Below are 72,089 nucleotides of genomic sequence, written 5' to 3'. Positions count from 1 at the left end.
CTCCCGAGTGCTGGGATTAAAGGCGTGTGCCACCAAGCCCAGCAGCCTATGAATTTCTTAAATTCATTGTTCTTGATAGCTGAGTAGTACTCCATTGTGTAAATGTACCTATTCCTCTGTTCAGGGACATCTGGGTTCTTTTCAGCTTCTGGTTATTATACATAAGGCTACTATGAAAATAGTAGAGAATGTGTCCTTATTATATTTTGGAGCATCTTCCGGGTATATGCCCAGGAGTGGTATTGCTGTATCCTCTGTTAGTACTATATCCAATTCCTTGTATGGAAATGTTAAATTCCTCATTTCCAAAATTCCCTGAGTATTTGTTTTCTTTATGGATTCTATTTCCATTTTCACACATTAAACAATTTGACTCATTTCCTTCCACTCTTTACTTTGTTTTTGTTGATTTCTTTAATGGATCTCTTTCTTTCCTTACACTGTTTATATATGCATTCATGGATTGGTTTAAGGGATTTCTTCATTCTCTCCTTAATGACCTCTATCACCTTCATACAGACTGTTTTAAGGTTTTTGCATGTGCTTCAGGCATGTTGGAATGTTCAGGGACTGCTGTGTTAGGATAGCTGGGCTGCAGTGTAGACTTTTTGCCCTGGCTGTTCCTGGCTATTACTGACTATATTGTTTATGCTAGAATCTAAGATTCTGGGGTTGCAATGGTTAAAGATTTAGATTCTAATTTCTACATTTTTCTGTGTCAGGTAGCAGTTCTGATTCTTGACTTGTGTTCCCTCTCCAGATTTTTGAAGAGTATGATTGCTATATGTTGTCAATGTTTAGGACTCATGGCTGTGAAGGGACATCATGACCAAAGCAGCTCGTATAAAGGCAAACATTTATTTGTTGCTGGCTCAGCATTTTGGAGTTTCAGTCTATTATCATCATGGTGGGAAGCATGTCATCATGCAGGCAGACTTGCTGCTAGAAGTGCTAACATCTCTACATCTTGATCCAAATGTGACTCTAGTCTAGACGCAAGCTGCCCACTGCTGCTGCTTGCTGGGACTGGAACATGCTCCTTTGGTTCTATTACATGTTCACTGCCTAGGCCTGGCTGTCTTAGAACTACTTCTGTAAACTGACCTTGAAGTCAAGAGATCTGCATGGCTCTGTTTCCTGATTGCTGGGATTAAAGGCATGTACTACTAGGCCTGGACATAATCCTCTGTTTACATTTTTACAATATCTTAATAAATTCTGGATTGTAGTTCATTCCAGATACAGTCAAGTTAACCTTTAAGGACAGCCACCACTACTGTTAGGCAGGAACTTTCCTTTGGACCTAATATTTTTGGCCACTGGTGGTTTAATGTTTCCATGTAGAGGGAGCTGACACTTAGGGATGGGGAAAGTTTAAAAGTCTGAAAGGGTTCACAGGAGGGAGGAGATTGCTCCACAACCTGCTTATTTTGTCTCCTTGCAATTTGGAGAGATAGTGAAAAGTGGTCACCCCAGGATTGCTATAGAGTTGGGGATTAGACTGGAAGGTGCGTTTCTACAAGAAGTGAAGGTGAGGGAAACATCTACAGGCAGTTTCCATGCTTCCCTGTCAGGATTGGTCAGTGAGTTTTCAGTGAGTGAATGCTGGAGTTAGCAGCTAGCATACAGCAAGGAGTTAGGGGAAGGGAGCTTAAGGAGGAATTGTTGAGCTTGATCTACATAAAGAGATCCTGGACAGCCAGAGAAAAGCTGTCTCTAAACCCACCATCACCCCAACAATATAAAACAACACCCCCAAACCAAAACAAACAAACAAACAAACAAACAAATTTCCATTCTCCAGGGTAGAATCCTGGAAGGAGTTCTGAGAAACATTGTTGCATCAGTGAAAAGGACAGGAATTTGGAATGGAATTCATAAAACACTGAGAATTTAGCTAGGGAGGAAAGTCCTTCAGGTGTCATCAAATCTAGGGACTTATGCAATTTGGTCATCTGTATTGCAGGGTTGAGTGACTCAGTTGTCCACAGCTATGATGGGTGCTTATGAGTGTTTCCTTTGTCTAGAACTCTGTTCCTTATTTGTTAAGTGTTTTCAGTGAGAACTGTAGTAAATACATTAAGTAAGCATCGGTACTTTCTTACTCATAAGTTGCTGGCTGCTGTGTGTTTTTGAAATATCCAACTCTTTAAAGTTTCTCTTGCCCTTATCCAAAATGGCCCTGAAGGATGTCTGGAGCTTAGAAACAAAGATGGCCACGGTATAGTAGTAGAGGGGTGGTGTGTTGGGATCATCAAGTTAATAATAATCTTTCCCTTGTCTCTGCCAGTGACAAATATGGTTTCCTCAGCATCAAGTACATGGCATCCCCAAACTACTGCATAGGAGAAGGCACAAGAGGGCCCTTGAAAATGGTGCACGTTCAGGTGGCCTTGCACCTGGTAGGTTTCAGTCAGTGTCACTATGGCAGCCAATGCTGGCAAGGTCCAAAAGTTTCCTGCCTCTTGCCTCCCTAGTTGCAATTGGAGGAGGCTGCCATGGTCCCTGCCCTGGCCTCCAGGCTTCTCCCTCCACCTCTGAGCCAGCCTCTCTTTCCCACAATGTAATACTCCCTGAGATGTTAATCCATGAGATGCTACCGTGGGGAGGATGCTCCTGGAGGGAGGTGCTCCACGTGCTGAGCAGCAGAGCCCAGAGCTCCAAGGAACTAATTTCCTGCTGGCCTGGACTCTGAAGCCTCTCTGGGATAGCTCCTGGCTCTCTGTGCACCTTTCTGCAGAGTCAGGTACCCACACTGGTCCCGGGGATAACTGCCTGGTGCCCTGGACTCGAGACCCAGAGGCTGCCCTTGCCCAGGCATCCCTCCCATGCCCACAGCCCGGATCACAGTCTGGGCTCATGTGGGCCGTGGACCCCTGCCACACCTGGGCAGCCTTGGCACACCTGGGCACCGGAGCCAGGCCTGCTGACCCTCTAGCCCTCCTCCTCTGTCCCTGCATGTCTTCTCACCCCTGAGGCCCAGTGATGGCTTGTTGGGAGCTATTAAGACAATTCTTGATCTCTAAATTGGGCCTCTACCCCCAGAAGAAAAAGGGGTCAAAAGCGGGCCAGTGACACATGGATTCTGAGAACAACCACGGGATGTTCCAGCCCTCAGTCATCGCTGATGTCCTGACCACACCCTGATACCACCAAGTTCCTGCTTCCCCGTGTAGCTGCCAAAAGAAAGAATTTCTATTGCCCCCCTCCCATAAGTACTTCTCCTTTTGCTTGTATTGCCCCACCCCTCCCACTGATAAGTATGTGTACTTCCCCTTTTTCTTGTGCATTTAAGCCTTGGACCTTTCTTAATACATTTGGGGCTTTGATGCATTCCAGAATGGTTTCCGTGTCATTTTTCACACAAGGCCCTCATCTCTCTCTACCCCCCACTTGGTTCTTAGGAGGAGGTCCCCTCAAGACCCTAGAATAACTGGACCTGCTGGATGGGTCAATGGCTGCCCACAGTCCTCTGCTTCTCTTCCTTGGGCCCTGAAGTACCTTCCTGGCTGCTCAGAGTCAACCCTCTTCATGATTCAGTGCTGTACCTTTTCTGCTAAGGAAGGGTTGAAGCTGAGAACAGGCTGGGTTGTCAAACAAAACACAAGACTAATGTATGACTTAACTGCTGGGAAGCCTCCAGTCCCCAAACTGTCTTCTAGGAGTTTATTAGTTCGAAGCTGCACAATGTTTGAGCCTTTTCATCCTAGGGAAGATGGACTGAAAGCTGCTAGGTGAAGACATTTTTTTAGTCAAGGAGTCTCTGTATTTTTTGTTGTTGTTGTTGTTGTTGTTTTGTTTTGTTTTTTTTGAGACAGGGTTTCTCTGTGTAGCCCTGGCTTGTCCTGGAACTCACTTTGTAGACCAGGCTGGCCTCGAACTCAGAAATCCGCCTGCCTCTGCCTCCCAAGTGCTGGGATTAAAGGCATGCGCCACCACGCCCGGAGAGTCTCTGTATTTTAAAGGATGTGATGGGGCTTGCACTGACTTCTACCTGCCCAATTGAAGAGTTGTTGATACCTATGCTTACATAATGCGAAGTTTGATTTAAAAATGTTGTGGGAATGGGGGTGTTGGCTTGCGAAGAGCATTCAAGTCTGGAGGAGCTCCTCATTGTCCCTGATCCAGAAACCCCCACATGGTCAGCCTCGGCCATCTTCACGTGTTGCCTGAGGTGGCACCCATTTCAGGAGTGTCATGTCTACCTGGATGAGCCCATCAAGATCAACCATTTTGTGGAACACTGTCCACCAGCACAGGATAATGTTACCTTTGATTGCAAAGTGCTGTCAAGGAACCAAGCTCTCCTCTGGCTTTATCACAAGACGAGCAAGACAGGGTCCAGCAGTCCTGGAACTCATGCTCTAGATCAGTCTGGCCCATGTTGACTTTGTTTCTAGAGGGCAAACAGTTTCAAGGGCTCCTGGATACCGGGGCAGATGTGACAGTAATTTCCTTAACACATTGGCCTGCAGCCTGGCCCTTACAGCCCACTGCCACTCATTTAAAAGGCATAGGTCAAACACAGGACACCTTACAAAGCTCCAAACTACTAACATGGTCAGACAAAGAAAACAATACTGGAACTGTTCGACCCTTTGTGGTCAACGGCCTTCCTGTAAACCTATGGGGAAGAGACATACTCTCCCAAATGGGGATGATAATGTTTAGCCCCAATGAGACTGTCACCAATTTGATGCTAAAAACAGGGTACCTCCCAGGGAAGAGTCTAGGGAAAAATGAACAAGGAAGGATTTCTCCCATTATGCCCACACCCAAAAATAATAAAAAGGGTTTAGGGGCAGACCTTTTTTCCTAGAGACCACTGCTCCTCCTGCATTCCAGGCAGATAAAATATCTTGGAAATCCAATGATCCTGTCTGGATCGATCAGTGCTCTATGCCTCAAGAGAAAGTTCAGGCAGCCTTACAGTTGGTGCAGGAACAATTAAGACTGTCACACCTTGAGCCTTCTACCTCCCCGTGGAACACACCGATATTTGTCATAAAAAAGAAAAGTGGAGCCGGGAGACTGTTACAGGACCTTCGAGCTGTAAATAAGACCATGATGCCGATGGGGGCACTTCAACCAGGCTTACCATCTCAACACACACACACACACACACACACACACACACACACACACACACACACACGAGCGCACACGCACACACACGAGATCCAGTGGCCAGCAGAGTGTGTTGGTTCTCCTGTATCTAGAGTTACTGCGGGCTCTAAGATGTCCACATGAGTGTTGGGAGCTGAATTCTGCTCCTCTGGCCAAGAAACAAGAGCTCTCAGCCACAGAACTATCTCTTCATCCCTAAGCCCCTCGTTTTGTAACAATACAGTTAAACAGGCAAACACGCAGACACAAATAAGATAAAAACTACAAAAAAATTCTGGGAGAATATACAAAAATGTCAATATTTATTTATCTATAATTGAATGATTGTAATTCCCATTTATTACGTTTAGACTTTGCTATAATGGCTGTGTACTAAAATAAACCACCCTGAGCACTTAAAGCCACTTTCTACCTATTAAGTTGCCAATAGCAATGCTTCCACTGGAAAAGGATCCAGCAGTGCTTCAATAGGCGAAGATGTTTCTCTGAATTCTTGAAATGAGCAACAACCAGAGATTTTTACTCTTATCCTTAAAACAGAGCCACGAAAAGCTTCAGCCTTACTAAGTGTTGTGATGGAAATCCAGGCTAGCTATGTCTCAGGTAGAATTAGCACACCCAAGTCCTGGGTTCTACCCCTAGCAGCGGGGAGGGTTTGGGGGGGGGCGGGGGTGTCCTAAAACTCCCGTCAAGTCTACACCTTCTTACAAGCGATTCTGATAATCACTGCAGTCCTTAAACCATTCAAAGATAAGCTCTTCCTCTTACAAAAGAGGGGAAAAAAAAATAAAAAGAGCTCTCTACAACAAGCACTTAAAACTCCTGGAGCCACTGCCCCACTCTTCCAAGCTGCCAATGGGTTACCCCAGGAACCCAGATGGGGTGTGGGAGAAGCCTACCATCCTCCTCAGCTCCAGCGAAGCCCAGAGGCTGGAAGGGCACGAGGTGTGGGTGTGCTGGGCTTGTGCTACTGTGGCTTGCTGCCAGGCCGGCTGGCGCTGGCTGTGGATGCAGGTGTCGTCTGGCCCAGTGCTGGGGCCTCAGTGGGCCTTGCCACCATGTGGGACCGCTGCAGGGTCACATTGTAATCCAGGGGCTTCCTGGCCGGGTGGCAAGGCCCTTCTGGGAAATCGGCAATGGGGATGTCCACATAGCCTGGAGTTGTCGGAGGCAGCTCCAGGTACCTGCCTTCCTTGCTTGCTGCAAAGACAAGGCAGGGTGTCAGGTACAAGATCTTTCTTTTCTTTTCTTTCTTTCTTTCTTTCTTTCTTTCTTTCTTTCTTTCTTTCTTTCTTTCTTTCTTTCTTTTCCTTTTTCAGTTTTTTTATGAGATATTTTCATCATTTACATTTCAAATGCTATCCCAAAAGTCTCCTATACCCTCCCCTTGCCCTGATCCCCTACCCACCCACTCCTACTTCTTGGCCCTGGCTTTCCTCTGTACTGGGGCATATAAAGTTTGCATAACCAAGGGGCTTCTCTTCCCAATGATGGCCGACTAGGCCATCTTCTGCTACATATGCAGCTAGAGACATGAGCTCTGGGGGTACTGGTTAGTTCATATTGTTGTTCCACCTATAGGGTTGCAGACCCCTTCAGTTCCTTGGGTACTTTCTCTAGCTCCTCCATTGGGGGCCCCGTGTTCCATCCAATAGCTGAGTGTGATCATCCACTTCTATATTTGCCAAGGACACGCAGGGTAGACATGCCAGGGAGCTAGGCTGTCTGTAGCAAATACTGACCAGGTCATTTCTGTGTATTGTTATAACTTCTGAACAAAGCTACTATTGCAAACCATGGGAGTTCAGCTAAAAACAGTTTATATTAAAACTGTTGGCCACCGAACCCTTAGCCCTACTGTGGAGATTAAAACAAAACAAGGCACAAGAGGGACCAGGAACATGCCTGGAACACGTCAGTGCGGGGTAAAAATCCCCTTTCCTCTTCTCTTCCTGTACCTGAAGAGGGATACAGTTCATGTCTGTTGGGCACTGTTTCAAATGGAGAACAAGTTCTGTATTGCTCTGGCTCTCTAGGTTTCACACTGGAAAACAGTAAATTAAAGATAATCAAATAACCCCATTAAAAATGGGGCTCAGCTCTCTTCCGGTCAGAAAAGCACCGGGGTAGCTAGGACGCAGAGTCGGCTGACACTCGCCAGCTACCCACAACACCCGCCACAGGATCTTAAGACTTCTGGTGAGTGGAACACAGCTTCTGCTCCAATCCAATTGCGCACGGGACCTGAGACAGCATTAGTTAGGGAAGCAGAAACCGGCCTGAGTAGGGCCACAGGCCTCATCCAGCCAGAACAGCACCAGTGTAGCTAGAGCGCAGGGTCAGCTGACACCCGCCAGCTACCCACGACCCCCGCCACAGGATTTTGAGACTGCTGGTGAGTGGAACACAGCTTCTGCTCCAGTCCAATCACGCGGGACCTGAGAATGCTCTGGTTGGGGAGGCAGAAATCCGGCCTACGTAGGGCCACAAGCCTCTTCCGGTCAGAAAAGCACCAGGGTAGCTAGGGGGCAGGGTCGGCTGACACTCGCCAGCTACCCACAACACCTGCCACAGGATCTTAAGACTTCTGGTGAGTGGAACACAGCTCCTGCTCCAATCCAATTGTGCGCGGGACCTGAGACTGCATTAGTTAGGGAAGCAGAAACCGGCCTGAGTAGGGCCACAGGCCTCATCTGGCCGGAACAGCACCGGTGTAGCTAGAGCACAGGGTCGGCTGACACCCGCCAGCTACCCACGACCCCCGCCACAGGATTTTGAGACTGCTGGTGAGTGGAACACAGCTTCTGCTCCAATCTTTAAACAGTGACAACGACAACAACTAACCCCAGATATTACTAGATGGCGAAAGGTAAACGTAATAATCTTACTAACAGAAAACAAGACCACTCACCATCATCAGAACCCAGCACTCCCACTTCGCCAAGTCCAGGGCACCCCAACACACCACAAAAGCTAGACACGGATCTAAAAGCATATCTCCTGATGATGGTAGAGGACTTCAAGAAGGACTTTAATAACACACTTAAAGAAATACAAAGGAACACTGGTAAACAGGTAGAAGAAAATAAAGAGGAAACACAAAAATCCCTTAAAGAATTGCAGGAGAACACTGCTAAAGAGTTACAAATCCTTAAAGAAAAACAGGATAACCTAATCAAACAGGTAGAAGTCCTTAATGAAAAACAGGAAAACACATCCAAACAGATGATGGAAATGAACAAAACCATACTAGACCTAAAAAGGGAAGTAGACACAATAAAGAAAACCCAAAATGAGGCAACACTGGAGATAGAAACCCTAGGAAAGAAATCTGGAACCATAGATACGAGCATCAGCAACAGAATACAAGAGATGGAAGAGAGAATCTCAGGTGCAGAAGATTCCATAGAGAACATCGGCACAACAATCAAGGACAATGTAAAATGCAAAAAGATCCTAACTCAAAACATCCAAGAAATACAGGACACAATGAGAAGACCAAACATACGGATAATAGGAGTGGATGAGAATGAAGATTTTCAACTCAAAGGACCAGCAAACATCTTCAACAAAATTATAGAAGAAAACTTCCCAAATCTAAAGAAAGAGATTCCCATGAACATACAAGAAGCCTACAGAACTCCAAATAGACGGGACCAGAAAAGAAATACCTCCCGACACATAATAATCAGAACAACAAATGCTCTAAATAAAGATAGAATACTAAAAGCAGTAAGAGAAAAAGGCCAAGTAACATATAAAGGCAAGCCTATCAGAATTACACCAGATTTCTCACCAGAGACTATGAAAGCCAGAAGATCCTGGACGGATGTTATACAGACACTAAAAGAACACAAACTCCAGCCCAGGCTACTATACCCAGCCAAACTCTCAATTAACATAGATGGAGAAACCAAAGTATTCCACAACAAAACCAAATTCACACATTATCTCTCCACGAATCCAGCCCTTCAAAGGATAATAACAGAAAAAAACCAATACAAGGACAGGAACCACGCCCTATAAACAACAAGAAGGTAATCCCTCAACAAACCTAAAAGAAGACAGCCACAAGAACAGAATGCCAACTTTAACAACAAAAATAACAGGAAACAACAATTACTTTTCCTTAATATCTCTTAATATCAATGGACTCAACTCCCCGATAAAAAGACATAGACTAACAAACTGGCTACACAAACAAGACCCAACATTTTGCTGCTTACAGGAAACTCATCTCAGAGAAAAAGATAGACACTACCTCAGAATGAAAGGCTGGAAAACAATTTTCCAAGCAAATGGTATGAAGAAACAAGCTGGAGTAGCCATTCTAATATCTGATAAGATTGACTTCCAACCCAAAGTCATTAAAAAAGACAGGGAGGGACACTTCATACTCATCAAAGGTAAAATCCTCCAAGAGGAACTATCAATCCTGAATATCTATGCTCCAAATACAAAGGCATCCACATTCATTAAAGAAACTTTAGTAAATCTCAAAGCACACATTGCACTTCATACAATAATAGTGGGAGACTTCAACACACCACTTTCACCAATGGACAGATCGTGGAAACAGAAACTAAACAGGGACACAGTGAAACTAACAGAAGTTATGAATCAAATGGATCTGGCAGATATCTACAGAACATTCTATCCTAAAACAAAAGGATATACCTTCTTCTCAGCACCTCATGGTACTTTCTCCAAAATTGACCACATAATTGTCACAAAACAGGCCTCAACAGATACAAAAATATTGAAATTGTCCCATGCATCCTATCAGATCACCATGGACTAAGGCTGATCTTCAATAACAAAATAAATAATAGAAAGCCAACCTTCACATGGAAACTGAACAACACTCTTCTCAATGATACCTTGGTCAAGGAAGGAATAAAGAAAGAAATTAAGGACTTTTTATAGTTCAATGAAAATGAAGCCACAACATACCCAAACTTATGGGACGCAATGAAAGCATTTCTAAGAGGAAAACTCATAGCTCTGAGTGCCTCCAAAAGGAAACTAGAGAGAGCACACATTAGCAGCTTGACAACATATCTAAAAGCACTAGAACAAAAGGAAGCAAATTCACCCAAGAGGAGTAGACGGCAGGAAATAATCAAACTCAGGGGCGAAATCAACCAAGTGGAAACAAGAAGAACTATTCAAAGAATCAACCAATCAAGGAGCTGGTTCTTTGAGAAAATCAACAAGATAGATAAACCCTTAGCCAGACTCACTAGAGGGCACAGGGAAAGCATCCTAATTAACAAAATCAGAAATGAAAAAGGAGACATAACAACAGATCCTGAAGACATCCAAAACACCATCAGATCCTTCTACCAAAGGCTATACTCAACAAAACTGGAGAACCTGGATGAAATGGAGAAGTTCCTAGACAGATACCAGGTACCAAAGTTGAATCAAGATCAGGTTAATGATCTAAACAGCCCTATATCCCCCAAAGAAATAGAAGCAGTCATTAGTAGTCTCCCAACTAAAAAAAGCCCAGGACCAGATGGGTTTAGTGCAGAGTTCTATCAGACCTTCAAAGAAGGTCTAATTCCAGTTCTTCACAAACTATTTTACAAAATAGAAACAGAAGGTACTCTACCCAACTCATTCTATGAAGCCACAATTACTCTGATACCTGAACCACAAAAAGACCCAACAAAGATAGAAAACTTCAGACCAATATACCTTATGAATATTGATGCAAAAATCCTCAATAAAGTTCTTGCTAACCGAATCTAAGAACACATCAAAACAATCATCCATCCTGACCAAGTAGGTTTCATCCCACAGATTCAGGGATGGTTCAATATACGGAAATCCATCAACGTAATCCAGTATATAAACAAACTCAAAGACAAAAACCACATGGTCATCTCGTTAGATGCGGAAAAAGCATTTGACAAGATCCAACACTCATTCATGATAAAAGTCTTGGAAAGATCAGGAATTCAAGGCCCATACCTAAACATGATAAAAGCAATCTACAGCAAACCAGTAGCCAACATCAAAGTAAATGGTGAGAAGCTTGAAGCAATCCCTCTAAAATCAGGGACTAGACAAGGCTGTCCACTTTCTCCATACCTATTCAACATTGTACTTGAAGTCCTAGCCAGAGCAATTCGACAACAAAAGGAGATCAAAGGGATACAAATTGGAAAAGATGAAGTCAAAATATCACTTTTTGCAGATGATATGATAGTATATATAAGTGACCCTAAAAATTCCACCAGAGAACTCCTAAGCCTGATAAACAGCTTCGGTGAAGTAGCTGGATATAAAATTAACTCAAACAAATCAATGGCCTTTCTCTACACAAACAATAAACAGGCTGAGAAAGAAATTAGGGAAACAACACCCTTCTCAATAGGCACAAATAATATAAAATATCTTGGCGTGACTCTAACTAAGGAAGTGAAAGATGTGTATAATAAAAATTTCAAGTCTCTGAAGAAAAAAATTATAGAAGATCTCAGAAGATGGAAAGATCTCCCATGCTCATGGATGGGCAGGATCAACATTGTAAAAATGGCTATCTTGCCAAAAGCAATCTACAGATTCAATGCAATCCCCATCAAAATTCCAAATCAATTCTTCAACGAATTAGAAAGCGCAATCTGCAAATTCATCTGGAATAACAAAAAACCTAGGATAGCAAAAACTCTTCTCAAGGATAAAAGAACCTCTGGTGGAATCACCATACCGGACTTAAAGCTTTACTACAGAGCAATTGTGATAAAAACTGCGTGGTACTGGTATAGTGACAGACAAATAGACCAATGAAATAGAATTGAAGACCCAGAAATGAACCCACACACCTACGGTCACTTGATCTTCAACAAGGGAGCTAAAAACATCCAGTGGAAGAAAGACAGCATTTTCAACAAATGGTGCTGGCACAACTGGTTGTTAACATGTAGAAGAATGCGAATCGATCCATTCCTATCTCCTTGTACTAAGGTCAAGTCTAAGTGGATCAAGGAACTTCACATAAAACCAGAGACACTGAAACTTATAGAGGAGAAAGTGGGGAAAAGCCTTGAAGATATGGGCACAGGGGAAAAATTCCTGAATAGAACAGTAATGGCTTGTGCTGTAAGATCGAGAATTGACAAGTGGGACCTCATGAAACTGCAAAGCTTCTGCAAGGCTAAAGACACCATCAATAAGACAAAAAAACCACCAACAGATTGGGAAAAGATCTTCACCTATCCTAAATCAGATAAGGAACTAATATCCAATATATATAAAGAACTCAAGAAGGTGGACTCCAGTAAGTCAAATAACCCCATTAAAAAATGGGGCTCAGAACTGAACAAAGAATTCTCACCTGAGGAATACCGAATGGCAGAGAAGCACCTGAAAAAATGTTCAACATCCTTAATCATCAGGGAAATGCAAATCAAAACAACCCTGAGATTCCACCTCACACCAGTCAGAATGGCTAAGATCAAAAATTCAGGTGACAGCAGATGCTGGCGAGGATGTGGAGAAAGAGGAACACTCCTCCATTGTTGGTGGGATTGCAAGCTTGTACAACCACTCTGGAAATCAGTTTGGCGGTTCCTCAGAAAATTGGAAATAGTACTACCGGAGGATCCAGCAATACCTCTCCTGGGCATATATCCAGAAGATGTCCCAACCGGTAAAAAGGACACATGCTCCACTATGTTCATAGCAGCCCTATTTATAATAGCCAGAAGCTGGAAAGAACCCAGATGTCCCTCAACAGAGGAATGGATACAGAAATTATGGTACATTTACACAATGGAGTACTACTCAGCTATTAAAAAGAATGAATTTATGAAATTCCTAGCCAAATGGATGGACCTGGAGGGCATCATCTCGAGTGAAGTAACACAATCACAAAAGAACTCACACAATATGTATTCACTGATAAGTGGATATTAGCCCAAAACTTAGGATACCCTAGATATGAGATACAATTTGCTAAATGCATGAAACTCAAGAAGAATGAAGACCAACGTGTGTACACTGTGCCCCTTCTTAGAATTGGGAACAAAACACCCAGGGAAGGAGTTACAGAGACAAAGTTCGTAGCTGTGATGAAAGGATGGACCATTTAGAGACTGCCATATCCAGGGATCCATCCCATAAGCAGCTTCTAAACGCTGACACCATTGCATACACTAGCAAGATTTTGCTGAAAGGACCCAAATATAGCTGTCTCTTGTGAGACGATGCTGGGGTCTAGCAAACACAGGAGTGGATGTTCACAGTCAGCTATTGGATGTATCACAGGGCTCCCTATGGAGAAGCTAGAGAAAGTACCCAAGGAGCTAAAGGGATCTGCAACCCTATTGTTGGAACAACATGATGTACTAACCAGAACCCCGGAGCTCTTGTCTCTAGCTGCATATGTATCGAAAGATGGTCTAGTCGGCCATCAATGGAAAGAGAGGCCCATTGGACTTGCAAACTTTATATGCCCCAATATAGGGGAATGCCAGGGCCAAAAGAATGGGAATGGGTGGGTAGGGAAGTGGGGGGCGCTATGGGGGACTTTTGGGATAACATTGGAAATGTAATTGAGGAAAATATGTAATAAAAATATTAAAAATTAAAAAAATGGGGCTCAGAGCTAAACAAAGAATTCTCACCTGAGGAATACCAAATGGCTGAGAAGCACCTGAAAAAAATGTTCAGTATCCTTAATCATCAGGGAAATGTAAATCAAAACAACCCTGAGATTCCACTTCACACCAGTCAGAATGGCTAAGATCAAAAATTCAGGTGACAGCAGATGCTGGCGAGAATGTGGGAAAGAGGAACACTCCTTCATTGTTGGTGGGATTGCAAGCTTATACAACCACTCTGGAAATCAGTCTGGCGGTTCCTCAGATAATTGGAAATAGTACTACCGGAGGATCCCACAATACGTCTCCTTGGCATATATCCAGAAGATGTTCCAACCAGTAAGAAGGACACAAGCTCCACTATGTTCATAACAGCCTTATTTTAATAGCCAGAAGCTGGAAAGAATCCAGATGCCCCTCAAAAGACGTATTATATATAGTGGATATTAGTCTCCTATCTGATTTAGGATAGGTAAAGATCTTTTCCCAATCTGTTGGTGGTCTTTTTGTCTTATTAACGGTGTCTTTTGCCTTGCAGAAGCTTTGCAACTTTATGAGGTCCCATTTATCGATTCTCGATCTTACAGCACAAGCTATTTCTGTTCTATTCAGGAATTTTTGCCCTGTACCCATATCTTCGAGGCTTTTCCCTACTTTCTCCTCTATAAGTTTCAGTGTCTCTAGTTTTATGTGGAGTTCCTTAATCCACTTAGATTTGACCTTAGTACAAGGAGATAGAAATAGATCAATTCGCAATCTTCTACATGATAACAGCCAATTGTGCCAGCCTCATTTGTTGAAAATGCTGTCTTTTTTTCCACTGGATGGTTTTAGCTCCCTTGTCAAAGGTCAAGTGACCATAGGTGTGTGGGTTCATCCCTGGGTCTTCAATTCTGTTCCAATGGTCTACTTGTCTGTCACTATACCAGTACCATACAGTTTTTATCACAATTGCTCTGTAGTACAGCTTTAGGTTGGGCATTATGATTCCACCAGAGGTTCTTTTATCCTTGAGGAGAGTTTTTGCTATCCTAGGTTTTTTGTTATTCCAGATGAATCTCCCAATTGCCCTTTCTAATTCGTTGAAGAATTGAGTTGGAATTTTGATGGGGATTGCATTGAATCTGTAGATTGCTTTTGGCAAGATAGCCATTTTGACTATATTGATCCTGCCAATCCATGAGCATGGGAGATCTTTCCATCTTCTGAGATCTTCTTTAATTTCTTTTTTCAGAGACATGAAGTTCTTGTCATACAGATCTTTCACTTCCTTAGTTAGAGTCTCGCCTAGGTATTTTATATTATTTGTGACTATTGAGAAGGGTGTTGTTTCCCTAATTTCTTTCTCAGCCTGTTTGTCCTTTGTGTAGAGAAAGGTCATTGACTTGTTTGAGTTAATTTTATATCCAGCTACTTCACTGAAGCTGTTCATCAGGCTTAGGAGTTCTCTGGTGGAATTTTTAGGGTCATGTATATATACTATCATAACATCTGCAAAAAGTGGTATTTTGACTTCTTCCTTTCCAATTTGTATCCCCTTGATCTCCTTTTGTTGTCTAATTTCTCTGGCTAGGACTTCAAGTACAAGGTTGAATAGGTAGGGAGAGAGTGGACAGCCTTGTCTAGTCCCTGATTTTAGTGGGATTTCTTCCAGCTTCTCACCATTTACTTTGATGTTGGCTACTGGTTTGCTGTAGATTGCTTTTTATCATGGTTATCGGCCTTGAATACCTGATCTTTCCAAGATTTTTATCATGAAGGGGTTGTTGGATTTTGTCAAAGGCTTTCTCAGCATCTAACGAGATGATCATGTGGTTTTCGTCTTTGAGTTTGTTTATATAATGGATTACATTGATGGATTTCCGTATAGTGAACCATCCTTGCATCCCTGGGATGAAACCTACTTGGTCAGGATGGATGATTGTTTTGATTTGTCTTGGGTTCGTTTAGCAAGAAATTTATTGAGGATTGTTGCATCAATATTCATAAGGGATATTGGTCTGAAGTTCTCTATCTTTGTGGGGTCTTTTTGTGTTTTAGGTATCAGAGTAATTGTGGCTTCATGGAATGAGTTGGGTAGAGTACCTTCTGTTTCTATTTTGTGGAATAGTTTGTGAAGAACTGGGATTAGATCTTCTTTGAAGGTCTGATAGAACTCTGAACTAAACCCATCTGGTCCTGGGTTTTTTGTTTTTTTGTTTTTTTTGTTTTTTTGGCTGGGAGACTATTATTGACTGCTTCTTTTTCTTTTGGGGGATATAGGGCTGTTTAGATCATTAACCAGATCTTGCTTCAAATTTGGTAGCTGGTATCTGTCTAGAAACTTGTCCATTTCACCCAGATTCTCCAGTTTTTTTGAGTATAGCCTTTTGTAGAAGGATCTGATGGTGCTTTGGATATCTTCAGGATCTGTTGTTATGTGTCCCTTTTCATTTCTGATTTTGTTAATTAGAATGCTTTCCCTGTTCCCTCTAGTGAGTCTGGCTAAGGGTTTGTCTATCTTGTTGATTTTCTTAAAGAACCAGCTCCTCCATTGGTTGATTCTTTGAATAGTTCTTCTTGTTTCCACTTGGTTGATATCGCCCCTGAGTTTGATTATTTCCTGCCGTCTACTCCTCTTGGGTGAATTTGCTTCCTTTTGTTCTAGAACTTTTAGGTGTGTTGTCAAGCTGGTAATGTGTGCTCTCTCTAGTTTCCTTTTGGAGGCACTCAGAGCTATGAGTTTTCCTCTTAGAAATGCTTTCATTGTGTCCCATAAGTTTGGGTATGTTGTGGCTTTATTTTCATTGAACTCTAAAAAGTCCTTAATTTCTTTCTTTATTCCTTCCTTGACCAAGGTATCATTGAGAAGAGTGTTGTTCAGTTTCCACGTGAATGTTGGCTTTCTATTATTTATTTTGTTATTGAAGATCAGCCTTAGTCCATGGTGATCTGATAGGATGCATGGGAAAATTTCAATATCTTTGTATTTGTTGAGGCCTGTTTTGTGACCTATTATGTGGTCAATTTTGGAGAAGGTACCATGAGGTGCTCAGAAGAAGTTATATACTTTTGTTTTAGGATAAAATGTTGTATAGATATCTGTCAAATCCATTTGTTTCATAACTTCTGTTAGTTTCACTGTGTCCCTGTTTAGTTTCTGTTTCCATGATCTGTCCATTGGTGAAAGTGGTGTGTTGAAGTCTCCCACTATTATTGTGTGAGGTGCATTGTGTGCTTTGAGCTTTACTAACGTATCTTTAATGAATGTGGCTGCCCTTGTATTTTGAGCAAAGATATTCAGAATTTATTGTTCCTCTTGGAGGATTTTAACTTTGATGAGTATGAAGTGCCCCTCCTTGTCTTTTTTGATGACTTTGGGTTGGAAGTCAATCTTATCAGATATTAAAATGGCTACTCCAGCATGTTTCTTCATACCATTTGCTTGCAAAATGGTTTTCCAGCCTTTCATTCTGAGGTAGTCTCTACCTTTTTGTCTGAGATGAGTTTCCTATAACCAGCAAAATGTTGGGTCTCGTTTGTGTAGCCAGTTTGTTAGTCTATGTCTTTTTATTGGGGAGTTGAGTCCATTGATATTAAGAAAAAATAAGGAAAAGTAATTGTTGGTTCATGTTATTTTTGTTGTTAAAGTTGGCATTCTGTTCTTGTGGCTGTCTTCTTTTAGGTTTGTTGAGGGATTACCTTCTTGTCTTTTTCTAGGGCGTGGTTCCCGTCCTTTTTTTTTTTTTTTTCTATTATTATCCTTTGAAGGGCTGGATTCGTGGAAAGGTAATGTGTGAATTTGGTTTTATCGTGGAATATTTTGGTTTCTCCATCTATGGTAATTGAGAGTTTGGCTGGGTATAGTAGCCTGGGCTGGAATTTGTGTTCTCTTAGTGTCTGTAAAACATCTGTCCAGGCTCTTCTGGCTTTCATAGTCTCTGGTTAAAAATCTGGTGTAATTCTGATAGGCTTGCCTTTATATGTTACTTGACCTGTTTCCCTTACTGCTTTTAGTATTCTATCTTTATTTAGTGCATTTGTTGTTCTGATTATTATGTGTTGGGAGGAATTTCTTTTCTGGTCCACTCTATTTGGAGTTCTGTAGGCTTCTTGTATGTTCATGGGCATCTCTTTCTTTAGATTTGGGAAGTTTTCTTCTATAATTTTGTTGAAGATATTTTTCGGTCCTTTGAGTTGAAAATTTTCATTCTCATCCACTCCTATTATCCGTAGGTTTGGTCTTCTCATTGTGTCCTGGATGTTCTGGATGTTTTGAGTTAGTATCTTTTTGCATTTTCCATTTTCTTTGATTGTTGTGCCAATGTTCTGTATGGAATCTTCTTCACCTGACATTCTCTCTTCCATCTCTTGTATTCTGTTGCTGATGCTCGAATCTATGGTTCAAGATTTCTTTCCTAGGGTTTCTATCTCCAGTGTTGCCTCACTTTGAGTTTTCTTTATTGTGTCTCCTTCTCTTTTTAGGTCTAGTATGGTTTTGTTCATTTCCATCACCTGTTTGAATGTGTTTTCCTGCTTTTCTTTAAGGACTTCTACCTGTTTGTGTTTTCCTGTTTTTCTTTAAGGACTTGTAACTCTTTAGCAGTGTTCTCCTGGATTTCTTTAAGTGAGTTATTAAAGTCTTTCTTGATGTCCTCTACCATCATCATGAGATATGGTTTTAAATCCAGGTCTAGCTTTTCGGATGTGTTGGGGTGCCCTGGCCTGGGCGAAGTGGGAGTTCTGGGTTCTGATGATGGTGAGTGGTCTTGGTTCCTGTTAGTAAGATTCTTACATTTACCTTTCCCCATCTGGTAATCTCTGGAGTTAGTTGTTATAGTTGACTCTGTTTAGAGATTGTTCTTCTGGTGATTCTGTTACTGTCCATCAGCAGTCCTGGGAGACAGGCTCTCTCCTCTGAGTTTTAGTGGTCAGAGCACTCTCTGCTGGCAAGCTCTCCTCTTACAGGGAAGGTGCACAGATATCTTGTGTTTGGACCTGCTCCTGGCCGAAGAAGAAGGCCCAAAACAGGACCTTTCCTAGAAGCTGTGTTGCTTTGGCAGGTCACAGAAGCTGTCAACTTCTGTGGTGCACACTCTCACCTGTGCAGACTACGTTCCTAAGTTCGGCAGAATCCAGGAACCAAGATGGCTCCTGCTGCTCCTGAGGCAAAGGGCTCCCGAGCAGGGTGAACACCTGTCCTCTGGCGGGGAAGTTGGCCGGCTGTCTGTGGACCGAAAAAGGTGCTGCCTCAGTGGCTCTGTGGCTCCTGCCTGTCCCAGAAGCTGTCAGCTTCTGTGGTGCACACTCTCACCTGTGCAGACTAAGTTCCTAAGTTCGGTTGCATCCCGGAACCAAGATGGCGCCCACTGCTCCTGAGGCAGAGGGCTTCTGAGTAACTTTTATTTACATGTATTATTTGTGGTCTCTGAGGTTTTCTGCCTTGGTCTGCTGACCTAGGACTAGTCCTGAAGGTTCTAGCCCCCATCAAATCAAAACTAAGTTTAGAATGATCTCAGCTTCTGAGATTTACAGCTGAATAAGGTCCCCACTTTCTATTTCTTTCTAATCTCTGACTGCCTGCTTTAATTTGCTCTGGCTCAAAACTTCTCTCCACTGTAACTGAATCAACATGTATTTCCTTAGCTTCTCCTGAATTGCTCACCTGGTCTCCTACTAACTTTCAGAATCAGTTCTAGTCTTCAGACTCCTTCTCACTCTCTGGCTTGTTCTGTCTTTACCTGTGTCTCTCTTGTTCTCTCTTCAACCTGCCTCTATACCACTGTCCAAGGAAAATGCCCTCTCTCCTTTTCTGTCTGCACTGACTCTTCAATAGCTTCTCTTACCTCTCTCTTCTAGTAACAGTTGGGCATATCCTTTTCTGTGCTATCTTTCTCTGCTTTTTCACTTTGCCTGAACACTGGTACTTCTTTCTACACACTAATTTTACTTTCAGTGTTTGGAATTAAAGATGTGTACTAAGGGTTTGTCTGTATTCCAGCCAGAAAGATTCAAGGTATGTGCCAAAGCTGAGCCACTCCACAACTAAAAACAGTTTTGTTTTCAGTAAGCAACACAATGTTGTGCTAAACAGTATCATCATATATACTGTAACAGTTTACTTTTGGAGTGGAGGTATCAGGCAACTCCTAACTGTTTTGGGAACAAGTCATTCAAAGGAAATCTTGGCAATCAGGATCTCAGGTTTTGCACCCTTTGAAATTCCTTGACCACTGCCCTCTTTCTTGCCCCAAGGGACTCAGAGACCCTAGTGTCTCAAAGTGTAGTCTCTGGAATTTCTGTGGTGCCTCCAGGAATGTTGTGGGGTGTCCTTCTAAGAAGTCTCCTTGAAAATGAATTTAACTTTATGGCATTTACCCTTTAATTGAATTTTTTCTTATATATCGCATCCCTACACCAGTTTCCCCTCCCTCCTTTCTTCCAAGTGCTTTGCCCCGCCCTCCCCCCAACACTCCCTCTTCCACCTCCACTCATTTGCTTCCTTTCAGAAGAGAGCAGGCCTCCCAGGGATGTCAACCAAACACAACAATTTACAGTAAGACTGGCACATGCTCTCTTACTAAGTCAGGACAAAGAAATTCAGTAGGAGGAAAGTGATCTCAAAAACAGGCAAAAGAGTCAGAGAAATGGAGCATGTAATTATAAAAAACAATCTACTCTATTCACTGTCAAAAGTGGTCCTCCCCCTCCTGCATGGTTTCCATGGCTATCTGGGTACTGAGCTGCCCAGATCTTCCCAGGCCAACCAATCCCTTTGGCTAGCTGGCAGATGGACAGTTCAGGCTTCATACCCCTAGTAATGGTCTTTACTGGATCACTCTTGTAGATTCCAGGGTGGTTTCTTTGCCCTGAAAAGATTTTCAATTCTAGTGAACTCTCCCAGTACTCTATTCTTTGAATATAGTCCCTCATCATTGGTTTATCCATCCCCACCTGTTTCCAATCCCCAGGAAATCTATTCTACTGTTCTTTCCTGGAGAGATCCTTGCATTCCACACTTGATCCTTCCTTGGTATTAATCCTATCAGTCTGCAGTATCACTATCCTTTGCATTAATGCTACTATGCACTTTCAAGTGAGTTGATTCCATGTGTGAATTTTTGACACTGGGTTAATTCACTAAGGAAAAAAATTATTTCTATCCATTTCCTTACAAAATTCAGGATGTTATTTTTTATGTCAACCTAGTAATGCTCTATTGTGTAAATATGCCAATTTTCTTCATCCACCCTTCTCTTGAGGGCCATGTAGGTTTCCAGTTTCTGCATATTATGAACAAGCTGCTATGAACATATTTAAGCAAATTTGAGTTAGAATGGAAAGTCCTTTGGGTATATGTCCAGGAGTAGGAAAGCTGGTTCTTGAGGAAGATAGGTTCCCAGTTATCTGAGGAACCACCATATTGGTTTTCAGAGTGACTGTACACATTAGCATTTCCACCAGCAATGGAGGAATGTATTTGCTCCACAGCCTTACCTGCATGAGATCTCACATGTGTTTTTGATCTTAGCCACTCTGAAATGTTTGAGATGAAATCTCAGAGTCATTTTCATTTTCATTTTCCTGATGACCAAGGATGTTAAACATTTCTTTAAATACTTCTCAGATATTTGAAATTCCTCTGTCCAGATCTGTACCCCATTTTTAATTTGCTTTTTTGGCTTAAAAATATCTAGATTCTAAAGTTCTTTATGTACTTTATAAATTAGTCATTTAACCCACACACCTATGGTCACATGATCTTTGACAAGGGAGCTAAAACAATCCAGTGGAAAAAAGACAGCATTTTCAACAAATGGTGCTGGCACAACTGGCGGTTATCATGTAGAAGAATGAGAATTGATCCATTCCTATCTCCTTGTACTATGGTCAAATCTAAGTGGATTAAGGAACTCCACATAAAAGCAGAGAAACTGAAACTTATAGAGGAGAAAGTAGGGAAAAGCCTCAAAGATATGGGTACAGGGGAAAAATTCCTGAATAGAACAGCAATGGCTTGTGCTGTAAGATCGAGAATCGTTAAATGGGACCTCATAAAATTGTAAAGCTTCTGCAAGGCAAAAGACACATTCAATAAGACAAAAAGACTACCAACAGATTGGGAAAGGATCTTTACCTATCCTAAATCAGATAGGGGACTATTATCCAATATATATAAAGAACTCAAGAAGGTGGACTCCAGAAAAACAAATAACCCCATTAAAAATGGGGCTCAGAGCTGAACAAAGAATTCTCACCTGAGGAATACCGAATGGCAGAGAAGCACCTGAAAAAATGTTCAACATCCTTAATCATCAGGGAAATGCAACTCAAAACAACCCTGAGATTCCACCTCACACCAGTCAGAATGGCTAAGATCAAAAATTCAGGTGACAGCAGATGCTGGCGAGGATGTGGAGAAAGAGGAACACTCCTTCATTGTTGGTGGGATTGCAAGCTTGTACAACCACTCTGGACATCAGTCTGGCTTGTTCCTCAGAAAACTGGACATAGTACTACCAGAGGATCCCGCAATACTTCTCCTGGGCATATATCCAGAAGATGTGCCAACTGGTAAGGAGGACACATGCTCCACTATGTTCATAGCAGCCTTATTTATAATAGCCAGAAGCTGGAAAGAACCCAGATGTCCCTCAACAGAGGAATGGATACAGAAAATGTGGTACATTTACACAATGGAGTACTACTCAGCTATTAAAAAGAATGAATTTATGAAATTCCTAGGCAAAAGGATGGACCTGGAGGGCATCATCCTGAGTAAGGTAACCCAATCACAAAGGAACTCGCACAATATGTACTCAGTGATAAGTGGATATTAGCCCAGAAACTTAGGATACACAAGATATAAGATACAATTTGCTAAACGCACGAAACTCAAGAAGAATGAAGACCAAAGTGTGGACACTTTGCCCCTTCCTAGAAATGGGAACAAAACACCCATGGAAGGAGTTACAGAGACAAATTTTGGAGCTGTGATGAAAGGATGGACCATCTAGTGATTGCCATATCCAGGGATCCATCCTAAAATCAGCTTCCAAACGCTGACACCATTGCATACACTAGCAAGATTTTGCTGTAAGGACCCAGATATAGCTGTCTCTTGTGAGACTGTGCTGGGGGCCTAGCAAACACAGGAGTGGATGCTCACAGTCAGCTATTGGATGGATCACAGGGCCCCCAATGGGGGAGCTAGAGAAAGTACCCAAGGAGCTAAAGGGAACTGCAACCCTATAGGTGGAACAATAATATGAACTAACCAGTACCCCGGAGCTCTTGTCTCTAGCTGCATATGTATCAAAAGATGGCCTAGTCAGCCATCACTGTAAAGAGAGGCCCTTTGGACTTGCAAACTTTCTATGCCCCAGTATAGGGGAATGCCAGGGCCAAAAAGGGGGAGTGGGTGGGTAGGGGATTGGGGGGATGGGTATGGGGGACTTTTGGGATAGCATTGGAAATGTAAACTAGGAAAATACCAAATTAAAAGAAAATAAATTAGTCTTTTATCAGATGTTTGGTTGGGAAAATTTTTGCATTTCAATTTTACATTTCCCTGTTGTTTTGTGTCATTGTTAGAATTACCAATACTGGGACAAACACTATGACCAGAAAGTAAGTTTCTGAGGAAAGGCTTTATTCAGCTTATACTTCTATATTGCTGTTCATACCTGAAGAAATCAAGAGATAAACTTAAATGTGGGCAGAGACATGGATACAGTAGCTGATTCAGAGGTCATGAAGGGGTGCTGCTAACTGGCTTATTTTGAGAAGCTAAAGCTCTTAAGTTCAGACTCCATTTTAGAGAATGTGACCTAAGTATGAACACAGGGAAACAAACAGGCTTGTATCTAGCATAGTTTTAAAATTGACCCCCAACAAAACCTGAGCCAAACTCCATGCTCTAGGCTAATCCCCAATAAAACCCAAGTTTCCAGGTTACACCCTCAACAAGACCAGTATCTCCAGGTAGTTCTCCCAACAAATCTGCAACTCTTGCCTAAGGACTACTAATGCAGAGGGGAGCAGAAGTCAAGTTTATGATATGACTCCCAGCACCAGCCAATCATGTTAAAAGCCACAGCAGCTTCCCAATTATATATACTAATATTTGCACATGTACTCCCTGCTTGCTTCTTACTATAAAGCCTTGCCCCAATAGATATTAGGGGATCCCCCACCACGAAAACTGTCCTGCATGACAGTGGTGCATTGGGGTGTTGGGGGGGGGCGAGCTAGCTCAAATAGAATAAAGACCTTGCTGTAAGTTGCATTAGACTGGCTCCTGTGTATGTTCTCAGGGATCACTAACATTCCCTGGCACTACACTTTGGTCGTTGGCCAGGGTGTTTCCCATGACACACAGGTCTACCCTACTGGAGCATCTTAAAGCTGGCAAAACTAGTCTAGGTATTTGTGTTTTTATGTTTGGAACACTGTGTTACATCTTCTGCTTTTTCCCTGTCTGATCAATCAATTTGTCTGAGCTTTTCCTGTGAGATCTGCAAGCTTGTGCAGAGGTAACTGTGGTAATTCTTCCAGCCCCACTGAGACGATTTATTTGTGTGGAACCTGGTGGCTCATGTTGGCATGGTTATTAGTCTAGATTTGAGCCTTCTGAGGAATCTGAGTGTTAGAAGTTTTCTATGTGGTCTGAGCCAGTGAGCACTTGGGCAGTGTCTCAAAAGCTTGTGATTTATGTGGCAAATGTTATGTAACATAGAATAACATAGAACTTATTTCTATGTTAGAATCTTTCTGTGAGATCTACAGAGCATAAAAAAACTTGTGCAAAAATAAAAGAACTGCTTTTAGCTGACTGTGAGCATCCACTTCTGTGTTTGCTAGGCCCCGGCATAGTCTCACAAGAGACAGCTATATCTGGGTCCTTTCAGCAAAATCTTGCTAGTGTATGCAATGGTGTCAGCATTTGGAGGTTGATTATGGGATGGATCTCTGGATATGGCAGTCTCTAGATGGTCCATCCTTTTTGTCTCAGCTCCAAACTGTCTCTGTAGCTCCTTCCATGGGTGTTTTTTCCCCAATTCTAAGAAGGGGCAAAGTGTCCACACTTTGGTCTTCGTTCTTCTTAAGTTTCATGCGTTTAGCAAATTGTATCTTATATCTTGTGTATCCTAAGTTTCTGGGCTAATATCTACTTATCAGTGAGTACATATTGTGTGAGTTCCTTTGTGATTGGGTTACCTTACTCAGGATGATGCTATTGGATGGATCACAGGGCTCCCAATGGAGGAGCTAGAGAAAGTACCCAAGGAGCTAAAGGGATCTGCTACCCTATAGGTGGAACAACATTATGAACTAACCAGTACCCTAGAGATCTTGACTCTAGCTGCATATGTATCAAAAGATGGTCTAGTTGGCCATCACTGGAAAGAGAGGCCCATTGGACTTGCAAAGTTTATATGCCACAGTACAGGGGAATGCCAGGGCCAAAAAGGGGGAGTGGTGGGTAGGGGAGTGGGGGGCGAGGGTATGGGGGACTTTTGGGACAGCATTGGAAATGTAAATGAGGAAAATACCTAATAAAAATATTAAAAAAAAGACCTTCTTTTGCCATGGTGATTTTTTTTGAAGATGTTCTTATTTATTTTATGTAAGTGAGTACAATGTAGCTGTAGAAATGGTTGTGAGCCTTCATGGGGTTGTTGGGAATTGAATTTTTAGGACCTCTGCTTACTTTTGTCAAGCCCTCCATTCTAGCCCAAAGATTTATTATTATATATAATCACACTGTAGCTGTCCAGAAGAGGGCATCAGATGTCATTACGGGTGGTTTTTGGCTACCATGTGGTTGCTGGAATTTGAACTCAGGACCTTCAGAAGAACAGTCATTGCTCTTACATGCTGAGCCATCTCTCCAGCCCTGCCAAGGTAATTTTTCCAGGTTTGAGTAAACATTTGTGCAATACTGAGGGTTGTCATATTTGTGTGACCACTATCATCTGGTTGTTTCTTGTTACTACAGAGTATATTTTTCTCTGGTTCTGTTATTTGTTGCTGGCTGTCTCTGTTCACTGATTCTAAAGGCTGTCATACTCTTCTGGGTACAAGGCCTTGAATTTGTTTCAGTGGCCAGTTGTGGTTAGGATAGGCATATCTGGGAGCCATGACTACGGTGGGGCCAGGAGATGTCCTGGGTCTCGGTCTGGGGTGGACATGGGCTAGGGGAGCCAAGAGATGGCCACCAATCTGGTTCTTTTTTTTTTTTTTTTTTGTGCAGGTACACAGCTTGCTATTTCTCATCTCTGCCAGATAAAGAGAAAAGGTTAGGCTTGTGTTTTGGGTGTCATAGGGAGCTCTTTTACATGAGTGGCAGTTCTGGCTGTTTCTTCTTTCTGCTTGAAAGACAGGGAAGGTTTTATATATGTTTTTGTATGTTGTGTTTGTGTTTCTCATATCAAGATGACTTTGACAAAGAAACTTTGATGAGGTGACTTTAACGAGATGACTTTGAGAGGTAACTTTGATGAGATGACTTTGACAGGTAACTTTGATGACATGACTTTGCCAGTTGACTCTGACAAAGTAACTTTAACTTTGATGGACTTATTCACAAGAGACAGGCTATGTCTACCACAATCTACAGGTTTCCTTCATCACACAAGAGACCAGGAAGCTGGTTGCTGGCCCCACAGGAGATCCCCCTCCTATATGCTTCCTTTTCCATTCATTATCCAGACAAGGATTTTAACACCATTAAAGGTAAGAGGAGGCTCTTGGTCTACCATCAGGCTCTTCTGGTAGGTCTCAAGGACACAGAACCACAAATATGACCATGATGTATGATATTAGAGAGTAAAAGCCCTTTTAGAGAGGGTCATGGAGGCATTTCGACAATACACCCCAATGGACCCTGAATTACCAAAAGCAAAGGTAGCAGTTGCTTTAGCGTCTATCAATCAGGCAAGACCATATATTAAGAAAAATGTACAGAGGTTGGAGCGGTTAAGAGAAAAGAGTCTGAGAGACCTAGGGATAGTGACAAAGAGAATATTTACTCAAAGTGAGACCACAGAGGAAAAGCAAGTGAATTGGCAGAAGCAAAAGACTCCAGACCTAGCAAAGATCCTGTTAGCAGCCATGTTCAAATCAGAAGACCATTGCAGACACCTGAAACAGCATCAGAAAAATGTGATAAGCGAGACCCAGAAGTTCAAAGGTGCCCCTTCCCCATGTCCAGGGTAACCCCAAAATTAAAGGGGAAACCCACCAGCTTTTTTTATTGATAACAAAGTTCCACATTTTGTCTTGCTAAAATCTGAAGATAAAGTCTTTTCATCAGTTTATAAATGACTTTCCAGTGGCAACAGAAACAAAACAAAAACCCTAAAGACCTCTTAGATATCCCGAATATTTTGGACTTTTAAGCCTCTGCTAAAAAGGCCTTACTCTGTCAATTACAGGTGATGTCCCTAGATCTGGGGATATATACTCAAAACTGGGTCCCTGTCATCAGCCAATGGCCAATATGTCACCAGTTGGCAGAATCTGGCTCTCATCCTGTTTACACATCAGAGCAGCAACGGCCTCCTGGTTAAAGATGATGCCAGAATGACTCATTACCAGCCTCTTTGCTTGAATGCCCCCAGGATAACTTTTCAGCTGCCCTGCTGTCTGGCCCTGACCTGCAATGTTGCGCCTTTGCAGGACTGATAGATGGATGCAGAGATAACATGGTTCACCAATGGCAACAGCCTCATTCAGGAAGGACAGAGGTATGCTGGGGTAGCAATGGTCTCAAACACTGAGATCATATGGGCAGAGCTACTCCTGGCAGGAAGATCAGCTCAGAAAGCTGAACTGGCAGCTTTGACCAAGGCATTAGAGGTGAGTAAAGACAAGAGACACGATAGCCAGTGTGCTTCTGCTACCACTTATGTCTGTGGGACTACTTATCTATAGGGAGAGAGGCCTCCTGACAGCGGAAGGAAGAACTAAAATTAATCCCAGAGGACAACAAGACAGCCCAGTGGGTGACCCCTAGAAATTGGGCCCTTCATGTCCTTGATTACCCTAATCCCAGGAGATCCACACACTGACCAGACAGAAGATGTGATCTGGGCCAAAACACTGTCCATGTGTCAGTGTCATAAGACATGACAGAAGACAGCTAACTGACTACAAACTAATTATACCAGAGAAAATGGGTCTACACAAATTGAAAAAGATCCATTGTTCTTCACTCATGGGGCCCTGGAAATTGCAGAATTTAGTCTGCCAGTCCCACATCAGAATTGAAGATGCCAATTTAAAACAGTTGGAATTGTTAAAAGCTGTAAGGCTTGCCAAATGACTAATGCAGTTGCCAATAAAAAACAACCCAGTACTCAATACCAGAACAGCAAGCCAAGAGTCTATCAGTAACTGGACTTCATAGATGTAAAACCAGGAAAATTCAGACACAAATATTTGCTGGTGTTCATAGATACCTTTTCACGATAGACTGAGACTTTTCCAACTAAGCAAAAGACTGTTCAGATGGGAGCAAAGAATCTACTAACAGAAATTCTTTCAAGGTGTGTCGGGCACTTGTTGTGAGAAAACAAAGTGGTTAGGAGAGATGACCTGCATCTTATAACTCCAGGGCTCTGGGTGGGCATACTCAGTGACTCCTTCATGCTCTCCATGCTGCCCTGGTGAGCATCTGACTGTGGGAAGCCTAGGAACTGCAGTCTGCAGGGTTAGAGAGGGAGCAGTCTGGGATCCCTAGTCTCAAGGAGTCCAGGTTCTAGCTGTTAGGCATTTCAGGATGTAAGTGAACACCACAGAAGAACTGAGAATGGGCTGGGAGCTCCAGGGAGTGGTTCAGTCTGCCCCAAGGCTGAAGAGAAAATGGGCAGCGAGAGAAGATATGATGATTTCCTTCAGGGCATAGTCTTTGGTCCTGTCTGCTGACTAGATATGCCGATTCCATTATTCCAGTACAGCAGGTCTTGATGAGCAGAGATGGTTCATGGTTTTAGAGCTTTATTACAGAGAAGTAGAGAAAGAGAGAAAAGGTAGAAAAGTAGAGGCTGGCAATGGCCAGGTGGAGAGAGGGGAGAAGGGAGGGGGAGAGAGGGACTAAGGGGGCTAGAGAGAAAGCAAGAGAAGAAAGAGAGGCAAGGGTAGAAAGAGAGGGAGGTAGGGCCAAGCAATCCCTTTTATATTGGGCTGAGCTACCTTGCTCTTACAGGGTAACTGTGGGGTGGAGCATACCTGGCTATTGCCAGGTAACTCTGAGGTTGGGGTCTGGACAGCCTACATGACTGATGGACACAGAATGATGGAGTTGAGGGTTCTGGTGTGGGAGTAGCTCACTGTTCTCTCCCTTGTAGGATTTTCTACTGAGTCTCCAAAGTAAGCCTCTTTTGACCAGAACACAAACTGCCTTTCACAGTCTCACAAAGGTTTGGTTTTTCTAAGTTTATAGGGTTAGACAATAAAACTACATTTGTGTCCCATGTATGTTAAAGATTAGTTAATATTATGGAGATTGATTAGAAATCTCATTGTATTTACAGACCCTAGAGTTCAGGATAGGTAGAAAAGATAAACAGAATTCTAAAAGAGATGTTAACTAAATTGAACTTAGAGATTGACAGTGACAAGGTCACTCTTCTTCCTTTCATCCTTTATAGATTACAAAATTCTTCCTACCAGATGGACTCACACCTTTCAAAGTTATGTTTTATTCACCTACTGACAGAAGATAGTACATGATTTCAAGAGTTTTCAATGGGTACACAAATGTGTTTGGTTTAAACTTCTTGCTTTCTATAAAACAGGTCCAGATCTAGAGCATCACCAACTTTAGTTCAGAGATTGGGGCCTGGTCAAGACACACTGCCAGGGGTTACTAGAGATTCCTGAAAGGGTCCCTGTGCTTCAGAGTTGCGGTGTGGGCCCACCACACGTCCATTTACAGGCTAAGAAGGCCCTTGCCAGCAGAAGAAAAATTCAGCCTCAAGATGCACTCCTGTATCTCACTGATGGGTCCCTACCCATGCCCCAGGGATACCACAAAGATATAGCCATGTTAACTGTTTTCATAAAGCTTCAGGAACTCCCATGATTGGGACTTCTAGTCACAAGAGAAAGTGGGGATGAGAGCCCAAACCTTTTAAGTTCAGGTTCCATTTTAGAGAACCTGAACTAAGTTTGACCTCAGGTAAATGGACAGGCTGGTATCTAGCATAGTTTCCAAATTGGCCCCACCCCAATAAAACCAGAGCCTAGAGGAGAGCAGAAGTTTATTATATGACTCCCAGCACCAGTCAATCATGTTAAAGGGTACAGCAGCTTTCCAATTAGATGGCTGCACACATAACCCTGCTTGCTGCTTAATATAAAGTCTTGCACCTATAGACATTTGGGGCTCCCCCTCCACCAAAACTGTCCTACATGATGGTGGTGTGTTGGAAGGGCCCCAGGTAACTCAAATAGAATAAAGAGCATGTTGTGAATTGCATCAGATTGACTCCTGTGTATGTTCTTGGGATCACTAACATTTCCCAGCACAATAGTTTCCCATAGCTTTCTCTGCCTACTATCCAAGGATCACCTGCACAGGGATGACACCACCCACAATGGACTGGGTCCTACCCCATCAGGCACTTTTTAAGAAAAGCCCTTGCAGCTGGATTTACTAGAAGCATTTCCTCAATTAAGGTTCCCTTCTCTCAGATACCTCTAATTTGTGATGTTAATATGAGACGGGCCAGCATGTTTAGTAAGCTGGGGATGCCTTGGCTTTATTAGTAATCAATTGCACATTCTCCTTAACGATGAGGTGCCTGCTCAACTGGTGTTTTAATAATTGCAGAACCTGTGTTTTTGGCTTGTTTGTTTGTTTGTTTGGTTGTTTTCATTTAATGTTTGTGTGTTTGTTTTTTTCTTTCTTTCTTTTTATTTTCTTCTTTTTAGATATTAATTCATTTAAGAAGGATGCCATCAATTCAAATAAACTGAGTTTCCCAGGGCAGCCTTACTCACTGTGTATCCTAGGGTACCACTTCAGCTTAGGTTCTTTGCCTCTGATCTTGAATATAATTTTCAGAAGGACACCTTTGACATTACCCTCATAGTTCATCTTTTGGGGAGTCAATTTAAGGGTGTGGATGTTTAGGTGGAATTTGTGAGTTTGTTTTGGTTTTGGAGACAGAATCTCCATATGTGTGATGGACACATAGATCAAGCACCCAAGACTCTGAATTTCCCAATGCAGGCCATTTAGAATATCAATTTTTTTTATATATAGAGAGAAAACAGTTGTTTTCATCCTTTCTAGACAAGATTTTGAATCATTGTTCAGAATGACTTTCTTGTATATAAGCAATTTCCTGTGACAATCTTAAAACTACTGTGTACTAAAAACATAAATCACCCAAACCACACAATGAAAAGCAATTTACATGTTGATTTGGTCTCTCTCTGTCTCGCTCTGTTTCTCTCTCTGTCTCTCTCTGTCTCTCTCTCTTCCTCTCTCTCTCAAGAGAGAGACATGACATTGACTACTGGGCTAAAGAAGACAGAAATATTCCTACCTCTGTGTTGTGAGGAATTAAATGTTTGATTTCTTAATTCATAAGGCACAAAATTAAGAGTGTTGGGAAAGGTCAAGAAAAAGATATAATAAAAATATTTTTAAATGAATGGAATGTATGTGGTGCAGCCTATGGGCCCTAGCACTTAATAGACAATTGCTTGATAAGATTATTTCCCTAAGCAAATGCAGAACAACATCTTTCTCATACTCTCTTCTTCTCTTTCATTATATACATTCTCAGTTTGTTACTGTTGTAACATCTTCCTTAAGAACAGGCTAGCCTTCATCCTACTACCTATCCCAACCTCCCAGGTAAGAAGATCATTCATGAGTACCACACACCCTCACTAGGTGACCCCTTTAAGGAGTGTCCTAGAGATGAATCAATGCAAATAATCAATGTGCTTCTCACATCTTCTTCTTGGTCTCCAGACAGTTTTCTTCTTTCTGGAGCCAATCCACATATACAAGCAGTCACTTGTGGGAAGTTGCATCTGTGTGTTGGCAGGAGATACAGTTGGCGACCTCGACATGCTAGGCACATTCCCTTGCATTGAGCTACATTTTCACACTTCATAACCTCATTACTGCCACAGGTCCTTTCTTCCTCTCTTAGAATTTATCAGGTTTTCCTAAAGAAAACTTGGTCAAAGAATGACACAGAGCATACAACACTGTGTTTCTGAGACTAATGTTACTCTTAATTTGTTGCATGTAGGACCTCAGGTCTCCAACCCCAGCAGTACAGAGTATAAGACAGGGAAATCTCTATGTCTTGGAGGCCAACATCATCTACATCAAGAATTGTAATGTAACAAAAATTAGGTTTCTGCAAAACCAATACAAGGGATTCAAAAAGTCCAATTTTTGAGCTTTTCTCCTCTCTCATGGGCATTGGCTTCTCCCTGAAGACCAGCCCACCCTCAGCTGCAAGGTGAGCATAGTACAGGGCTCCTTCAGCATTCCTGGACAAAACAGGAAGCTTGAAATCATGGTTCCAAGGAATCTGAGACCTCCACCCTACTTGTTACCTCTTCTAGAAGATGGTTAAGACAACCTCTATTTGGAGAGATAGGAGAATTCAGCCATGACCAGCTGATTCAGTGTCCAGAACAAGTAAGAGATATTACCAGATTCCATGGTGGAGGCCAATCAGGATGCAAACCCCAGCACTTACAAAACGCTACCTGTTAAACTAAAACCAAGGAACATTTGATCATAGTCCACAGTGTTGGAGTGTAGTGCCAGGGAAATGTTAGTGATCCCTTAATACACAGAGAGGAGCCAATCTCATGCAACTTACAGCAGGGTCTTTATTCTATTCAAGCTAGCTCAGGCCCCACCAACCACACCACCATCATGCAGGGTGATTTTGGTAGTTGGGGAGCCCTGATAGCTATAAAGCATGACTTTATAGTAAGTAGCAAGCAGGGAGTATCTGTCAAAACATCTAAGTAGAAAACTATTATGGTCTTTATTTGGTTGGTGCTGGGAGTCATATCATAAAGTTAATTTCTTTACCCCTCTGCATTGCTGGTCATTAGTCAGGGGTGTGCTCCTTACCTGTGGGTGAATGTTTCTTCAGGGAATAACCTAGAGGTACTTGATTTGTTGAGCATGTAATCTAGAGATGCTGGTCTGGTTGGGGATTCGCCTAGAAACTGGAGTTAGACTCAGGTTTTGGTGAGGTGGTCCGGAAATTTGGAAACTAGTGCTAGGTACCAGCATGTTAGTTTATCTGAATTTGAACTTAGGTAACATTTTCAAAAATGGAGTCTGAGCTTAAAAGATTTGACCTACCAACAGTAATATCTGAATATTCTTTTTTGGTGGTGGTGTTTTTTTTTTTTTTTTTTTTTTTTTTTTTTTTTTTTTTTTGAGACAGGGTTTCTCTGTGTAGCCCTGGCTGTCCTGGAACTCACTCTGTACACCAGGCTGGCCTCAAACTCAGGAATCACCCTGCCTCTGACTCCCCAGTATTGGAATTAAAGACATTCACAACCACTGCCTGGCTTAAATATTCTAACTTTACATTTTGGCTGCCAACTTTCTGCTCCTGGATAACTGTTCCTGTTAACTAAATTGTATCAATGAAGAATATGGATTTTGTCATTAAAAGCTTGCTCCATTGAAGCTGATGGTACACTGAGTTCCCAAAAACCCATTGAAAGTTTAGGACTGCTAATATGCATTTTCTATTCACTTAAATCTATGTTCAAGCAGCCTTCTCTGGTTCTACCATATATTTCAGAAGGGTCATTCCACTGAGATCTTAGAGACCAGACATGGATATGGCTTTAGTTTACCTATTTGTCCTTCTGACACTATTCCCGTCTTGCACTTGCTTTTGCCTGAGGTAAAGTATTAGTTCCTAGAAGCTGAATATTTACTTCCTACAGAGGTCAATCTGGATGCCAAGATTTTGATGAAATCATTATTACATCTACTCTTCTGTCTACTAAAAGTTCAATTTCAATGGCATTTATTGCATTCTTGGATTTGGTCTGCTCATTTGTAGCATTGTGCCAAAATGTTTGTGTGATCTTCTCTCTGAATTTTTTGTCTTAGTTACTGGTGCTGATTTGTCCTTCATTATCTCTAGAGCAATATTGCTTTTGTACAATAAGCATTACATCTTTTAATTACTCTGTGACTTAGTGTCTCCCATACTGACAGGGAATGATTGAATGAAATTTGATATCGGGGCCTGCATGAGCCCCCTTTCCTGATGGCAAAGGGTTACATTGCCTATGCCTTTTTGATCTGTAATCATTACTCCAATGCCAGCCTTTGCCTCACCTTCTGCATATGCATATTCCAGAAGGCAGGAGACTTCTCTTTGGATTAATTAAAAAAAAAAAACCCAAAACCATTGTTGCTATGACTCCCTTACCTACAATCCATGTCAAGTGACCTTGCTTACCACAATTAAAGCATCTGCTATTTTGATTTTTCTTAATACCTTTAGAAGTCACTTCTATCAAACTAGCAACATAAGCATGAGATCCAATGATCCCAGATTGTAATATGGAGACAAAAAGCCACAGAGATGACAAGAAATACAGATGAATAATAGTTACTTTTCCAATAAACACCTTAGAAATTCAACTGCTCTGTCACCTCTGGAGGTAAGTTTTGTTAAGGCATCTTCAGTTTAGGTATTCGTGTCCTGAAACTTTGAAAGATGTGATGTCAGACTTTACAGTATTCTGATCTGAGGCTGGGGTTCCAATGTCTGAAAAGAATCTGCTGAAGAGTCACTGATACTAATAGTAGCAATAAGTCAAAGGGAGGAATCAAAAATCAAAAACAACGAATTGATTTATCCTGAGGGATGAGCAGCATTGGAGCCAGGCATACAGGAGAGCTGGGGGTGGCTGAGCTGGTTGAACCAATCTAGGTATTTTTGTGTCCTCTAGACTATAGTTCTAAGAAATGAAGAACTGAAGAGATGAGACATGTAGGAAAAGATTTACACTTCATTTTACATGAGGGCGGTAATGACTAACCCTAATCTTTGATATCTGTTGCATGTATGCTGCAGTCCTCCCCTTTCAGGACTAATACAGTAAGCATGGCAGTTCCATGTCTGAAGAAGACAAAAATCATCTGTGGAGGATGGAGTCTATGAGGCATTGATAAGGTGAATCCTGCCAATTAAAGTGTTGAATTAAGAAGCATTTAGGATATTTCTAAACCACAACCTTAAGTGAAAAATAATTTCTAGTGAGGTTTTCCTGAGGGGGACGTACAAGATCACCAACCAAATTGGGAGGAGTCATCACAAGAATTGTGCCTCTAATCAGAATAACACACTGGAAAAAAGAAAGTCACCTTAAGATGTTTGGGGTTTTGCTTTCTGCTCACTATATAGAAGCTCTTCCACATGCCCATCATTTTGTGAGCACTCAGACTGCTGACAAGTTCAGGACAAAACACCTTCCTTAATGATGTTTATGGCAGGAATCAGTGTAAGACCAGCACAAGGGTAAGTAACAGATGTGTAGAGATTGACATGCCTTCATTTGTGGAAGAGTGACCCCAGTAATCAAAGTACACTAGTGATGGCCATTCTTCCTGTCTGGATACTCTGGGCTTACATAACATGCAAAACTCAAGGGCATAGCTTTTAAAATTTTTTTGCTTAAGATAAAGTAGCTAGATCCAGTTCAAATACAGACCCATGGGGTAGAAAATCACACACCTTTAATCTGAGTCTTGAGACAAGAAAACACACACCTTTAAACCAGAAATTGAGACTAGAAGACACACCCTGAACTGGGCCACACCTTCTGATAGGGGCCTATATAAACACATGGAAGAAGGAAGATTTGTCTCTTGGCCTGCTTGCTCTCAACACTAGCAAGCTCATTTCTTCAGTGACATTAGAAACTACTTCTTCAGGATTCTGGTATATACTGAAGAACACCTGAGACTTCACACTTTGTGGACTAAGTAAGTACTGGCTTTAGCAACTGTTATAGTAGTTGGACCTCTGCCCATACTCTTTGGTTGGTAGTCCAGTCCTGGGGAGAGTGTAGCCAGTTGAAACTGTTACTCAGAAAATGGGCCTGAAAACACCCTCAACTCCTTCAGTCTCTTCTCCAAATCCTTCATTGGGGACCACATTCCACCTCACTACTTGTGATCACTGAAATGGTTTGACTTTGAGTAGAGGAAGGCTAGTGATTTGTTTGAGTTAATTTCATATCCAGCCCTGCTGAAGTTGTTTATCAGATTTAGGAGTTCTCTGGTGGGATGTTTGGGGTGGCTTAAGGATACTATCATATCAGTTGTAAATAGTGATATTTTTTTACTTCTTCCTTCCCAATTTGTATCTTTTGTTGTCTAATTACTCTGGTTAGGATTTCAAGTATTATATTGAATATGTAGGGTGAGCATCCTTGATTTTAGTGAGGTGTCCTCAAATTTCTCTCCATTTAGTTTGATGTAGGCTACTCACTTTGTAGACCAGGCTGGCCTGGAACTCAGAAATCTGCCTGCCTCTGCCTCCCCAGTGCTGGGATTAAAGGCGTGAGCCACTATGCCTGGTAGTATTTGTTTTCTTTATTGATTCTATTTCCATCTTTTGGCCTTATACATTTTTATTCATTTTCTTCCACTGTTTGTTTTGTCTTCTGGGATTTCTTTAATGGATTTCTTTCTTTCCCCACACTGTTTGTATGTGTTTTTATGGACTTGTTTAAGGGATTTCTTCATTTTCTCCTTAATGACCTCTATCACCTTCATACAGATTGTTTTATGGTCTATACTTGTGCCTGAGCCATGTTGGAATGTTCAGGGACTGCTGTGTCAGGATAGCTGGGCTCTATTCTAAACATAAAGTCCTAGCTGCTTTTGACTGTGTTGTTTTTGCTAGCATCTAAGATTCTGGCATTGCAATGGTTAAAGATTTTTGTTTTTTTGTTTTTTTGTTTTTTTGTTTTTTTTTTTTTTGAGACAGGATTTCTCTGTATAGCCCTGGCTGTCCTGGAGCTCACTTTGTAGACCAGGCTGGCCTCGAACTCAGAAATCCGCCTGCCTCTGCCTCCCGAGTGCTGGGATTAAAGGCGTGCGCCACCATATCTGGCGGTTAAAGATTTAGATCCTAATTTTTACATTATCTGTGTTGGGTAGCAGATCTATTACTTGACAGGGAAAGTTGAATAAAATTTGATATCAGAGCCTGCAGGAGGTCCCCTTTTCTGGTGCTGAATGGTTATCCTTGCCTATCCTTGTTGATCAGCATTCATTACTCCAATGAATGCCACACCTTCTGCATATCCCAGAAGGTTGAAATCTTCTCTTTGGATTATTTCTAGAAAAAAAATTGGTTCCAGGAGTGCCTTGCCTAAAATCCATTTCAAATGACCTTGCTTACCACAATTAACCCATCTGCCATTTAAATTTTTCTTAATACCTTTAGAAATTGTTTCTTTAAAATTAGCACCATGCACATGAGATACAATATCAGCTCTATGTCTAATCCATTCCTCTATTTGCTCTAATATTGCCTTTAAATATCTAATCACCCCTTTGCATTCTGAATTGGCATTTTCAAAAGTCAAAGCTTCAGTTTTTTCTGACTTCTGAATCTCATATATCCTATTTACAGCTGAAGTAAATCTTTGCAAAAAAAGTCAGCGAATGCTTCTTTGGCCCTTGTATAATTGTAGTAAGTGACGCAGACCACTATCTTTTTTTTTTTTTGATTTTTAATATTTTTATTACATATTTTCCTCAATTACATTTCCAATGCTATCCCAAAAGTCCCCCATAGCGCCCCCCATTTCCCTACCCACCCATTCCCATTCTTTTGGCCCTGGCATTCCCCTATATTGGGGCATATAAAGTTTGCAAGTCCAATGGGCCTCTCTTTCCATTGATGGCCGACTAGGCCATCTTTCGATACATATGCAGCTAGAGACAAGAGTTCCGGGTTCTGGTTAGTACATCATGTTGTTCCAACAATAGGGTTGCAGATCCCTTTAGCTCCTTGGGTACTTTCTCTAGCTTCTCCATTGGGAGCCCTGTGATACATCCAATAGCTGACTGTGAACATCCACTCCTGTGTTTGCTAGGCCCCGGCATCGTCTCACAACAGACAGCTATATTTGGGTCCTTTCAGTAAATCTTGCTAGTGTATGCAATGGTGTCAGCGTTTAGAAGCTGATTATGGGATGGATCCCTGGATAAGGCAGTCTCTAGATGGTCCATCCTTTCATCACAGCTCCAAACTTTGTCTCTGTAACTCCTTCCATGGGTGTTTTGTTCCCAATTCTAAGAAGGGGCACAGTGTCCACACTTTGGTCTTCATTCGTCTTGAGTTTCATTCGTTTAGCAAATTGTATCTTATATCTTGGGTATCCTAAGTTTTGGGCTAATATCCACTTATCAGTGAATACATATTGTGTGAGTTCCTTTGTGATTGTGTTACCTCACTCAAGATGATGCCCTCCAGGTCCATCCATTTGGCTAGGAATTTCATAAATTCATTCTTTTTAATAGCTGAGTAGTACTCCATTGTGTAAATGTACCATAATTTCTGTATCCATTCCTCTGTTGAGGGACATCTGGGTTCTTTCCAGCTTCTGGCTATTATAAATAGGGCTGCTATGAACATAGTGGAGCATGTGTCCTTTTTACCGGTTGGGACATCTTCTGGATATATGTCCAGGAGAGGTATTGCTGGATCCTCCGGTAGTACTATGTCCAATTTTCTGAGGAACCGCCAGACTGATTTCCAGAGTGGTTGTACAAGCTTGCAATCCCACCAACAATGGAGGAGTGTTCCTCTTTCTCCACATCCTCGCCAGCATCTGCTGTCACCTGAATTTTTGATCTTAGCCATTCTGACTGGTGTGAGGTGGAATCTCAGGGTTGTTTTGATTTGCATTTCCCTGATGATTAAGGATGTTGAACATTTTTTCAGGTGTTTCTCTGCCATTCGGTATTCCTCAGGTGAGAATTCTTTGTTCAGTTCTGAGCCCCATTTTTTAATGGGGTTATTTGACTTTCTGGAGTCCACCTTCTTGAGTTCTTTATATATATTGGATATTAGTCCCTTATCTGATTTAGGATAGGTGAAGATCCTTTCCCAATCTGTTGGTGGTTTTTTTGTCTTATTGATGGTGTCTTTAGCCTTGCAGAAGCTTTGTAGTTTCATGAGGTCCCACTTGTCAATTCTCGATCTTACAGCACAAGCCATTACTGTTCTATTCAGGAATTTTTCCCCTGTGCCAATATCTTCAAGGCTTTTCCCCACTTTCTCCTCTATAAGTTTCAGTGTCTCTGGTTTTATGTGAAGTTCCATGATCCACTTAGACTTGATCTTAGTACAAGGAGATAGGAATGGATCGATTCGCATTCTTCTACATGTTAACAACCAGTTGTGCCAGCACCATTTGTTGAAAATGCTGTCTTTCTTCCACTGGATGTTTTTAGCTCCCTTGTCGAAGATCAAGTGACCATAGGTGTGTGGGTTCATTTCTGGGTCTTCAATTCTATTCCATTGGTCTATTTGTCTGTCACTATACCAGTACCATGCAGTTTTTATCACAATTGCTCTGTAGTAGAGCTTTAGGTCCGGCATGGTGATTCCACCAGAGGTTCTTTTATCCTTGAGAAGAGTTTTTGCTATCCTAGGTTTTTTGTTATTCCAGATGAATTTGCAGATTGCACTTTCTAATTCGTTGAAGAATTGATTTGGAATTTTGATGGGGATTGCATTGAATCTGTAGATTGCTTTTGGCAAGATAGCCATTTTTACAATGTTGATCCTGCCAATCCATGAGCATGGGAGATCTTTCCATCTTCTGAGATCTTCTATAATTTCTTTCTTCAGAGACTTGAAGTTTTTATTATACAGATCTTTCACTTCCTTAGTTAGAGTCACGCCAAGATATTTTATATTATTTGTGACTATTGAGAAGGGTGTTGTTTCCCTAATTTCTTTCTCAGCCTGTTTATTCTTTGTGTCGAGAAAGGCCATTGATTTGTTTGAGTTAATTTTATATCCATCTACTTCACTGAAGCTGTTTATCAGGCTTAGGAGTTCTCTGGTGGAATTTTTAGGGTCACTTATATATACTATCATATCATCTGCAAAAAGTGATATTTTGACTTCATCTTTTCCAATTTGTATCCCTTTGATCTCCTTTTGTTGTCGAATTGCTCTGGCTAGGACTTCAAGTACAATGTTGAATAGGTGTGGAGAAAGTGGACAGCCTTGTCTAGTCCCTGATTTTAGAGGGATTGCTTCAAGCTTCTCACCATTTACTTTGATGTTGGCTACTGGTTTGCCGTAGATTGCTTTTATCATGTTTAGGTATGGGCCTTGAATTCCTGATCTTTCCAAGACTTTTATCATGAATGGGTGTTGGATCTTGTCAAATGCTTTTTCCGCATCTAACGAGATGACCATGTGGTTTTTGTCTTTGAGTTTATTTATATACTGGATTACGTTGATGGATTTCCGTATATTGAACCATCCCTGCATCCCTGGGATGAAGCCTACTTGGTCAGGATGGATGATTGTTTTGATGTGTTCTTGGATTCGGTTAGCAAGAACACAAATTCCAGCCCAGGCTACTATACCCAGCCAAACTCTCAATTAACATAGATGTAGACCACTTTCATACCCCTCAATTTTGTTTGAAGAATTTAAAACTGCTAGACTACATAACACCAAGGTGTAATCATCATATTCCAGCTGTCTTTGTAATTCAGCATTGTATGATGAAAAAAACTTCAAGTCTTTGAACAAATTGATTGTTTCAGATGATGGAAAGATCTGTCATGTTCATGAATCAAATGATTAATCCATAGATTCGATGCAATCTCTGTCCCAATTTTCTGGATGGCTGCATATAGATATAGAATGCAAGTAGATCCACATCTTTCACCCTGTACAAAAATCAAGTCCAAATGTATCAAAGACCTTAAGATAATATCAAGTATAATGAACCTCATAGCAGAGAATGTAAGGAATAAGCTTGAACTCTTTGTCAAAGGAGCCAGCTTTCTAAAAAGAATACAGATAATGTAGGCAGTAAGATCAAGAACTAATAAATAGGACCTGTTGGTCCTGAAAAGCTTCTATAAGGCAAAGAGGACTGCCATTTGGATAAAGCAGTAACCTACAAAATGCAAATAGATTTTTACTTACCATATCATCATCTGACTTAGAGTGAATCTGTCATATTACACACACACACACAAACACACACACACACTCTTACACATATATGTGTTAGTGTAAAGTACATACACATATATGAGAAAATCATGATACTTGAGGAAAAAACAATAAGCAAATTAAAAATGGGTTATAGTGGTGTCTTAGTCAGGGTTCCTATTCCTGCACAAACATCATGACCAAGAAGCAAGTTGGGGAGGAAAGGGTTTATTCAGCTTACACTTCCATACTGCTGTTCATCACCAAGGAAGTCAGGACTGGAATTCAAGCAGGTCAGAAAGCAGGAGATGATTCAGAGGCCATGGAGGGATGTTCTTTACTGGATTGCTTCCCCTGGCATGCTCAGCTTGCTCTCTTATAGAACCCAAGACTACCAGCCCAGAGATGGAACCACCCACAAGGGGCACTCCCCACTTGATCACCTACACCTAATAGAGGAAATGCCTTACATCTGGATCTCATGGAGGCATTTTCCCAACTAAAGCTCCTTTTTCTGTGATAACTCCAGCCTGTGTCAAGTTGACCTAAAAGTAACCAGTACAAGTAGTAAACAGAGAACTCAGGGAAATATTCTAATGGCTGAAAATCACTTTAAAAATGTTCAACATTCTTAGATATTAGGGAAATGCAAGTCAAAGTACTTTGTGATTCCATCTTCCATCAGTTAGAATGGCTAAAATCAGTAACACTAGTGACAGCTCATGCTGACTAGGATGTGGAATAATAGGAACACTTCTCCATTGCTGGTGGGAATGAACATTTTTACAGCCACTGCATAAATTACTGTGGTAATTCCTCAGAAAGATAGGAATCAGTTTACCCCAGACCCATCTATATCACTGTTGGGCATATATCTAAAGGATGCTTCTCTCTACCACAGAGATCTTGATCAACCATATTTATTGCTTCCTTATTCCTCATGGCCAGAAATTAGAAACCTGACTAAAGATAATGTGGTACATTCTCAAAATGGTGTGTTACTCAGCTATTTAAAAAAATGGCAGGAAAGCCAGGACACAAGTTCTGGGCTAACCCACTGTGCTACAATCTAACCATGGATCCAATGCTTTGAGATGGTCCACCCAACAATGTATTCCATCTGTGAGCTCCTAGAGGTCATGGAGGAGCTAAGTGCAAATGTAGTAGAGGCCTATTTTGTCTGGCCTCAGTGGAAAAGGAGTGTCTAATCTTGGAGAGGCCTAATGCCCCAAGGAGGGGAAGTGCTATGGGGCACAATCTGAGAGGCAAAGGGGATGGGGAAGGACTAAAGAAATCTGAGGTGGGGACTGTGATAGGGCAACATTTGGGGTGCAAAGTAATAAAATAAATAATGAAAAAACAAGAAACCAGAATACAGAGAAAAGAAAGAGAGGAGATAGGTTTTCCAGGAGAGTTTTTCAGAGACAGAAAGAAGAGAGAACAATGGAGACAAAGGTATAGAAAGATAGAATGATTCAGAGACCCAGAAAGATCCACAAGAGTAGAATTGATTGTCAAATTTAATTTGAGGCCAAGCAGAGCAGTTCAGGAAAAACTGACAGAACTCAGATTGAATCATTTACCTGGAGAGGAGTCTTAAATCAACCAACCAGCGCTCAGAATGAACTAGGAAGGAGTGAGCTTATTCAGATATAACTCTCAGATGCTAAACAACATTCTAGGAGTAGAAGATATTTTATGGAAACTCAAAGCTTCTAGGGCTAAGCCAAGGTTGCATGTGGAGGCAGAAAGCCTCAGAGATGATAATAAATACAGATGAATAATAGTTTTACAATAAACATGTTAGAAAGTCAACTGCTAGATCAACTCTGGAGGAAAGTCTGGTTAAGACATCTTCAATTTAGATACCAGTGTGCAGAAACTGTGACAGATGTGATTCTAGGTGTTTGAGAACTCGGATCTGAGTCTTTGGTCCTTCCCACCAAGTTCATAAAACAACCTGATGAAGAGTCACTGATGTTAATAATAGCAATAAGTCCAAGGAAGGAAACAAAATCAAAACAAATTAATTGATTTATCCAGACGGATGAGTAACATTGGAGCCAGACATACAGGAGAGCTGGGAGTATCTGAACTAATTGAATCAGTGTAGTTATTTCTGTGTCCTCTAGACTGTAGGTGTAAGACACGACAAACTAGAGAGATGAGAGATGTAGGCAGAGTTTTACACTTCATTGTACATAAGGGCAGTAATGACAAATCTTTGATATCTATTCAATATATGCTGCAGCCCTTGGAAAGCAACATAATCTCTCCCTTTTCAGGATAGCAGAGAAAGCAGGGCAGTCCAAGTCTGTAAAGGACAGAACTCATCAGGGGAGAATGCACAGTTAAGAGGTGAAACCTGCCAATTAAAGTGATTGAATTGAGAAGCATTTAGAATATCCCTAAACCACACCCTTAAACGGCTCTTGAAAAGGATTTCCAATGAGGATTTCCTGAGGTAAAGCACAAGATCACTAAACAAATTGGGCGGAGACATCAAAAGAAGAAGAGCACCTTCATAGTTTTGGGGCTCTGCTTCCTGCCCACCATGTAGGAGCTCTACCACATTCCCTCCAGTTTGTGAACACTCAGACTTCAGACCAGCTAAGGAATACACTCCTTCCCTGATCATTTTTATAGCAATTATCAGTGTAAGACAAGCACAAGGGTAAATAAACCATCTCTGTGCAGAAATTGACATGAGCACTTTATTTATGGAAGACTGACCCTAGCAAGCAAAGTAAACTGGTGATGGCTATTCTTCTTGTGTTACTACCTGTGGACCTAAGTACCATAAAAAACTTGAGGGCATGCCTGTTAAATACTTTTTTGTTTGTTTAGGTAGAAGTAGATAGATCCAATTAAAAACCAGACTCTTCAGGTAGAAACACACACCTTTAATCTGAGTTTTGAATTAGGAAATCACCTACCTTTAATCCAGATCTTGAGACTAGAAGACACACCTTCAACTGGGCCACACCTTCTGCTCTAAGCCTATATAATCACTTGGAAGAAGGAAGCTAGGTCTTTGCCTGCTTGCTCTCATTTTACAAGCAAACCCATTATATCACAGGTATTGGACCTCTTCAGAGTTCCACCCTCTACTGAAGAACACCTGAGACTTCAAACCTTGTGGACTAAGTAAGTACTGGTTTTAGCCATTGTTGGATTAACTGGATCTCATCCTATAAGTTTTTCTCATGTATCCATTTTCTATTGATATGGTGGAATTCATTCTATATGTTCTCTACAGGACCCTGAATAATACCGATGTATTTGAAATGTGAATGTATAACATTTTCCAAACTCATCCAAAGTTCTATATAATAATTGTTGTGCTTTAGGGAAAGAAAGCCAGGATATGTTTATTAGAACCAAATATGGTAAGAGTTGGAGGGGTGCTTTGGAGGGCTCATGCTGAGGCACCCCTTCCTCCTGTGGTACCAGCCACAGTATAGAAGAGTGATTATTGTATAGATTGGTTTAATACAGGATTCTTGTAGAATAGTTTATTTAGAGCGTGGGAATGGGTATTAACTAGGGGTGAGAAGAGAGTAGAGGGCAGAGAAAGGGGGGGGGGAGGAAAGTAGAGTGAAAAAGAAAAGAGTAGTCAGGCCAGGAACATGTGGAGGAAGAGGAGGTGGGGGAATGGGAGAGAGGGAGAAAGTGGTTACAGAGTCAGGGAGAGTAAGAGAGAATAAAATTGCAAGGAGGGGGGTAAATAAACTGTTTTATAGTGAATCATGTGTACCTGACCAGGTGACTGTTGGATGAAGCCTAGTAAGAATGGTAACATTCTTTCATTTTGGATTTAATAATTCAAAATAAAAGGAAAAACTAGGCAGAGCCGATTGTGGAGCAGGAATAGGGTCAGGCGATATCTTTAGTTACTTCCTGCTGACTTTGAGATGATGAGTCTTTGGGAAACCAAAGAAAATGTGGATGGAGATGATGGTCCAGTCTTAGGAGAGTTGGCTGTTGCCTTGTTATCCAGGGTCTGTGGAACCATCTGTAGGTAAAAGGAGTAGGTCCAGTTGAAACATCTGTGTCTGTGAGAGTAGATTGGAGCATGTGGGTTGCTTCTCTGGAGTTGTCATGGATGTTGATTTTGAGTAAAGTGCTGGACCTGACTTCCTGTTCCAAAATGCTGAAATATTGTGTGCGTGTGTGTGTGTGTTGGTAGTAGTAATAGTACTAGTAGAAATAGAAGGAGAAGAAGAAGTAAGAGAAGAAAAAAATATACAGTAGAGAATAAGGTTAAGTATGTGCTTTGGGAGAGAATTTTTCTTAGGTATACATTTGAAACTCTTAGGTCTTGGTGATTGGGGTGAGGGGAGTCCCAATGCTAGGTAACAGGGGAAGAATCCCATCTTCTAGAATAGGTCACAAGTGGGAATGTAGATTATTGACTGACAGGTGTAATTATTAAAATGGAGTCTGTTGGGTCCATGAGAGCTAGATCTCATTGTGTTTCTTGGAGCTTATGTGTATACAAAAGAGATAAATTTGTTAACAGGATGAACAGTCTTTAAGATGAGTTTAGGGAAGACAAAGACCTTTCCTAGAGCAGAAGGAGCAAGAAGGGCTATTTCTTCTGCTTAGGAGACTGAAAAAAATACACGTATAATGAAAAGCCTTTTTGAAATATGAATTGAAAAGACGATTATTGGAAACTGGAAAATTTGATGACCTTATGAATATGATAATTTATCATATCATTTAGCATGAGAAACACCTTAGGTCTATAGTTTAAAAAAACATCCATAGGAAATTTATATTTGTAACTATGACAGCTGATAGTATAGATTTAGCATGAGAAACACTTTAAGTCTATAGGTTAAAGAAAATGAACTGAAACTTAAAGATTGTACTCGTGATTATAAAAGTTGGATCATATAGTGGAATGTTTTACAACGGTTAGGCTAATTTATAAGTACTCTATTGATTAATGTTAGGACAGTAGTGTAACAAGCAGAGGAAAAATGATGCATTTAGTCTCTGGTAACTGAGTTTAGAAAAGGAAGTAACAGAAGGTTATGTCTGTGAAAGGTTACATCTGAACTTTGTATCCTTTATCATGAAACCAGAGAGTAAAGCAAACCTGTCTGATTTGATAAGAGATCTGGTAGTCTTAAGTAGTTAACAAATTGACTAATTAGCTAATAAGGTGGTAAATTACCTTGGGGTAACTAGAGGTCTGTTTTCTAGCTGTAGTTAGCTCAGCTGTCAATGTAGTTAGAAATTAGGGAAAAATAAATTATAATCTAGATATCGTTAATTAAAATGACAGAGGTTGGTCAATAGACCACTCCATAGAAGGTTTCATCAGGTCCCTGCATTCTCCATGACAATTTGGGCAGTTTATGTGTGTCCATTAGGCCCAGAAAACAATAAGCAATTTTCGTGTGGAATAGGATCTGGGGAAATGACTCACCTTGTCCTAGGCAATATGAGAGATTTAACTCTCTGGGTATCCTCAGTTTGACAGTGTAGGTAAGTTCAGGAAGCCTCAATGCAATGGAGCTCTGTAACTCATGGTGTTCATAACACAATCTAGGCAGTCTTGTCACTGTGCCTACATCTTGGAGACCTTGATGGGGATGGGGAGGTTGTAACTGTTTTGCTTTGGGGGGTGGTTTCTGTCCTAATAAGCTTAAACATTTAATGTTACATTTTAGTAGATCTCTGACAAGATTGAGAGCTAGTTTCTATTAAGCATTTCTGAGTTAGGTTCCCCCTTGGAATCAGAGATGTGGATGTTCTCAGGGTATGGTAGGAAGAGATAAATGTGCTGGGTCAGGGCTGCCAGAGAATGACAGTGGAAAGGTCAGATGGATGAGTGGAGAGGGGAGAGCCGACTAAGTTAAGATCTTTAACTTAAGGCAGTGATCTTTAACATTTTTTAGTGTTTTAAATCTTTAAATTAATATTAAAATTACTATTTACCAAGGCAGAATAGACATAGGAAACCCTAAGTCATTATGTTCTAAGGTGGGAAGGCAATGAGGTAGGAATTGTCCATAAAAAAGATTGTGGGTGGTTATGGGACTGTCATTAACTAAGATGGCACTGAGCATACAGTCATTCATGTGACCTCCCTTAGCTAAAATGGCACTGAAGCAATAGCATAGAAAAACCTTATCTGCCCACAGAAAAGATGGCAGACACTCACAAGATTGCCCCAAACCAAGGTGGTGCTGAAGCTACAGCTCTGCCTGCAGGAGTGTCACATGTTTGTTATATCTTGGAATGGCAGATATAATTGTTTATCAGCAGATAAAAACATTAAAAATACAAACATACAAATGGACACATTTTGTTTGGTGGACAAGAGGTCACTGCTTTCTCCATAGTTTGCCTCTGTTACTGTAGCCAGAGCAGTGGGTTTGATCTACTCATTGAGCAGGTAAGCTGTTACACCTGGTTTAGAGCTGATACAGAAGAGAATGGAAAGAAATCCGAAAGTTGACAGTGGTGGTGGTGGGCAGCCCCAGGAGCACAGAAGCATAGGCAGAACTCGAACTGGTGTGAGCAGGGCACAAGTTGGGCAGGGTAAGAGAGCAAGCACCTGGGGTGGGGCAGGGAGTAAGAGGCAGGGCCTGCAGCTGTGCTCTATCTGCAACTCTGCTCTAGCACAGCATGTTTTATGCCCCATGGTTTTGGGTCAGGCAGGGAGTAAACATGCAATGGAGAAAGGAGAGAGAGGAGGCTAGCCTCAGCCACAGGGGCAATGTCAGAATCAAGGGGGAACACTGCTTCTCAGTGGTTATCATACCAAAATCCAGGCTGTCTTGTCACTGCCTGTATGCAGGAGGGAGAGCAAAGAAGTAAAATGGCAAGATATGGATGTGGTGGGAAGGGACCCTACATAGAAATCTTTTAATTTATCTGGATGGCTGGTGAGAGACTTGTAAAAAAATTTAAGTGTCCTTAAAGAGCAATGAAGAGTCATTGCTTAGTGGATATTGGGGCCAAATGTAGCCTGTGAATTCGGAAGCCTTTAAGAGTGGGAGGCATCTCAGTAAGGATCCTGGGAGTGGCTGCAAAGGCATATCCTTTCTGGGTGAGAGTGGCAGTTATTAATTTCCCCTACCAGCATCCTGAGGATACATTAACTAAAATAACAGGAGGGACAGATCACAATGATTTCAAGTAGTCAATTAGAGTCTGAGCTCAGGCCAGTACCTGAGTGGGTAGAGAGGCGAAGAATGATTTACCCAGGCCTGGGGTTTCTCAGCAGTGAGAATAGAAAAAGACACAGAGAAGAGAGAAAATCTCACTCAAGGGAAAATGTCTTAAAATGAGGACTCAGCATAAAGGACAATCATAAAGACCGGGACTCGGTCTCCATCCACAATGATACTACAGGGTGGATGGGAATTCAATAGCCTTCCGTAGGAACCAGGAGACATTTACACTGACCAGTGTGGGAGAGGGAGCTTACCCATTTGCTGGTGTTTGGATGGAGAGTTCTAGCAAGTGATGTGTTGGATGGAAACTTCATGTGGAAGCGAATATGTTAACCTGCAAGTTTTTAAATCCCAGTCACAACATCAGTGTTATAAAATGAAATCCAGGATATGTTTGCAAGAGCCAGGTATGGTGAGGTAGGGAGTGGTACTGTGGTGGGTCCATGTTGAGGCACCCCTTCCCCCTGAAGTATACCAGTCATATGACAGGATTAGTATAGATTTTGTTTAGAGCATGGGCAGGAGAGTTGTGTAGGGGTGAGAAGTCAGGAGAGGCAGAGAAAGTCAGACCAAAAAAGAAGAGACAAGGAGAGAGAGAGAGAGAGAGAGAGAGAGAGAGAGAGAGAGAGAGAGAGAGAGAGAGAGAGAGAGAGAGAGAGAGAGAGAGAGAGAGAGAGAATCTATCTAAAAGAAATACAATCTAAAATCTAAATTATACCTATAATTGTATCCAACAGGAGGAAGAATAAGTAACTTCTAGTTCTTCTTCTCAGACCAACTTTAACCTCCAAACTATCGCCAGCAGAAATGGCAGGGGACATGGAATTCAAGAGCTGGAGCCACACACAGATCAATGTCCAGAAATTCTGCTATAATTGGACCATTAGCAACTTTTCATTTAGCATGGGGGCACATCAGAAAAGGATTATAAGCCCAGTGTTCTCATTAGAGGCCAGTGAGGAAGTGGCATGGTGTTTGAGGTTGTACCCAAATGGGGTTGATGAAGAAAGCAATGATTACCTGTCAGTTTACCTGGAGTTGCTCAGCGCTCTGGAGAGCCCAATTCTGGCAAAGTTCGAGTTCTGGATCATAAATTCCCAAGGAGAGAAATATCAAAGTAGGAAGAGCTCCAATGTCCAATCCTTTCTGCGATACGAACACAGAGGATTCAAAAAGTTTCTCCTTCGAGGTCTTCTCCTCTCCCATCAGAATTGGTTTCTCCCTGAAGACCAGTTAACCATATGCGGCAAGGTGAGCATAGTTGGAACCATATTTGACATGCCTGGACAGAATGTGGCACCTGCAATCAAGGACCCAAGGCACATGTTGACAGATGATCTAGGGGAGCTATGGGAGAATTCCCTCTTCACAGATTGCTGCCTGCTGGTAGCTGGCCATGAATTCAAGGCTCACAAGGCAATCCTAGCAGCCCACTCTCCAGTTTTCAGAGCCATGTTTAAAAATGAAATGAAGGAGAGTCTAAAGAACCCCATTGAGATCAAGGACCTGGATCTTGGTGTCTTTAAGGAGATGATGGGTTTCATCTACACAGGGAAGGCACCACACCTCCACAGCCACTCCATGGCCTGTGATGTGCTGGCAGCTGCTGACAAGTATGGACTGGTGGGCCTGAAGGTCCTGTGTGAGGATGCCCTCCTCAGGACCCTCTCTGTGAAGAATGCTGCACACACTCTGATCCTGGCTGACCTCAACAGCACAGAGAAGCTGAAGAGTCAGGCCCTGGATTTCATTGCCATTTATGCCTGTGAGGTTTCTGAGACCTCAGAGTGGGAGTCAGTGTTGGAGTCACATCCCCACTTGGTGGCTGAAGCATTCCACTCCCTGGCTTCTGCAAAGTGTTCTTTCTTGGAGCCAAATGTGGTCTCAGAATCTAGCCAGCTACGATCTACATCTTTCTTCCAGCAACAACAACAACAAACAACAGCAACAACAACATCTAGTGTTGTTACCAATGACTTCTGGTTAGACAATCATGTTGAAGAATTTACAGTGAATCTGGGGACATGCAGCATGGTAGATGAGGATTTAAATCATCTGTAATATGTTAAAATAGTGGGTGGTGGGAAGGGCAGCACTACAATCTGGGATACTCTACATGCCATCTACACTTTTGATGTTCTTGATTGATTCTTGTTTGGTGTCTTGCAAACCAAACAATTCAATTAGGTGCTGGCCCTACGCATGGGCCAACTGAGCTTCTTTGATGAAATGTATCTGCATTGGACTGAGCAGAAAAGATGACCATAGTCAGAGGAAAGGAGAAATCAAACATGAGTGTTTACTCATTACAGAAAGAAAGACGGTGTAGAGTTTCTTTTTAAAGACTCAGTTTGTGTGAACTCAGCTGCAAAAACAATTACTGCTCTCTCAGAGAACTCTGTTTAAGTTCCCAGCACACACAGAAGAATTTTCAACCACTTGTAACTGGTTATTCGGAGGACCTGAAGCCCTCTTCTGGTGTCCATGGCCACAAACCTCTCTGTAGACAAAACCTTAACCAAATAATATCTAATATGAATAAAACTTTTGAAGTCATTCTGGATTCCAGAGATGTTTGTTAAGATAAGTAACGTGTAGTCCAAACAGCCAAGCTCAGTTGTGGATGTTTATGCAGAACTCCTGCTCTGCCACGAGTAGTAGAAACTCATTGGTTTTTTTCTTGGAATTTAATCTTGGCAAATGAGAACTCCATTATCATGCTCTTATGACAACTGAGAAGAGAAGGCCAAAGTGCAGGGAGAGAAATGTTTGTGGGTCAACACATGCAAAAATCTTTCATCTGTTTTGAAAACATTTGAACGGATTGATTCATTACAGATCTATATATCCGAGGCTAATTGTTCTCAAATATCTTAATGCTGGCACCTCTTGTAAGAGTTTTTCTTTTTGTGGACAAACAGAACCATTAAAGTACTTTCTGGCTACTTCATAATTGTAATGTTGCTCCTGTTACAAATCATACTACAAATACCTGATATTCAATATATATCTGGATATCTGATATTCAATCTCTATGAATGGGTCATTAGACTGCGAACGGGATGGGGAGTTACAATTTGAGTACCACGGCTGCAGGCCATGCCTGGCAGCATACCAGGTGGACTGCTGCTTACAGATCTTCTCTTACATCAGTTCTCCCAGACCCTATCCCACTTTCTCAATCCCACCACTGTAGCATACCACCTGTCGGAGTTTTCATTGCTCATACTTCCGTGGACCACAGGCATCTTCCCCTTCTATCCTCCCTCCTCCTACTCCATGCACTGTTCCAGACCCCAAGCCACCTTTCCCAGAAGTGCTGGTCTTTCCATTGTAACAGAAATCTAAAGGCAGACCCACATCTCTCTCTTTGCTTTCTCACTTAAAATTTCCCTGTTTTCAAATTTTATATGCCCCAGTACAGGGGAATGCTAGGGACAAAAAAATGGGAATGGGTGGGTAGGGAAGAGTGGGGGAGGGTATGGGGGACTTTTGGGATAGCATTGGAAATGTAATTGAGGAAAATATGTAATAAAAAATTAAAAAAAATTCCCTGTTTTCTTTCTCAGATGTATAGCAGGAAAATCTGCTGTGCTTCCTCTTTCCTGTAAAGTGCCAACCCAGGAGGATCACAAAAACTTCTTCCCTAGTCTTCCTTTCCCAAACATAGCCCATCATCTCAACTTCCAAAGGCAGCAGGCATTCACTAAGAACACAGCAAAAGAACAGGGCAGAGAAACACTTATGGAATTATTCCCTCCACCATGCCAACTTCAATCATCTAGGTTCTATGGTAGAGCTATATTATAACAATAGCTGTACTCTTCCTTTCTGCCTGACTACATCTCTTGTGATTCCCACAGACAATTCCTTTGTAACCTCCCTCCCCCTAACTCCTTACTGTATTCCAGCCCCTAACTCCAAAATGCACTCACTGAAAACTCACTGACCATTCCTGTATGTGAAGCATGGAATATGTCTACAGATCTTCCCCTCTCCTTTACTTCCTGTAGAATACCTACCAGTCCAATTCCCAGGTCTATAGCAATCCTTCTATTCTAGGGTGACATCTTTTTCTTCCTTCCTTCCTTCCTTCCTTTCTTTCTTTCTTTCTTTCTTTCTTTCTTTCTTTCTTTCTTTCTTTCTTTCTTTCTTTCTTTCTTTCTTTCTTTCTTCCTTCCTTCCTTCCTTCCTTCCTTCCTTCCTTCCTTTCTTTCTTTCTTTCTTTCTTTCTTTCTTTCTTTCTTCCTTTCTTTCTTCCTTTCTTCCTTTCTTCCTTTCTTCCTTTCTTCCTTTCTTCCTTTCTTCCTTTCTTCCTTCCTTCCTTCCTTCCTTTCTTCCTTTCTTTCTTTCTTTCTTTCTTTCTTTCTTTCTTTCTTTCTTTCTTTCTTTCTTCCTTTCTTCCTTTCTTCCTTTCTTCCTCACTTCCTCTCTTCCTCTCTTCCTCTCTTCCTCTCTTCCTCTCTTCCTCTCTTCCTCTCTTCCTCTCTTCCTCTCTTCCTCTCTTCCTCTCTCTCTCTCTCTCTCTCTCTCTCTCTCTCTCTCTCTCTCTCTCTCTCTCTCTCTCTCCCTCCCTCCCTCCCTCCCTTCCTTCCTTCCATCAGGAAAACGAAAATGACTCTGAGACTCCTTCTCAAACCTTTCAGAGTGGCTAAGGTCAAAAATACAAGTGAGAGCTCATGCAGGTAAGGCTGTGGAGCAAATACACTCCCCCATTGCTAGTGGAAATGCTAACGTGTACAGTCACTCTGGAAATCAATATGGTGGTTCCTCAGATAACTGGGAATCTATCTACCTCAAGACCCAGCTTTCCCACTCCTGGGCATATATCCAAAGGACTTTTCATCCTAACTCAAATTTGCTTAAATATGTTTGTAGCAGCTTTAATCATAATATGCAGAAACTGGAAACCTACATGACCCTTAAGAGAAGGATGGATGAAGAAAATTGGCATATTTACACAATAGAGCATTACTAGGTTGACATAAAAAAAAAGACATACTGAATTTTGCAAGCAAATGGATGAAAATAAGTTTTTTCCTTAGTGAAGTAATCCAGTCCCAGAAATTCACACATGGAATCAAATCACTTGAAAGTGGATATTAGGTTTTTTTTAATTGGGTATTTATTTCATTTACATTTCCAATGCTATCCCAAAAGTCCCACACACACTCCCCCACCCACTCCCCAACCCACCCACTCCCACTCTTTGGCCCTGTCCTTCCCCTGTACTGAGGCATATAAAGTTTGCAAGACCAATGGGCCTCTCTTTCAACTGATGGCCGACTAGGTCATCTTCTGATTCATATGCAGCTAGAGACACGAGCTCTGGTGGTGTACTGGTTAGTTCATATTATTGTTCCACCTATAGGGCTGCAGATTCCCCCAGCTCCTTGGGTACTTTCTCTAGCTCCTCCACTGGGGGCCCTGTGTTCCATCCAATAGCTGACTGTGAGTGTCCACCTCTGTGTTTGCCAGGCACTGGCACTGCCTCACAAGAGACAGCTATATCAGGGTCCTTTCAGCAAAATCTTGCTGTCATATGCAATAGTGTCTGTGTTTGGTGGCTGAGTATGAAATGGATCCCCAGGTGGGGCAGTCTCTGCATGGTCCAGTCGATTCTCGATCTTACAGCACAAGCCATTGATATTCTGTTCAGGAATTTTCCCTCTGTGCCCATATCTTCGAGGCTTTTCCCCACTTTCTCCTCTATAAATTTCAGTCTCTGGTTTTATGTGGATGTCTTTGGTCCACTTATAGTTGAGCTTTGTACAAGGAGATAAGAATGGATTGATTTGCATTCTTCTACCTGATAACCACCAGTTGTGCCAGCACCATTTGTTGAAAATGCTGTCTTTTTTCCACTGGATGTTTTAGCTCTCTTGTCAAAGATCAAGTGACCATAGATGTATGGGTTCATTTCTGGGTCTTCAATTCTATTCCATTTATCTTCCGGTCTTTCGCTGTACCAGTACCATTCAGTTTTAATCACAATTGCTCTGTAGTACAGCTGGGGTTCAGGCATGGTGATCCCCCAGAGGTTCTTTTATTGTTGGGAATAGTTTTTGCTATACTAGATTTTTTGTTATTTTAGATGAATTTGCAAATTGCCCTTTCTAACTCAGTGAAGAATTGAGTTGGAATTTTGATGGGGATTTCATTGAATCTATAGATTGCTTTCAGCAGGATAGTCATTTTGACTATATTAATCCTGCCAATCCATGAGCATGGTAGATCTTTCCATCTTCTGAGATCTTCTGCAATTACTTTCTTCAGAGACTTGAAGATCTTGTCATACAGATCTTTCACTTCCTTGGTTAGAGTCACACCAAACTATTTTATATATTTTTTGTGACTATTGTGAAGGGTTTTGTTTCCCTAATTTCTTTCTCATCCTGTTTGTCCTTTGTGTAGAGAAAGGTCACATATTTGTTTGAGTTAATTTTATACCCAGTACTGCACTAAAGCTGTTTATCAGGTTTAGCAGTTCTCTGGTAGAATTTTTTTTTTGAATTATTTTTTTTATTAGGTATTGTCCTCATTTACATTTCCAATGCTATCCAAAAAGTCCCCAATACACTCCCCCCCCACTCCCCTACTCACCAACTCCCACATTTTGGCCCTGGCATTCCCCTGTACTGGGGCATATAAAGTTTGCAAGTCCAATGGGCCTCTCTTTCAGGTGATGGCCTACTAGGCCATCTTTTTTTTTTCTTTTTTTTTTAATAGGTATTTTCCTCAATTACATTTCCAATGCTATCCAAAAAGTTCCCAATACACTCCCCCCCACCCCAGTTCCCCACCCACCCACCCCCACCCCTTGGCCCTGGCATTCCCCTGTACTGGGGCATATAAAGTTGGCAAGTCCAATGGGCCTCTCTTTCCAGTGATGGCAGCTAGAGACAAGAGCTCTGGGGTACTGGTTAGTTCCTAATAAAGATCCACCTATGGGGTTGCAGTTCCCTTTAGCTCCTTGGGTACTTTCTCTAGCTCATCCATTAGGGGCCCTGTGATCCATCCAATAGCTGACTGTGAGCATCCACTTCTGTGTTTGCTAGGCCCTGCATTGTCTCACAAGAGACAGCAATATGTGGGACCTTTCAGCAAAATCTTGCTAGTGTATGCAATGGTGTCAGCGTTTGGAAGCTGATTATGGGATGGATCCCTGGATATGGCAGTCTTTAGATGGTCCATCCTTTCTTCACAGCTCCAAACTTTATCTCTGTAACTCTTTCCATGGGTGTTTTGTTCCCAGCTTCAAGAAGGGGCACAGTGTCCACACTTTGGTCTTCGATCTTCTTGAGTTTCATGCGTTTAACAAATAATATCTTATAACTTGGGTATCCTAAGTTTTTGGGCTAATATCCACTTATCAGTGAGTACATATTGTGTGAGTTCCTTTGTGAATATGTTACCTCACTCAGGATGATGCCCTCCAGTTCCATCCATTTGCCTAGGAATTTCATAAATTCATTCCTTTTAATAGCTGAGTAGTACTCCATTGTGTAAATGTACCACATTTTCTGTATCCATTCCTCTGTTGAGGGGCACCTGGGTTCTTTCCAGCTTCTGGCTATTATAAATAAGGCTGCTATGAACACAGTGGAGCATGTGTCCTTCATACCAGTTGGAACATCTTCTGGATATATGCCCAGGAGAGGTATTGCTGGATTCTCTGGTAGTATTATGTCCAATTTCCTGAGGAACAGTCAAACTGATTTCCAGAGTGGTTGTACAAGCTTGCAATCCCACCAACAATGGAGGAGTGTTCCTCTTTCTCCACATCCTCGCCAGCATCTGCTGTCACCTGAATTTTTGATCTTAGCCATTCTGACTGGTGTGAGGTGGAATCTCAGGGTTGTTTTGATTTGCATTTCCCTGATGATTAAGGATGTTGAACATTTTTTCAGATACTTCTCTGCCATTCAGTATTCCTCAGGTGAGAATTCTTTTTTTCAGTTCTGAGCCCCATTTTTTTAATGGGGTTATTTGATTTTCTGGAGTCCAACTTCTTGAGTTCTTTATATATATTGGATATTAATCCCCTATCTGATTTAGGGTAGGTAAAGATCCTTTCCCAATCTTTTGGTGGTCTTTTTGTCTTATTGACGGTGTCTTTTGCCTTGCAGAAGCCTGCATCTTTATGAGGTCTCATTTATCGATTCCTGATCTTACAGCACAAGCGTTTTCTGTTCTATTCAGGAATTTTTCCCCTGTACCCATATCTTCGAGGCTTTTCCCTACTTTATCCTCTATAAGTTTCAGTGTCTCTGGTTTTATGTGGAGTTCCTTAATCTACTTAGATTTGACCTTAGTACAAGGAGATAGGAATGGATCAATTTGCATTCTTCTACATGATAACCGCCAGTTGTGCCAGCACCATTTGTTGAAAATGCTGTCTTTTTTCCACTGGACGGTTTTAGCTCCCTTGTCAAAGATCAAGTGACCATACGTGTGTGGGTTCATCTCAGGGTCTTCAATTCTGTTCCATTGGTCTACTTGTCTGTCGTTATACCAGTACCATGCAGTTTTTATCACAATTGCTCTGTAGTACAGCTTTAGGTCCAGCATGGTGATTCCACCAGAGGTTCTTTTATCCTTGAGAAGAGTTTTTGCTATCCTAGGTTTTTTGTTATTCCAGATGAATTTGCAGATTGCCCTTTCTAATTCGTTGAAGAATTGAGTTGGAATTCTGATGGGGATTGCATTGAATCTGTAGATTGCTTTTGGTAAGATAGCCATTTTTACAATGTTGATCCTGCCAATCCATGAGCATGGGAGGTCTTTCCATCTTCTGAGATCTTCTTTAATTACTTTCTTCAGAGACTTGAATTTCTTGTCATACAGACCTTTGACTTCCTTTGTTAGAGTCACGCCAAGGTATTTTATATTTTTTGTGACTATTGAGAAGGGTGTTGTTGCCTTAATTTCCTTCTCAGCCTGTTTATCCTTTGTGTACAGAATGGCCATTTACTTGCTTGAGTTCATTTTACATCCAGCTACTTCATTGAAGCTTTTTATCAGGCTTAGGAGTTCTCTGGTGGAATTTTTAGGGTCACTTATGTATACTATCATATCATCTGCAACGAGTGATATTTTGACTTCTTCTTTTCCAATTTGCATCCCCTTGATCTTCTTTTGTTGTCTAATTGCTCTGGCTAGGACTTCAAGTACAATTTTGAATAGGTAGGGAGAGAGTGGACAGCCTTGTCTAGTCCCTGATTTTAGTGGGATTTCTTCTGCTTCTCACCATTTACTTTGATGTTGGCTACTGGTTTGCTGTAGATTGCTTTTATCATGGTTATGGGCCTTGAATTCCTGATCTTTCCAAGACTTTTATCATGAAGGGGTGTTGGATTTTGTCAAAGTTTTCTCAGCATCTAAGGAGATGATCATGTGGTTTTTGTCTTTGAGTTTGTTTATATACTGATTACATTGATGGATTTCCGTATATTGAACCATCCTTGCATCCCTGGGATGAAACCTACTTGGTCAGGATGGATGATTGTTTTGATGTGTCTTGGATTTGGTTAGCGAGAAGTTTATTGAGGATTTTTGCATTGATATTCATAAGGTAAATTGGTCTGAAGTTCTCTATTTTGTTGGGACTTTTTGTGGTTTAGGTATCAAAGTAATTGTGGCTTCATAGAATGCGTTGGGTAGAGTAACTTCTGTTTCTATTTTATGGAATAGTTTGCTAAGAGCTGGGATTAAATCTTCTTTGAAGGTCTGATAGAACTCTGCACTAAACCCATCTGGTCCTGGGCTTTTTTTGGTTGGGAGACTATTAATGACTGCTTCTATTTCTTTAGGGGATATGGAACTGTTTAGATCGTTCACCTGATCTTGATTTAACTTTGGTACCTTGTATCTGTCTAGAAACTTGTCCATTTCATCCAGGTTCTCCAGTTTTGTTGAGTATAGCCTTTGTAGAAGGATCTTATGGTGTTTTGGATTTCTTCAGGATCTGTTGTTATGTCTCCCTTTTAATTTCTGATTTTGTTAATTAGAATAATTTCCCTATGCCCTCTAGTGTGTCTGGCTAAGGGTTTATCTATCTTGTTGATTTTCTCAAAGAACCAGCTCCTCGATTGGTTGATTGTTTGAATAGTTCTTCTTGTTTCCACTTGGTTGATTTCAACCCTGAGTTTGATTATTTCCTGCTGTCTACTCCTCTTGGGTGAATTTGCTTCCTTTCGTTCTAGAGCTTCTAGGTGTGTTGTTAAGATGCTAATGTGTGCTCTCTCTAGTTTCTTTTTGGAGGAACTCAGAGCTATGAGTTTTCCTCTTAGAAATGCTTTCATTGCATCCCATATGTTTGGGTATGTTGTGGCTTCATTTTCATTGTACTCTAAAAAGTCCTTAATTTCTTTTTTTATTCCTTCCTTGACCAAGGTATCATTGAGAAGAGTGTTGTTTAGTTTCCACGTGTGTGTTGGCTTTCTATTATTTATTTTGTTATTGAAGATCAGCCTCAGTCCATGGTAGTCTGATAGGATTCATGGGACAATTTCAATATTTTTGTGTATGTTGAGGATTGTTTTGTGACCAATTATTGGTCAATTTTGGAGAAGGTACCATGTGGTGCTGAGAAGAAAGTATATCCTTTTGTTTTAGGATAAAATGTTCTGTAGATATCTGTCAGATCCATTTATTTCATAACTTCTGTTAGTTTCACTGTGTCCATGTTTAGTTTCTGCTTCCATGATCTGTCCATTGGTGAAAGTGGTGTGTTGAAGTCTCCCACTATTATTGTGTGAGGTGCAATGTGTGCTTTGAGCTTTACTAAAGTATCTTTAGTGAATGTGGCTGCCCTTGTATTTGGAGCATAGATATTCAGAATTGATAGCTCCTCTTGGAGGATTTTACCTTTGATGAGTATGAAGTGCCCTTCCTTGTCTTTTTTGATGACTTTGTGTTGGAAGTCGATTTTATTAGATATTAGAATGGCTACTCCAGCTTGTTTCTTCATACCATTTGTTTGGAAAATTGTATTCCAGCCTTTCATTCTGAGGTAGTGTCTATCTTTTTCTCTAAGATGAGTTTCCTGTAAGCAGCGAAATGGTGGGTTCTGTTTGTGTAGCCAGTCTGTTAGTCTATGTCTTTTTATTGGGGAGTTGAGTCCATTGATATTAAGAGATATTAGGGAGAAGTAATTGTTGCTTCTTTTTATTTTTGTTGTTAGAGTTGGTGTTCTGTTCTTGTGGCTGTCTTCTTTTATATTTGTTGAGGGATTACCTTCTTGCTTTTTCTAGGACGTGGTTTCTGTCCTTGTATTGGTTTTTTTCTGTTATTATCCTTTGAAGGGCTGGATTCGTGGAAAGATTATGTGTGAATTTGGTTTTGTCGTGGAATATTTTGGTTTCTCCATCTATGTTAATTGAGAGTTTGGCTGGGTATAGTAGCCTGGGCTGGAATTAGTGTTCTTTTAGTGTCTGTATAACATCTGTCCAAGCCCTTCTGGCTTTCATAGTCTCTGGTGAAAAATCTGGTGTAATTTTGATAGGCTTGCCTTTATATGTTACTTGACCTTTTTCCCTCACTGCTTTTACTATTCTATCGTTATTTAGTGCATTTGTTGTTCTGATTATTATGTGTTGGGAGGAATTTCTTTTCTGGTCCAGTCTATTTGGAGTTCTGTAGGCTTCTTGTATGTTCATGGACATCTCTTTCTTTAGGTTTGGGAAGTTTTCTTCTATAATTTTGTTGAAGATATTTGCCTGTTTTTTGAGTTGATAATCTTCATTCTCAACTACTCCTATTATCCCTAAGTTTGGTCTTCTCATTGTGTCCTGGATTTTCTGAATGTTTTGAGTTAGGATCTTTTTGGATTTTTTATTTTCTTTGATTGTTGTGCCGATGTTCTCTATGGAGTCTTCTGCACCTGAGATTCTCTCTTCCATCTCTTGTATTCTTTTGCTGATGCTCGCATCTATGGTTCCAGATTTTTTTCCTAGGGTTTTTATCTCCAGCGTTGCCTCAATTTGGGTTTTCTTTATTGCATCTACTTCCCTTTTTAGGTCTTGTATGGTTTTATTCAATTATATCACCTGTTTGGTCTGGTTTACCTGCAATTCTTTAAGGGATTTTTGTGCTTCCTCTTTAATGTCTTCTACCTATTTAGCAGTGTTCTCCTGCAATTCTTTAAGGGATTTTTGTGCTTCTTCTTTAATTTCTTCTACCTGTTTAGCAGTGTTCTCCTGCAATTCTTTAAGGATTTTTGTGCCTCCTCTTTAATGTCTTCTACCTGTTTAGCAGTGTTCTCCTGTATTTCTTTAAGTGTGTTGTTAAAGTCCTTCTTAATGTCCTCTACCATCATCATGAGATATGCTTTTAGATCCGGGTCTACCTTTTCTGGTGTGTTGGGGTGCCCTGGACTGGGTGAACTGGGAGTGCTGGGTTCTGATGATGGTGAGTGGTCTTGGTTTCTGTTAGTAAGATTATTACATTTACCTTTCGCCATCTGGTAATCTCTGGAGTTAGTTGTTATAGTTGTCTCTGTTTAGAGATTGGAGCAGAGGCTGTGTTCCACTCACCAGAAGTCTTAAGATCCCTTGGGGGGTGTCCTGGGTAGCTGGTGGGTGTCAGCCTTCTCTGCACCCTAGCTACTCCGGTGCTGGTGGGACCGAAAGGGGCTTGTGCCCCTACTGAGGCCGGTTTTCTGTTTCCCTAACTAATGCAGTCTCAGGTCCCAAGTGATTGGATTGGAGCAGAGTCTGTGATCCACTCGCCAGAAGTCTTAAGATCCCTTGGCGGGTGTCCTGGGTAGCTGGTGGGTGTTAGCCAACACTGAGCCCTAGCTACCCCGGTGCTGGTCGAACTGGAGGGCTCTGGTAGAATTTTTAGGGTCACTTATATATACTATCATATCATCTGCAAAAAGTGATATTTTGACTTCTTCCTTTCCAATTTGTATCCCCTTGATCTCCTTTTGTTCAGTTTCCACACCAGTCAGAATGGCTAAGATCAATAATTCAGGTGACAGCAGATGCTGGCAAGGATGTGGAGAAAGAGGAACACTCCTCCATTGCTGATGGGATTGCAAGCTTGTACAACCACTCTGGAAATCAGTTTGGTGGTTCCTCAGAAAATTGGACATAATACTACTGGAAGATCCAGCAATACCACTCCTGGGTATATACCCAGGAGATGCTCCAAAATGTAATAAGGACATATTCTCCACTATGTTCATAGCAGCCTTATGTATAATAGACAGAAACATGAAACAACCCAGATGTCCCTCAACAGAGGAATGGATACAGAAAATGTGGTACATATACACAATGGAGTACTACTGACCTATTAAAAAAATGAAGTTATGAAATTCTTAGGCAAATGGATGGATCTGGAGAATAACATCCTGAGTGAGGTAACCCAATCACAAAAGAACACATATAATATGCACTCAGTGATAAGTTGATATTAGTCCAGAAACTTAGAATACCCAAGATACAATATGCAAAACTCATGAAACTCAAGAAGAACGAAGACGAAAGTGTGGATAATGTGTTTCTTCTTAGAAGGGGGAACCATGTAACACCCATGGAAAGAGTTACAGAGACAAAGTTCGGAGCAGACACCGGAGGAAGGTCCATCCAGAGATTGCCCCACCCAGAGATTCATCTCACAAACAACCACCAAACTCAGACACTATTGCATATACCAACAAGATTTGCTGACAAGACCCTGATATAGATGCCTCCTGTGAGGGTATGCAGGTGCCTGGCAAATATGGAAGTGGATGTTCACAGTCATCTAATGGATGGAACATAGGGTCCCCAATGAAGGAGCTAGAGAAAGTACCCAAGAAGCTGAAGGGGTCTGCAACCCTATAGGAGGAACCACAATATGAACTAACCAGTACCCCTAGAGCTCCTGTCTTTAACTGCATCTGTAGCAGAGGATGGCCTAGTCAGCAATCAATGGGAGGAGAGGCCCTTCATCTTGCGAAGATTCTATACCCCAGTATAGGGGAATGCCAAGGCCAGGTAGTGGGAGTGGATGGGTTTGGGAGCAGGAGAAGGGAGAGAGTATAGGGAATTTTCAGAGAGGAAACTATGAAAAGGGCTAGTGTTTGAAATGTAAATGAAGAGAACATGTAATAAAAAAAAAGCTCTATACATTAAAAAAAAAGTGTGACCTTGTGAGTCTCTGGACTTTCTGTGTCTGTTATTTCATCTCACATTTAATTTCTCTGTAGGTGGATTTGTATATTCTGTTTACTTTTGTTAGTTTGGAATAGGAGTTATTGTTTTTTTGGATTTTCTGAAAGAACCAAGCGTTATTTCATTAATTCCTTGTATGGAAATGTTAAATTCCTCATTTCCTAAATTCCCTGAGTATTTGTTTTCTTTATGGATTCTACTTCCATTTTCACACATTAAACAATTTGACTCATTTCCTTCCACTCTTTACTTTGTTTTTGTCGATTTCTTTAATGGATCTCTTTCTTTCCTTACACTGTTTATATATGCATTCATGGATTGGTTTAAGGGATTTCTTCATTCTCTCCTTAATGACCTCTATCACCTTCATACAGATTGTTTTAAGGTTTTTGCATGTGCTTCAGGCATGTTGGAATGTTCAGGGACTGCTGTGCTAGGATAGCTGGGCTGCAGTGTAGACATAATGGCCTGGCTGTTACTGACAGTGTTGTTTATGCTAGAATCTAAGATTCTGGGGTTGCAATGGTTAAAGATTTAGATCCTAATTTCTACATTTTTCTGTGTTGGGTAGAAGTTCTCATCCTTGTCTTGTGTTCCCTCTCTAGATTTTTGAAGAGTGTGATTGATATATGTTGTCGATGTTTAGGATTCATGGCTGTGAAGGGACATCATTATCAAAGCAACTCATATAAAGGCAAACATTTATTTGGTGCTGGCTCGCCATTTTGGAGTTTCAGTCTATTATCATCATGGTGGGAAGCATGTCATGATGCAGGCTGGCTTGCTGCTAGAAGTGCTAACATCTCTACATCTTGATCAAAAGGTGACTCTAATCTAGACCCAAGCTGCCCACTGTTGGTGCTTGCTGGAACTGGAACATGCTTCTTTGGTTCTATTTCAGGTTCACTGCCTAGGCTTGGCTGTCTTAGAACTAGTTCTGTAAGCTGACATTGAACTCAGATCTGCATGGCTCTGTTTCCTGAATGCTGGGATTAAAGGCCTGTACTACTAGGTCTGGACATAATCCTCTGTTTACATTTTTACAATATCTTCATAAATTCTGGATTGTAGTTCAATCCAGATACAGTCAAGTTAACCGTTGAGAATAGCCATCACCACCGTCAGGCAGGAACTTTTCTTTGGACCTAATACTTTTGGCCACTGGTGGTTCAATGTTTCTACGTAGAGGGAGCTGGCACTTAGGAATGGGGATAGTTTAAAAGTCTGAAATTGTTCACAGGAGGGAGGAGATTGCACCACAACCTGCTTATTTTGTCTCCTTGAAATTTGGGGAGACAGTGAAAAGTGGTCACCCCAGGATTGCTATAGAGTTGAGGATTAGACTGGAAGGTGTGTTTCTACAAGAAGTGAAGGAGAGGGAAACATCTACAGGCAGTTTCCATGCTTCCCTGTCAGGATTGGTCAGTGAGTTTTCAGTGAGTGAATACTAGAGTTAGCACCTAGCATACAGCAAGAAGTTAGGGGAGGGAGGGGGAGCTTAAGGAGGAATTGTTGAGCTTGATCTACATAAAGAGATCCTGGACAGCCAGAGAAAAGCTGTCACTAATCCAAACATCACCCCAACAAAACCAAACAATACATCCCCCAACGCCAAAAAAGAAACAAAAAAAGAAACAAACAAACAAAAAAAACCTCTCCATTCTCCAGGTTAGAATTCTGGAAGGAGTTCTGAGAAACATTGTTGATTCAGTGAAAAGAACAGGAATTTGGGATGGAATTCATAAAACACTGGGAATTTAGCTGAGGGGAGAAAGTCCTTCATGTGTCATCAAATCTGGTGACTTGTGCAATTTGGTCATCTGTAGTGCAGGGGTGAGTGACTCAGTTGCCCACAGCTATGATGGGTGTTTGTGTTTCCTTTGTCTAGAACTATGCTCCTTACATGTTAGTATTTTCAGTGAGAACCGTAGTGAATACATTAAGTATTTGGTACTTTCTTACTCATAAGTTGCTGCTGTGTGTTTTCGAAATATCCAACTCTTCAAAGTTTCCCTTTCCATTAACCAAAATGGCTTTGAAGACAAAGATGGCAGCAGAGGGGGTGGGTGGGTAGGGGAGGGCGAGATCATGTTAAAATTAAGCTTGCCCTCATCTCTGCTTGTGACTTCCTCAGTGTCAAGAATATGATATCCCCAGACTACTGCATAGGAGAAGGCAGAGGAGGGCCCTTGAAAAGGATCCACATTTCGGTGGCAGTGCACCTGGTAGGTTTCAGTCAGAGTTACTATGGCGGCCAATGCTGTCAAGGTTGGAAAATTTCTCGCCTCTTGCCTCACTGGCTGCACTGTGGAGGAGGCTGCGGTGGATCACAGCCCTGGCCTCCAAGCTTCTCCTTCCTCTTCTGAGTCAGCCTCCCTTCCCCTTCCCCACACCTTAGTCCTCCAGGAGCTGCCAGTCCATGAGATGAAACCATTGGGAGGATGCTCCTAAGGGGAGGTGGCCCAAGTCCTGAGCAGCAGAGCCCAGAAATGCAAAGAACCAAATTTGGGCAGGCCTGGGCAGCCAAGCCTCATTTGTGTAGGTCCTTCCTCTCTCCACACTGTTCTGCAGAGCCAGGTCCCCCGCAATGGTCTCAGGGATACTTGCCAGGTACCCAGGACTTAAGACTCAGAGGCCGCCCATGCCTGGGCAGCACTCCCATGCCCACTGCCCTGATCACACACAGCCTGGGCTCACACTAGGCCTGGGACCCCTACCATTCCCTGGCGGCCTTGGCCCAACTGGGCAATGGAGCCAGGCCTACTGACCCTCTAACCCTCATCCTCTGTCCCTGCACCACTTCTCACCCCCAAGACCCCTGAGGCCCCGCCATGGCTGCCCTGAGGTCCTCTGCTTTTCTTCCTTGGGCCCTGAAGTACCTTCCTGGTTGATCAGAGTCAACCTTCTTCATACTTCAGTGCTGCACCTTTTCTGCTATGGAAGGGGAGATGCAAAGAAGCTGAGGGTTGTCAAACAAAACACAAGACTGATGTGTGACTTAACTACTGGGAAGCCTCCAGTCCCCAAACTCTCTTCCAGGAGTGTTTTTTTGGCTGAAGGACATTTTTTTGGTCAAGGAGCCAATGATTTTAAAGGAGGTATGGGGCTTGCACTGGCTTTTTCTTGCCCAACTGAAGAGTTGTTGATGTGCAGTTTGTTTTAATTAAAAATGTCCGGGGGGTGTTAGAGGCATGGGCTTTTGAAAAGCATTCTGAAGCTGGAGGAGCTATTCATTATCCTGGTCCAAACCCCCACACCCAGCCTGTTCTCAATGCAGTCAGCCTTGGGCTTCTGCACAGGCTGCCAGAACTCGAATCCGTTTCAGGAGCATCCTGTCTCCATGGACCAGCCCATCAAGATAAGCCGCTCAGTGGCACACTGTGCACCAGCACAGAATAATGCCACCTTTGATTGCAGAGTGCTGTCAAGGAACCATGCTCTCCTCTGGTTTAATCACAAGATGAGCAAGACAGGGTCCAGCTGTCCTGGAACTCATTCTCTACATCAGTCTGGCCTCAAACTCAGAGATTTACCTTCCTCTGCCTCCCGAGTGCTGGAATTAAAGGTCACCATGCTTGGCCTTGCTTTTAATTTTTAATCCAATTTAGCTTGTTTATAGTGACACTGTACTGTGCTAGTTTCTTATATTAAAGAAAAAAATAAAACTATCTTTTTAGTTTGTCAAGAATTCATACGTATGGAGAGTATTTTAAAGAATTCTTCTTTGAGCCTAAACCTCAGGTTTTGGTTGAAATACTGAATTAATTCCAACTCAAACGAAGTTACATAAGGCTAAGAGGACAATCTCCTGTTTTGTCTCCTGATTTTTCCCCCTCTTTCCAAGACTCGATTAACTCTATTTTTTTAAGAGAAGAATTTGTCTTCAAGAGTGCTGTTTTGAAATTAAATATACTTGAGCCTCTAGAGGAAGAAAGTAACAACAGTGTAGCTACTGAAATAAGGAATTACTAGATAAATGCTATCTTTTCTTTTAAATTGAATTGTTTGTGGGACTCACAGGTGGTGTAGGCACACAGAAAGGATGGCTACAGTTTGTTCTTAAACTATGGGTCCCCATCCCTTAGGCAGTCTGATGAGCCATTCATAGGGGGTACATATCACATATCCTGTATATCAGCTATTTACAATATAACTCATAACAGTAGCATCACTACATTTATGAAGTAGCCACAAAATGTTTCTGGTTGACAACAACATGCAGAACTGTATTAAGGGTCAGAGCATTGGGAAGATTGAGATTTAGTGGCCTAGGGAGTGTGAACCTGTAATGAACCAATCCCTTCTAATGTTTTCAAAACACATAAAAGATTTTTACATGTGAGAAACACAAATGCATCTCTCTCAGAAGGATTAGACTCCCTCCACTTTGGCCTACTCTTTCCAGTCACCTTAAGAGCATGATGGTAGATTTCTCATTTGTCAACACTAAATGCCAAGAAAAAGTTAGAGGGCTTCCAATACTGGTAGGACAGTGAGAGGTCTGCATAAACATCCAGAGCTGAGGAGGACTTATTGAACTACATGTGACTTCTCTGAACATAAACATCTCTAGAATCCACCAACTGTTTTCAAAAGTTTTATTCATATTATATTCTATTTGGCTAAGATTTTGTCTACAGAGCTCTTTGTCTCAATGGAGACATGAGCAGGGCCTCAGATCCTCTGGATCACAAGTTAGAGGTGGCTGAAAAACTCTCCTGCATGCTGACAACTTAACCAGAGTTCTCTGAGTGAGCTTTAACGGTTTCTACAGCTGAGTTCCCATAAACTGAATCATTAATAAAAGTCTTCATTGTCTTTTCCTTCTCCAAAGAGTTAACATTCGTGTTTGATTTGTCCTTTGTTCTGGGCCCCAGTTATCTGTTCTACATAGTCCAAATGCAGACAGGTTTCTCTGAAGAAACTCGGGTTTGTCTGTGCTTAGGGCCAGCACCTAAATTAATTCCCAGTTTTCAAGGCATCAGACAAAAATCATACTAGAACATTAACAGAGTAGATGTCAAGTAGACTGCCCAGACTCCATCCCTCACCCACCATTTTAACATATTACAGCTGTTTTAAATCCTGAGCCACCATGGTGCTTTTTCCTAGATTTACTATAAATGTTCCAGCAATACTGCACTCTAACCAGAAGTCGGTGGTAACAACACTGGTTATAGCTATTGGAAGGCAGATGTTGGTCATAGCTGTCCATCCCCAAACTCATTTTAGGTGTTTGAGTGAGGGCTCCACTAAACACTGTGCAGGAGCCAGGTTATGGAATGCTTCAGCCACCTAGTGGGGATGGGACTCCATCATTGACTTACACTCTGAGGTCTTAGAGACCAGAGAAGCATAAAAGGCAATGAAATATAGCGCCTCAGTCTTCAGCTTCTGTATTTTCTGGAGGTCATCCAGGATGAGAGTGTGTGCAGCATTTTCCACAGAGAGGTTCCTTAAGAGGGCCTCTTCACATATGACCTTCAAGCCCTCCAGACCATACCTGTCAGCAGCTGCCAGCAGATCACAGGCCATGGAGTGACTTTGGAGATTTGGCACCTTCCCAGTGTAAATGAAGCCCATCATCTCCTTGAAGACTTTGGGATCCAGGTCATTGATGTCAACATGGTTTGTTAGTCTCTCCTCCATTTCATGTTCAAACATGGCTCTGAAAACTGGAGAGCGAGCTGCTAGGATGGCCTTGTGAGCCCTGAATTCTTGGCCAGCTACAAACAGGCAGCAGTCTGTGAAGAGGGAATTCTCCCACAGCTCACCTAGGTCATCTGCCATCATGTGTCTTGGATCCGGGATTGCAGGTGTTATGTTCTCTCCAGGTGTGTTAAACAAGGCTCCCACTATGCTCACCTTGCAGCAGAGGGTAAGCTGGTCTTCAGGGAGGAGACTATGTGGATTGGAGAAGAGGAAATCTCATAGGATAAACTTTTTGAATCCCCTGTATTGGTTTTTCTGAAAGCTAAAGACATTAGTGCTGGACCTACTTTGATAATTCTTTCCTTGGGAATTTATGATCCAGAATTCATACTTTGCCCAAACTGGGCTCTTTTGACAGTGGAGTAACCCCAGGTAAACTGACAGGTAATCCTTGCTTTCTTCATCAATTCCGTTTGGGTGTACCCTCAAACCCCATTCCACTTTGTCAGTGGCCTCCAACGAGAATTTTGGGCTTGTAATTTTTTCCCTAATTCCATCCATGCAAAATGAAAAGTTGCTAATGGTCCACTTGTGGCAGATGCTGTCAACTCTGATCTGTGTGTATCCCCACCCTGTGGCTTCCATGTCCCTTGACATTTCTGCTGGAGGTAGTTTCGAGGATTAAGTTGATCTGTAAAGAAGAACTAGATGTTATTTTCCCTTCATCATATCAGATACAATTATAGATATATTTTAGATTTTAGTTTCAATTTCCCAAAAATTGCCCCATGTATTATGTTGGAAACATGTATTTTTTTCTCTAGGTTTCAATATTTTTTTATACAAGATAATATAGTCTATGGTGAGTTTTAAATCTCCCTCTCATGTACTCTGTCTCCCCCCTCTGTGTTTGTGTCTCACTTTGTCTCTGCCATTCTGTGACTTTGTGTGTTTACTGAATCTTAGGACTGTGGTAACTAGTTTTGGCTATTTGATCCACTTTTCTAAGAGTTTGAAATATTTTAAACATTCTCATTTAAATTGTGCTGTATTTCTCTTGCCATCTGGTTATCTGTGGTGTTAGTTGGTCTCGCTGGTTCTGATTGTGATTTGCCCTTCCTGCAAATCATCTAAACAGTCCCATAACCCCTAAAGAAATAGAAGCAGTCAGTAAAATTCTCCCAACCCCAAAATCCCAGGACCGGATTGGTTTAGTGAAGAATTCAATCAGACATTCAAAGAAGACCTAATACCAATACTCTTCAAACTAATCCACAAAATAGAAACAGAAGGAACACTACCCAATTCTGTCCATGAAGCCACAGTTATGCTGATACAGAAACCACACAAAGACACATCAAAGAAAGAGAACTTCAACCCAGGCATGGTGGCACTCACCTTTAATCCCAGCACTTGGGAGGCAGAGACAGGGTTTCTGAGTTAGAGGCCAGCCTGGTCTACAGAGTGAGTTCCAGGACAGCCAGAGCTACTAGAGAAACCCTGTCTTGAAAAACAAACAAACAAAAAAAAAAAAAAAAAAAGAAAAGAAAGAGCTTCAGAACAATTTCCGTCATGAGCATTGATGCAAAAATACTCAATAAAATTCTCACACATCGAATCTAAAGACACATCAAAATTATCATCCACCTCAATCAAGTAGGCTTCATCCCAGGGATGCAGGGATGGTTCAATATATGGAAATCCATCAACATAATTCTCTACATAAACAAACTCAAAGAATAAAAACCACATGATCATCTCATTAGATGCTGAGAATGCATTTGACAAAATTCAGTACCCCTTCATGGTGAAAGTCTTGGAAAGATCAGGAATTCAAGGCCCATACTTTAACATAGTAAAAGCAATATATAGTAAACCAGTAGCCTACATCAAACTAAATGGAGAAAAACTTGAAGAAACCTCACAAAAATCAGGGACGCTCACCCTACATATTCAATATATTACTTCAAATCCTAACTAGAGCAATTACACAACAAAAAGATACAAACTGAGAAGGAAGAAGTAGAAAAATATCACTATTTACAGCTGATATGATAGTATCCTTAAGCCATCCCAAACATCCCACCAGAGAACTCCTAAACCTGATAAACAACTTCAGAGGAGTGGATATGAAATTAACTCAAACAAATCAGTAGCCTTCCTCTACTCAAAGGACAAACCATTTCAGTGAGCCCAAGTAGCAAGGTGGAATGTGGTGCCCAATGAAGGATTTGGAGAAGAGAATGAAGGAGTTGAGGGGGTTTACAGGCCCATTTTCTGAGCAAAAGTTTCAACTGGCTAGATTCTCCCCAAGACTGAACTACCAACCAAAGAGTACGGGCAGAGGTCCAGCTAATATAACAGCTGCTAAAGCCAGTACTTACTTAGTCCACAAAGTTTGAAGTCTCAGGTGTTCTTCAGTATATACCAGAATCCTGAAGAAGTAGTTTCTAATGTCACTGAAGAAATGAGCTTGCTAGTGTGGTGAGAGCAAGCAGGCCAAGAGACAAATCTTCCTTCTTCCATGTGTTTATATAGGCCCCTATCAGAAGGTGTGACCCAGTTCAGGGTGTTTCTTCTAGTCTCAATTTCTGGATTAAAGGTGTGTGAATTCTTGTCTCAAGACTGAGATTAAAGGTGCGTGTTTTTCTACCCCATGGGTCTGTATTTGAACTGGATCTAACTACTTTATCTTAAGAAAAAAAAATTAAAAGCTATGCCCTTTAGTTTTGCATGTTATGTAAGTTCAGAGTATCCAGACAGGAAGAATGGCCATCACTAGTGTACTTTGATTACTGGGGTCACTCTTCCACAAATGAAGACATAATGTCAATCTCTGCACATCTGTTACTTTCCCTTGTGCTGGTCTTACACTGATTCCTGCCATAAACATGATTAAGGAAGGTGTTTTGTCCAGAAGTTATCAGCAGTCTGAGTGCTCACAAAATGGAGGGCATGTAGAAGAGCTTCTATATAGTGGGTAGAAAGCAAAACCCCAAACCTCTTAAGGTGACTTTCTTTTTTCCAGTGTGTTATTCAGATTACACCCACAGATCTTGTGATGACTCCTCCCAATTTGGTTGGTGATCTTGTACGTCCCCCTCAGGAAAACCTCACTGGAAATCATTTTTCACTTAAGGTTGTGGTTTAGAAATATCCTAAACGCTTCTTAATTTAACACTTTAATTGGCAGGATTCATCTTATCAATGCCTCATAGAGTACATCCTCCACAGGTGATTTTTGTCCTATTCAGACATGGAACTGCCATGCTTACTGTATTAGTCCTGAAAGGGGAGAGACTGCAGCATACATGCAACAGATATCAAAGATTAGGGTTTGTCATTACCGCCCTCATGTAAAATGAAGTGTAAATCTCTTCCTACATCTCTCATCTCTTCAGTTCTTCATTTCTTAGAACTATAGTCTAGAGATCACAAAGATACCTAGAGTGGTTCAATCAGCTCAGCCGCCCCCAGCTCTCCTGTATGCCTGGCTCCAATGCTGCTCATCCCTCAGGATAAATCAATTCGTTGTTTTTGATTTTTGATTCCTCCCTTTGATTTATTGATACTATTAGTATCAGTGACTCTTCAGCAAATTCTTTCCAGACATTGGAACCCCAGCCTCAGATCAGAATCCTGTAAAGTCTGACATCACATCTTTCAAAGTTTCAGGACACCAGTACCTAAACTGAAGATGCCTTAACAAGACTTACCTCTAGAGGTGACAGAGCAGTTGAATTTCTAAGGTGTTTATTGGAAAAGTAAATGTATTTCTTGTCATCTCTGTGGCTTTCTGTCTCCATATTACAATCTGGGATCATTGGATCTCAGGCTTATGTTACTAGTTCGATAGAAGTGACTTCTAAAGGTATTAAGAAAAATCAAAATGGCAGATGCTTTAATTGTGGTAAGCAAGGTCACTTGACATGGATTGTAGGTAAGGTATTCCTAGCAACAATGGTTTTTGGGATTTTTTTTTTTTGAAAATTAATCCAAAGAGAAGTCTCCTGCCTTCTTGAATATGCAGAAGGTGTGGCAAAGGCTGGCATTGGAGTAATGATTACAGATCAAAAATGCATAGGCAATGTAACCCTTTGCCATCAGGAAAGGGGGCTC

General features: G+C 41.6%; 1 protein-coding gene and 1 pseudogene across 1 annotated transcript; one reads left to right on the top strand and one right to left on the bottom strand.

Annotated features, from left to right (window-relative positions):
• The first annotated feature begins 48,960 nt into the window (after nucleotides 1-48,960).
• Nucleotides 48,961-50,214, top strand: LOC147005545 (TD and POZ domain-containing protein 3-like). Its single transcript, XM_085836050.1, has one exon. It carries the CDS (start codon nucleotides 48,961-48,963, stop codon nucleotides 50,212-50,214), a length of 1,254 nt encoding a protein of 417 aa, XP_085692176.1.
• A 17,399-nt stretch (nucleotides 50,215-67,613) lies between these two features.
• Nucleotides 67,614-68,627, bottom strand: LOC147005544 (TD and POZ domain-containing protein 5-like; annotated as a pseudogene).
• Between the last annotated feature and the right edge of the window lie 3,462 nt (nucleotides 68,628-72,089).

This window comes from Mus caroli, unplaced genomic scaffold, assembly GCF_978045245.1.
Source record: "Mus caroli unplaced genomic scaffold, Mus_caroli_1 scaffold_3, whole genome shotgun sequence".
NCBI lineage: Eukaryota > Metazoa > Chordata > Mammalia > Rodentia > Muridae > Mus > Mus caroli.
The sequence above is the reverse complement of the archived record's forward strand: the minus strand, read 5'-3'. Positions and strand labels throughout refer to the sequence as shown.

Bases quoted from the DNA above. Each gene is read 5' to 3' on its own strand.
- LOC147005545 (XM_085836050.1), top strand. From the start codon at position 48,961: ATGGCAGGGGACATGGAATTCAAGAGCTGGAGCCACACACAGATCAAT.